General features: G+C 41.9%; 2 protein-coding genes across 2 annotated transcripts; both read right to left on the bottom strand.

Annotated features, from left to right (window-relative positions):
- Positions 1 to 20,696: 20,696 nt before the first annotated feature.
- On the bottom strand, positions 20,697 to 21,770 carry LOC143964104 (olfactory receptor 5B21-like). The gene has a single exon (XM_077473808.1). The coding sequence runs from the start codon at positions 21,754 to 21,756 to the stop codon at positions 20,803 to 20,805; it is 954 nt and encodes a 317-aa protein (XP_077329934.1). The 5' UTR covers positions 21,757 to 21,770; the 3' UTR covers positions 20,697 to 20,802.
- Positions 21,771 to 49,956: 28,186 nt separating this feature from the next.
- Positions 49,957 to 63,674, bottom strand: LOC143964102 (olfactory receptor 5AR1-like). The gene is made up of 2 exons (XM_077473807.1): positions 63,648 to 63,674; positions 49,957 to 51,279 (listed from the first exon to the last, which is right to left on the bottom strand). Exon 2 carries the CDS (start codon positions 51,261 to 51,263, stop codon positions 50,307 to 50,309), a length of 957 nt encoding a protein of 318 aa, XP_077329933.1. The 5' UTR covers positions 51,264 to 51,279; positions 63,648 to 63,674; the 3' UTR covers positions 49,957 to 50,306.
- Positions 63,675 to 72,089: the final 8,415 nt, after the last annotated feature.

Below are 72,089 nucleotides of genomic sequence, written 5' to 3'. Positions count from 1 at the left end.
CATATATCAATGGATAGGTTATGGGCAGGTGTGCCTGGAGGAAGCCCATCACTCCCTAAAGGCACAGGGACATATGTGATGCCCAGCACAATGACAATGAAGGCATCCAGTGCATCCCTGCACCCAATTCGACCAACTTTACAAAAATGGCAACCACTCTAATCTTTAACTGGCTTTTGCAGCAAACCCTTCTGTTTTCAACTGTTAGCCCTTGTACACACGGTCGGACAATCCGACAACCAAATCCGTCGGATTTTGTCCGACGGATTTTGTCCGAAACTATTGCATACACACGGTCGGACAAAGTTGTTGGAAAATCCGATCGTTCAGAACGTGATGACGTTATTTCATTGCGACGGGACTACGTTCACGCTAGTAGCCAATAGCTTTGGTCTAGGAATTTGATCTGAGCATGCGTGGCACTTTGTCTGATCGGAATTCTCTACAAGGGCTTAGACAGGGCCCAGTTAGTTGTTTTGCAGGCTGGCTGGTAAGTGTGCTGGGAAATATTTTGTTAATTTTCTGTCATAAGTGCCCCTGCCCCTTTGTATGTGCAGCTGTGGGATGGGGAATCCCCTGCCCGCAACTCCTTGGTCAGCACTAACATGTGACTTCTGGATTTGGCCGAACATGGGTTTGGGCAGAACCCAGAGTCTAACTCAAGCTCATCCCCACTCCCTCGGTTCTCAACTAGCTATCCAAAGATACATGCTTACAGCAGTAGATGCTTTCATTCAACTCCTGGTGGAAGTGTAAATAGAATAGAAAGTTAATGTGATTTAAGAAAATTATGAGAAATGTACAAACTGCTCTACGGCTAGCAGGAAGAAAATACCAAGAAAAAAATATATAGTAGTAGTAGTTATAGTAGTAATAGTAGTTATAGATCAAGATAAAAAGTTTAGCAAATGAAGACACTTACATGTTGGAAGTTTTATAAAGTGCAATGGGGCTGGCTTCTGAGAGCAATGTAGCTTCAAAGGTGGCCGGTCTCTGAACGATGAGCAGTATTTAATATCCAGTGCCACCAAGGATTCTGATAAAATTAGCAATTTAAAGGAGGACAATTAAATTAAGTTGAAAAAAAAAAGAAAGATAACCCATAATACAATACCATGACCCACATTTTTTTTTTAAATGGACTCATTAGCAGATAAAACAAACTAGTATTTGTTGTATGTTTGCTAGGTGGGATCTCAAGGTGCTTCCACACCACTTTGTCTTAAGCCAGCCATACATAGATCAAAATTCGACTGGTTCAGCGGGGATCGGCTGAATTTTGATACATGCATAGGCAGGCTTGTTGTACACAAGTTGATCTACCAATTCAGTTTTTTTCCGGAATTATCTATAGCCGGGAACACTGGTCATTGTATTTGGGTGGTGGAGAGGTCTCCCCACTGAGAAAGTACAATACCACAGCGGGAGAGCTTCCCATATGCACCTCCAATGTGTGGATCAGATCATTTTTTCTGTTCAGCCCTTTGGTAGAAAAAAAAAAAAAAAAAGATCAATGTATGTATGTGTCTTGGAAGTAAAAAACTAAACATGTGAAAAACTAAACATGTTTCAAAGTAGCATAAGCTCCACACTCCTTGGGTGATTGGAAGAATTTAATTGGATACTTCTTTAGGGCCATTGGGGTTTATGGGGCAAAAATCCTCTCCCCGTATGATGCAAGACAGGGGGCTTATGACCATACAAGTACATTTCGATATTTGCATATTAAAGTGACCTTGAATTTGGGATAACTGACCATCAATTGAAATTGTATCTATTATAATATTTTTTTATATACCTATTATAAATGTTGTCTTTTTGCACAGCAGAGCTGAGTTACAGGACAAAGTGAAGACATCTCCAGAAGAGTGAAGCTACCTCATGGTCCAATCGGTTTGCGGCTGACACCAACACATTTAGGACATATTCACTGTACCTACAGGTAAAGCCTTCGGAAAGTAAAAAAAATCTGTTTACCACCACTTTAACCACTTCCCACCCACCATATAGCAATATGATGTTGGGAAACTGTGGTTCTGTTATCCTGACCGGACATCATATGACGTTATTTGGATAACAAGCCTCCAATCTGGGTAAAGAGAGCCTCTGATGGATCAGCTGTGTCCAATCACAGCTGATCACGGTGTAAACAGGAAAAGCCGTTTATTGGCTTTTCCTCACTCACATCTGATTGATTATCAGCGCAGCCCCCCCCCCCCCCCCCAGGATGCCGGCCCAGGACCACCAGGGATGCCACCAGGACCACCAGGGATGGCCACAACTGATGGACACCAGGGATGCCAATGTGATGCCAATCAATGCCCATCAGCAATGCCTGCCAGTGCCTCCATAGCAGTGATGCCCATCAGTGCCACTTATCAATGCCCATCCATGCCCATCAGTGCCACATATCAGTGTCCATCAGTGCCACCTATCAGTGCCCATCAGTTCCACCTATCAGTGCCCATAAGTGCCACCTATCAGTGCCCATCAGTTCCACCCATAAGTACCCATCAGTGCAGCCTTTCAGTGCCCACGAGTTCCACAGTGCCACCTATGAATGCACATTTGTGCCGTCTATGAGTGTCCATCAGTGCTGCATATCAGTGCCCATCATTATTGCCCATTAGTGCCACCTATGAGTGCCCATCTGTGCTGCCTATGAGTGCCCATCAGTGCTGCATATCAGTGCCCATCAGTGCTGCCTATCAGTGCCCATCTGTGTTGCATATCAGCGCCCATCTATGAGACTCGCCTGATCACAGTTTGGAGTAAGGGGTTGATCCCGACCCCTTACCACATGATCAGCTGCCAGACAATTAAAACAGAGCCGGTAATCAGCTATTTTTTCTCCTCGCACTGACAGCATGAGGGAATCAGTCCCAATCAAGAAGAGCAGCCGCCAGCTCATCTGTGCCACCTGCCAGTGCCACTTGACAGTGCCAACTAGCAGTGCCCACAGTGCCACACATCATTGCCCACAGTGCCACCTATCAGTGTCACCAATCAGTGCCTCATCAACAGTGCTGCCCATCAGTGTCACCTACCAGTGGTACCTATCAGTAACACCTCTCAGTGCCACCCATCAGGACCCATCAATGCCATCTTATCAGTGACATTGAAAATAAATAATAAAAAAAAAAAAAAATTTAAAGCTTGCTTTTTCGTTTTTTTTAAATTCAGGAAAGTGTCCCCTTTCCCAAAAAGTTGCGTTTAAAACACCGCTGCGCAAATACTGTGTGACATAAAATATTGCAACAATCACCATTTTATTCTCTAGAGTCTCTGCTAAAAAAAAAAAAAAAAAAAAAAAAATATATATATATATATATATATATATATATATATATATAATGTTTGGGGGGTTCCTAGTAATTTTCTAGCAAAAAATATGGATTTTAACTTGTAAACACCAAATGTCAAAAATAGACGTAGTCATGAAAGGGTTAAATAATAAATATCATAAATTATTTTGAACTTTAGCACTTTAGCTGCATATCATTACTATTATCATGACCAGCGAAAAAAACAAATTCTCCTACTCCAGACATTGGTGGTGAATATCGTATACAGTGTATATCATTTGTTACTGTAAAAGGGTCTGATGTATGAATGGCTATACATAGGATGAAACAGTTAATCGGGGATCAGACGGCTATCAAAACTGGGTGTTTGTTCAGCAATAAAACAATACCGACACCATAAAATGTTCTTTCCCAGTCTTACCTGTACGTCATATAATGTGTAACAGCTCTAAGTCACATACTGTACATTCATCTCTGTAAGGAAGGATTATCTTTATATAAATCTCAGTTCCCCTGAGTGCAATTCTCCAGAAAACGCTAATTAAAAATTATAATACAAGTAACAATAACACTTTTATTTAAAGAAATGCATTTTTGATGAAAAATACATACATTAAAGCAAACCTTTAAGGATCCTGGCATAATATTATTTCTTTATTTATCTACCTATTTTATTTATTTACTTATTTTTTTCAATGTATTTGTTTTTTTTTTTTATTGATGTACTGGAAGACAGCCAAACGCAGCTCTACCAAACAACATAGTCAGGTTGGTGACCTGACCTTTCTCTACTGCAATTTGGCAATACAATTTGGTCACCTCCATGCTCCGAGTCCTGTGATTAGACCGGAAAGTAGCAACAGACTGAATAGCGTATCCTGACAAAGGACATTTGGAAACGTGATTGGTGAATGGCTTTGCCCCTCCACTTCCCCTCCCTCTTCACTAGTTGCATTTAAAATGTGTTTTAAAGTGCATGCATGGCCAATTATTTTTTTTGGAAGGGTCTAAACCCCAGATACATATTCAACATGTCATACCATCGGGGAGGCACGTGATTGACCTCAAATTTATTCTGCAGCAGGACAACGACCCCCAAACATACAGCCAACGTCATTAACAACTATCTTCAGTGTAAAGAAAAACAAGGAGTCCTGGATGTGATGGTTTGGTCCCCACAGAGCCCTGATTTCAACACCATGAAGTCTGTCTGGGATGACATAAAGAGACAGAAGGATTTATGGCGGCCAACATCCACAGAAGATAAAAAATGGGGGTAAGTGCAGCGCAATCTATGACAATATAGCTAAAATCAATAATAAAAGTCCAAAGCACATCCAGAATAAATAGTTGTCAGGTGTCCCCAGGACAAAAAGAATTGATGTGTTGGTATAACGGTCATGAATAACTTCCCCAAAATGAACAGAAATGCACTTACCAGATTCTGTGGACCTCTGCAAAGCAAGAGGTCAAACTCACATGTGTCCATGCAGGGATGGTGGTAACAAAAAAAACCTTGGTGTTTTGTGGGCACTTGATCTGCGATCGTGCTGCCGCTTATTAATTTTACACCATTTGCGCTTATGGGTGCTTGTTTTTTCATTTTGATTAGAGACTTTAATGTCTTTATTAATAAACAAATGGAGTACACTAAGCCCTTGTACACACGGTCGGAGATTCCGACAACCCAATCCATCGGATTTTGTCTGACGGATTTTGTCCGAAACTGTTGTATACACACGGTCGGACAAAGTTGTTGGAAAATCCGACGTGATGACGTTATTTTGTTACGATGGGACTACGTTCAGGCTAGTAACCAATAGCTTTGATGTAGGAATTTGATATGAGCATGCGTGGCACTCTGTCCGATCAGAATTCTCTACACATGATCGGACAAGGTCCGATTGGAGCATTTTGTCGGAAAATTTTACCAACAAGTTGGAAAACTTGGTCCGTCGGATACTCTGACGGAAACAGTCCGATGGAGACCAAACACAGTCGGAATATCCGACAAAACGGTCGGATCGGACACATTCCCTCGGAATCTCCGATCGTGTGTACAAGGGCTTAGATTGTGTCATTTTTCATATACACTTTGGAACGGTCCTTATTCTTCTGAAATCCACCTTCGCTGACCTGGACGCTCACATCTCGGATATCCCCTTGCTGGACAGCTGTTTCACCAGGTTTATTTGAAGAGTCCAGAGACGACATCAGAAATTACCACCATCCCTGCGGGGACACATGTGAGTTTGATCTCTTGCTTTGCAGAGGTCCACAGAATCTGGTAAGCGCATTTCTGTTCATTTTGGGGAAGTTAACCTCCCTGGTGGTACGATTATTTCAGATTTTAGGTGCTGAAAGCGGTACAATTATTTTGCATGAAAATTTGGCGTTTTATATTGTAGTTCTGTAATTCTTAGCAATAACTCACTTAAATCTGGCCAAACTAGAGTCTAGCAGACATCCCGGGTATGATAAAATTTGAAAAATGAAATCATTAATTATAATATTATAAATAACTATAAATAATTATACCAAATAATAATATAATAATAATAATAAAAATTATTAAATAATGTAATCAAATCAAAAACACTGAAATTTGCTCAGTTGCAGAATTGTCACTGTCATTACTTTTCAGTATTTGATGACGGATCTCCCCACAAATCGCTATCCCTCAATTCTGCGAGTGATTCCAATTTATTATCGCTGTTTTCTAGCTGATCTAAAACCATTTTTGATGTAAAGGGACAGTTTTGGTTGCTATGGACAATCTCCAGTTTCCAGGCATAAAGAACAGTTTTTATAATATAAAACTGCATGCAGGACACTGGGCAGACCACTAGGGACAAAGGGGATGTTCAATAATTACATACAGCAATGTAATCTGTAAGATTACATTATACTGTATGTATACTGTGTGTTTCACTTTTTGAATTTCGCAACGCTCGCAGGGAATGGAGATCGGCCCTGTGATAGATCGAGCGGAGCACAGCTCGTTCGTACAGCAGGGAGGACATCGCTGGATCCAGGGGAGAAGGTAAATAAAGTCTCCCTGCATTCAGCGAGTCTGGTTTGGGGTTACCGCTTTTGGTATAAAATCTCCACCCCTAGCCAAACTCGTGAATACCGCCAGGGGGGGTTAATCATGACTGTTATACCATTGGAGTCAACACATCAATTCTTTTTGTCCTGAGGACACCTGACAACTATTTATTCTGGATGTGCTTTGGACTTTTATTATTGATTTTAGCTATATTGTTATATATTGCACTGCACTTACCCCCATTTTTTATCATACCATTTAGGCATATGTGATTACCTAAAGTGTTCAGCTTGCATTTCTTTGATGCTTGTTATTTGTTTGTGCTGATTGTTCCCAATTTTACATTCACAGAAGACCTGTGCTTAATTCTCCGAGATGTTTGGAACAACCTACCTGCCGAGTTTCTTCAAAAACTGTGTGCAAGTCTACCTAGAAGAATTGATGCCGGTTTGAAAGCAAAGGGTTATCACATCAAATATTGGTAGTATTTGTATTTCTCTTCTCTCTGTTTACTTTCCATTTGGTCAGTTGATAAAAATAAACTATTAACACTTCTATTTCTGAAACCCTTCTTCATTTACAATATTTTTTCACACCTGCCTTATATATATATTACTGTGCACAGTATCTCACAAAAGTGAGTACGCCCCTCACATTTTTGTAAATATTTTATTCTATATTTTCATGTGACAACACTGAAGAAATGACACTTGTCTACAATGTAAAGTAGTGAGTGTACAGCTTGTATAACGGTGTAAATTTGCTGCCCCCTCAAAATAACTCAACACACAGCCATTAATGCCTAAACCGCTGGCAACAAAAGTGAGTACACCCCTAAGTGAAAATGTCCAAATTGGCCCAAAGTGTCAATATTTTGTGTGGCCACCATTATTTGCCAGCACTCCTCTGGAGTTCACCAGAGCTTCACAGGTTGCCACTGGAGTCCTCTTCCACTCCTCCATGATGATATCACAGAGCTGGTGGATGTTAGAGACCTTGCACTCCTCCACTTTTCATTTGAAGATGCCCCACAGATGCTAAATAGGGTTTAGGTCTGGAGACATGCTTGGCCAGTCCATCACCTTTACCCTCAACTTCTTTAGCTTCTTGGAGGTGTGTTTGGGTCGTTATCTGGTTGGAATACTTCCTTGCAGCCAAGGGGAATCAGAGGGCCCTGCTCATTAAAGCTTACAATCTAAAAAGGAAGGGTCAACTATAGTTATAAGGTGTTTGTTCATTGTGACTGGGTCAGCTTTAACTTTAATATTGTATTTTTATTTGTTTTACTTTACCCTTTTCATTCATGTTACTGTAATCTCGCAATGTCCCATATGATTACAGCCAGCATTCTATGTATTTGTAAATCGCTCCTCTACTACTTAAGAGAAGTAATCTACACTGATACATAAACCGGCATTTAGAGGGGGACTGTTTACTCTGAGAACGGGGGCGATCTTATCAGCAGTTATTTTCCAGTGCTTAATAAGCAGACACTTTTATCCGTAGTTCATCGCATTTATATTGTTTCTTTTCTTTACACCCTGATGAAGGGGGCATATTTTGCCCCCCCCCCCCCCAAATGCCCTTGCTCTCTTGTACAGTTTTCCGTTTGGTCTTACATTGGAATAAATGTGTATCAGGACTATTAACTCATGGTGGCACTTTCATTTTAAATGTATTTATTTGCATTAAAAAACAAAAAAATTCTGGAATCCTTTGGTGTTTAGAAGCCCAGAATCAATACACACTGTTAATACAACACTATTGGATATCAATACCAATAAGATAAGCTTAGGTTTTCAGCTCTACGTATCCATTCCTCTGAGCAATAAAAACTTGAAAGGGTTTCTAACCTATTTGTAAGCCATTCAAAGCTAAAAAAAAAAAGAAAAGATTCTTGTGATGGACTCCAGATACCCTGTTGGGTATTTCCACTAAGAAGCTGCTTCCCAAGTCCTGGAACAGGAGACCAATGAATCTGGCTATAGAAATCCCCAAGAACCTTGACAACACCAGTCTTGGAGTACACCAGAAATAGAACTGTTTTATTTTGAAATCTCACACAAATATAAACATCGGGATGACATTCCCCCCTCTTGATCATATTACCCCAACAATACAACTGTAAACAGAAACATAATTAACTAGTCATTTAAACCAGCCTAGGTGTCTAGAATTTCCGGCCCCTACCAGAGTGAATATAAAGGAGACAACATTACAAGTATAAATACAGCTCACAAGGTTTGCTAGCAGACACACAATAGCTGAGTTAATTAACAATGGGCGAAAAACCCTTAGAAATCACACTAGACCTATTTACAATAAACACATTACAGACAGATGGCTGGAGTTGATGACATCGGCATCTGCTATGAGTCCCAACAGTGTAAAGCAGTCACTATTTCTAATATGGTATATAGGCCATATACAGGGTTCCCAGAGTCTGTATGTCTTGGGGAGACATGGACTTGAATCCAAAGTAACATTACTCCAAGTGTCCCCAGGCATACAGCTCACAAAGAGTAGTGTTCCCTCAAAATCCGGGGCCCATAATCAGTAGCAAGAGGCTAACAATCAGTCCCGTCCAAAAGCCTCTGTCCCGGGTGAGTCTCTCACAAATCTTGAACTATAAATATTCATGTAAATTAAATTACGTGTGGAAAAAAAGAGGGGAAACGGGATTGGGACTTTGAATGAAGCACATAGGTATAAAGAATTCAGTTTATTATATAAATGAACGTGCAGACGCATAATCATGAGTAAGTGTATATCCAAACAATTATAACTAGAAAAGCTACAATTTCTGGGGAAATTGTGTGAAGTGTTCTTGCCTCCACCTACTGGAGTGGGCGGAGTAACTGGGTGGAGTGGCTTGAGTAACTGTTGTGTGGTTGGAGTGGCTGGAGTAACTGTGAAAAGTATTAAAAAGCTTAATATTTTACAAAGTATAAATAGTAGTAAAAAAGTTGAAGTCCCATCATTAGCTGAAAGAGTTGAACATTGGGGTGGTCATAATGTTTTGTCTGATCATGGGGTGGACATAATGTTTTGGCTGATCATGGGGTGGCCATAATGTTTTGTCTGATCATGGGGTGGACATAATGTTTTGGCTGATCATGGGGTGGTCATAATGTTTTGGCTGATCACGGGGGGGTCATAAGGTTTTGGCTGATCATGGGGGGGTCTGTCAGAAACCATGAATCAGACCGAGACAGAAGTACAATTAAATCACACTTGTTTTATTAAATAAAAATAAAAAGGTAAATAGAAAAAGCGTATTCAAAGCATAGCCAGAGTCCAGTAACCGGATAGAGTAGTCAGCCAGGCCAGAGTTCAATAACCAGATTGGGTAGTCAGCCAGGCCAGAAGTCAGGGATCCAAGTAGAGCAACAGCAAGCAGGAAAAGGAGCCAGAAGGGATGTCAGCAAGCCAGTCTTTAAACGGAACCGCAGGAGATGGTTTCTTGTGAGGTGGCCAAGGCGAAGGCAGAGGTGAAGTGAGCTGGACAGCTTTAAGTAGGCAGGTCAGACGAGCATAATCAGGAACAGCTGGTAACTGTGGAGAGAGATGAGAGCTGGCAATTAGCCGACAGCTGAGCACCCGGCCCAGAGAAGGAAGGGCTAAGCCAGCCCTGACAGGGTCATAATGTTTTGGCTGATCATGGGGGGGTCATAATGTTTTGGCTGATCATGGGGTTTCAGCTTTTGTCACCTCCCACTCTAGTTTTGAACATTTTGCCATTCATTCCTATGGGACAAATTTTGCAGCAAAAAATTATGATATTTCGTGAACCATTTGGCTAAATGTTCCACAAAGTTATAGAGCACCAATCAGGAACAATCCGCACGTTTTGGTATATTGCTGTCTATGTAGTGTAAAAGCTGTGGGAGGAGTTATGGTGGTAAATTTGGCTATAATAATAATAATATATATGTGAGATAACAGTAAGTGGTCTTGCTATGCGTGGGGGTCCCCCTAAAATCCATCCCTCACACCCCAGATGATGTCCCATAGGATGAAACGCATCGGGAAGACTCTACCACTGCCTATTTTATCTGACATGTTTTCTATTGACTACTGAAATGTGAGTTTACTATTTCATTTTTATTAAATTTTTTTTAAAATGTTATTACGCTATCCTGGCTTTATCCTTCCATTGCATGTTTGGGTTGATGTCAGAGCTATCTCTTCAAATGCTGTTACTATATATATTCTAATATTGGAGAAAGAGTCATCTTTTGGGATCCATACAACTGGAGAACGCTGAACCAGTGCCCCGGAATTTGGAATCTTAACCACTTAAGGACCAGGCCTCTTTTTCAGACTTGGTGTTTACATGTTTAAAACTGTTTTTTTTTGCTAGAAAATTACTTAGAACCCCCAAACATTTTATATTGTTTTTTTTCTAACACCCTAGAGAATAAAATGGCGGTCATTGAAATACTTTTTTTCACACCGTATTTGCGCAGCGTTCTTACAAGCGCACTTTTTTGGGAAAAAATTCACTTTTTTGAATAAAAAAATAAGACAACAGTAAAATTAGCCCAGTTTTTTTTTATACTGTGAAAGATAATGGTACGCCAAGTAAATTGATACCCAACATGTCACGCTTCAAAATTGCACCCGCTCGTGGAATGGCGTCAAACTTTTAGCCTTTCTTTTTTTATTTTATTTTTTTAATAGATTTTTTTTATTTTTACACAGTTTTTAAAAAAAAATAAATGGATCACTTTTATTCCTATTACAAGGAATGTAAATATCCCTTGTAATAGAAAAAAGCATGACAGGTCCTCTTAAAGCGGTAGTAAGGTCTTTTTTAGAAGTTTAACCTACAGGTAAGCCTATAATAAGGATTACCTGTAGGTAAAAAAAATCTCCTAAACCGGTATGATTTAGGAGATATTCCCCTCGCAATGTGCCACTGACTGCGTGACGATATCGCGGCTCTGGCCACTCACAGCGCCGGAGCCGCGATACCCGGAAGACATGCCAAGGGAACATGTAAGTACCCTCAGTGTGGTCCGGGCGGGATGTTGGGGGCTCATTCTAAGGTAAGTATTTCATAATGAGCTAGTATGCGGTGCATACTAGCTCATTATGACTTTTCCCTTGCAGGTCAGGGAAAAAAAACGTCAGCGGATTTACTCCCGCTTTAATCCTCTTGGGCATGGAGTTCACCAGAGCTTCACAGGTTACCACTGGAGTCCTCTTCCACTACTCCATGCCAACATCACGGAGGTGATGGATGTTAGAGAACTTGCGCTCCTCCACCTTTCTTTTGAGGATGCCCCACAGATGCTCAATAGGGTTTAGCTCTGGAGATATGCTTGGTCAGTCCATCACCTTTACACTCAGCTTCTTTAGAAAGGCAGTGGTCGTCTTGGAGGTGTGTTTGTGGTCATTATCATGTTGGAATACTGCCCTGCGGCTCAGTCTCCAAAGGGATTGGATCATGCTCTGCTTTAGTATGTCACAGTACATGTTGGCATTCATGGTTCCCTCAATGAACTGTAGCTCCCCAGTGCCGGCAGCACTCATGCAGCCCCAGACCAAGACACTCCCACCACCATGCTTGACTGTAGGCAAGACACACTTTTCTTTGTATTTCTCACCTGGTTGCTGCCACACACGCTTGATACCATCTGAACCAAATAAGTTTATCTTGGTCTTGTCAGACCACAGGACATGGTTCCAGTAATCCAGCTGATGCCTTTAACCTCTGCAGCAATGCTGGAAGCACTCATACATCTATTTCCAAAGACAACCTCTGGATATGACGCTGAGCATGTGCACCCAACTTATTTGGTCGACCATTGAGAGGCCTGCTCTGAGTGGAACCTGTCCTGTTAAACCGCTGTAAGGTCTTGGCCACCGTGCTGCAGTTTCAGGGTCTTGGCAATCTTCTCATAGCCTAGGCCATCCTTTTGTAGAACAACTATTCTTTTTTTCAGACCGTCAAAGAGTTATTTTCCATGAGATGCCATGTTGAACTTCCAGTTACCAGTATGAGAGAGTGAGAGCGATAACACCAAATTTAACACCCCTGCTCCCCATTCGCACCTAAGACCTTGTAACAGTAACGAGTCACATGACACCTGGGGAGGGGAAAAAGGCTAATTGGGCCCAATTTGGACATTTTCACTTAGGGATGTACTCACTTTTGTTGCCAGTGGTTTAGACATTAGTGGCTGTGTGTTGAGTTATTTTGAGGGTACATGAAATTGACACTGTTATACAAGCTGTACACTCACTACTTTACATTTTAGCAAATATTCCTTCAGTGTTGTCACGTGAAAAGATAAAATAAAATATTTACAAAAATGTAGGGGGTGTACTCACTTTTGTCAGATACTGTATGTCAAAAAAAGAGGGGAAAGAGGATTGGGGCATTGAATGAAGCACATAGGTATAAAGAATTCAGTTTATTTTATAAATTAACATACAAACGCATAATCATGAGTAAGTGTATATCCAATACAATTATAATAACTGGTACAATTTATCAAAATGTCTATCTATACATACAATGTAGACGGGTTGAAACATGATTATAAATGATTAATATCAAAAATTATACCTACTTACAGATATCAGTTGAATCATATGGATACGGCATATAATAGCTCTATGTATTTCATGGATTGATCCACTCTTCAGGAGCATGTGCATGAGTTCAATAAAATATAATAGAAGGAGTTGCTGTATGGTCTGAGCCCAACCCAAGGAAAAAAGAAATACCAGAAATATGAACATAAATAATGATTAGGTATAGTCCATATCCTAAAACAATAGTGCAAAAATTGAAGTCCCAGAAAGGGTATGGTGAAAGAAGGAATCCAAATAAGATGTATCCACAAAATTCACCGCTATGTGAATCCCGCCACCATAAGAAGCGCAGGCTTACCAGATGTAAATGACCCGGTTAGACGTATATCTAAGGGGTCAAAAATCAATTAACCACTTAGGGACCGCCGTATTGCCATTATACGTCATCAGAATGGCACAGGCAGGCACAATCATGTAGGTGTACGTGCCTGCCTTCCAGCGGGTGGGGGGTCCGATCGGACCCCCTCCCGCTGGATACGGCGGTCCCTTTCGGTGCCGGAGCGATCCGCGATGAGGGGATGGCCGTTGGTTTCTGGCCATCCCCTCTCGATCGCTCCTGGCCAGTGACGAACTTCCTCCCCTGTGAAAATGTAAATACAGGAGGAGGAAGTGATGTCACACTCCTCGTGGCGGTCTTTTTGAACCGGACAGCGAGGAGTGAAGACATTCAAGTAAGTGCACCAACAGTCCACTGACACATAGGTACACATAGGCACACATTTCACCCCAGTCACCCCCCGATCACCCCCCCCGATCGGCCCCCCGCCCCCCCCCAGTCACAGTGTCACTAATGCAGTGTTCATTTATTTATTGATCACTACATTTAGTGTCAGTTGTGACTGTAAAAAGTGTCAGGGCAGCTAGTGTTAGGCCCCTTTAGGTCCAGGGTAGCCCCCTACCCCCCCTAATAAAGGTTTAACCCCTTGATTGCCCTCCCAGTTAACCCTTTCACCCCCTTTTACCAGTGTCACTAAGCGATCGTTTTCTGATCGCTGCAATAGTGTCACTGGTCCCGCTAGGAAGCTAGTTTTTTTTTAGATTCAACGCCAGGTTTTTATAGCGTTAGGTACCCCGATATATAACCTAATAAAGGTTTTAACCCTTTGATTGCCCCTAGAGTTAACCAGCGATCGCTGCATAAGTGTCACTGGTGACGCTGGTTAGCCAGTTAGTTATTTAGTTATTTAGGTTCCCTGTCAGGTTTTTATAAAGCTTCAGGTACCCCCATATAAATACCCAATAAAGGTTTTAACCCCTGATTGCCCTTAGTTAACCCTTTCACCAGTGATCACCGTATAAGTGTTACAGGTGACGCTGGTTAGGTAGTTCGCTTTTTATAGCATCAGGGCACCTGCCATTTATTACCTAATAAAGGTTTAACCCCCTGATCACTGGCGGGTGATATAAATTTGGTTTTAGGGTCAGAAAGGGTCTGCGTCGCCCCAGGCAGTGCTAGGTTAGTGCCAGTACCGCTAACACCCACGCGCAAAGCATACACCTCCCTTAGTGGTATAGTATCCGAACAGATCAATATCTGATCTGATCAGATCTATACTAGCGTGCCCAGCAATTTAGGGTTCTAAAAAAACGCATTGTTAGCAGGATCAATCCAGATACCTGCTAGCACCTGCGTTTTGCCCCTTTGCCCAGCCCAGCCCAGCCCAGCCCAGCCCACTCAAGTGCAGTATCGATCGATCACTGTCACTTACAAAACACAACACACATAACTGCAGCGTTCGCAGAGTCAGGCCTGATCCCTGCGATCGCTAACAGTTTTTTTGTAGCGTTTTATACAGTCGCTGACAGGCTAGGTGCTTTTTTACCTGTGAGTCTCACTACTGTACCCCTAAATTTAGAGCCCAAAATGGCAAAGCGAAGGTACACTAGTGAAGAGGCCTACACGTTTCTGAGCATGACAGATAGTGAAGAGGACGACACTGATCTGTCAGATTCAGGCTCAGAATACGAACCTGTAGAGGACAGCGCCTCCATGTCAGATAGCTCTGACGACGAAGAAGAGGTCCCTGCTAACGTCAGGCGTACCCGACCCCGTTTTTTTGATGTTGTTGAGGTGCAGGAACCGCAAGTCCCTCGTATGGAGTATAGAACCAGTACTAGCGCCGCTCATCCTTTTGGTGAACTGGCAAGCACCAGCGGCCTAGTACACCCTGGACGTACGTCCAGCACTGCAGTATCACGTGGTGACGTGGCGAGTCCCATAAGTGCAGTTCAAGCTGGCGAGGTGGCAAGCACAAGTAGTGTCCCGCTGCCACCAAGAAGACGAAGACAGGCCCGTCGTTCCCATAGTGCCCTTCCTGCAGAATTCGCCAATCCTGATTGGGTGCCCACCACTTCTGCAGCACCAGTACTTCCCCCATTCACTGCCCAACCCGGTATTCAGGTGGATACAGATGATTTTATGCCACTCGATTTTTATTCTCTGTATTTCACGGAAGATCTCTATAGATCAGCATCATCTATAGGTCAACACATCGCCGCTAATCCCCAGTTGCCGTCTCTTGCCAGAGATTGGAAACCAGTTACGGTTTCCGAATTTAAGACATTTCTGGGCCTTTCCCTCAACATGGGCACACATAAATTCATGCGGATGCGGGCTTATTGGTCCACGCATCCGGCTGACCACATGCCCGTGTTCTCTAACTCCATGTCCAGGAAACGATACGAGCAGATCTTGCGGTTCTTGCACTTCAGTGACAATGAACTTTGTCGTCCACGTGGAGACCCTGAATACGATCGGCTCTACAAAATTCGGCCCCTCATAAACCACTTCAACCAACGTTTTGCAGATTTGTTTACTCCCCAAAAAGTTGTCTGCGTTGATGAGTCCCTGGTTAAGTTTACTGGTCGCTTGTCATTCAAACAGTACATTCCCAACAAGCGTACCAGATAAGGGGTCAAGCTCTATAAGTGCTGTGACAGGGCCACAGGCTATGCATGGAGCTTTATGGTTTAGAAGGGTAAAGATAGTTACGTAGAGCCGGAGAACTGCCCTGATTACATAGGAAGCGCTGGCAAGATAGTGTGGAAATTGGTGTCACCCTTATTCGGAAAGGGGTACCACTTGTACGTGGACAACTATTACACCAGCGTGCCACTGTTTAGTCATTTATTTGATCATCAGATTGGAGCATGTGGCACCGTGCGACCTAATCGCCGGGGCTTTCCCCAGCGGCTTGTAGATTCCCGTCTTAGGCTGGGGGAGAGAGCCTGCTATCGGTGTAATAATTTGCTCGCTATGAAGTGGAGGGATAATAAGAATGTTTTCGTTCTTACCTCCCTTCATGCAGACACGACGGTCCAAATTTCTACGGCGACTGGTATTGTGGAGAAACCCCTTTGTGTCCATGAATATAACAAAAATATGGGAGGGGTGGACCTCAATGACCAGATGTTGGCGCCGTATCTAGCTTCCCGTAAGGCCAGACGCTGGTACAAAAAAGTGTCTGCTTACTTATTTCAATTGGCTTTGCTGAATGCTTTTGTGCTATACAAAACTTCAGGCGGGACATTGACCTTTCTTTTCTTCCAAAGAGAGGTTGTCACAGAGCTTCTGTATCCAGAGGGTTCTGCACCTCACCATTCCCAACCAAATGCAGTAAGCCGGCTGCATGAGAGGCATTATTCTTATGTCCTCCCGAGTACCCTTACCCAACGAACCCCCCAAAAAAGATGTCGTGTCTGTAGCAATCGCGGATTTAGGCGTGACACCCGTTCTTATTGTCCACGCTGTCCTGGCAATCCTGGTCTTTGTCAGGGTGAGTGTTTTGAACGCTACCACACACTAGTGAAGTATTAGCGTAGGGTACAGCATTTCACAGGCTAGGCACACTAACACAGAGTCTCCCAAGATGCCATCGCATTTTGAGAGACCCGAACCGTTACAGTTTACAGTTCAAAAAAAAGTGTATAAAAAAAAAAAAGTAAAATAAAAAAAACAAAAAAAATATAAAATATAAAAACCAAAAATAGTTGTCGTTTTATTGTTCTCTCTCTCTCTCTCTCTAATTTTTTATACTTTACTGTTTACTGTGTTATTGTTAACCATTTTTCATGTTTTCAGGTACGCCATTCAGCTGCAGCGCGGATTTATTTATCTTGACAGCAACAGCGTTTGCTCCCACGATACATAAAGCTGCGACTCCAGTGCTGTAGGAGGTGATTTCACCACCACAGTTAAAAAAGAGCATATATGCCGAAGCATGGGGGCATAAGGGGTGGAGGAGCGATTTTGCTCCTAATGCCGCGTACATACGGTCAAAATTCCGACGGAGGGCTTGCCCGTGGAAAAGTTTGAACGTATGTACGTGGCATAACTTTTTTGCGGGAGGATGCCCCCATGCTTCGGCATATATATATTTTAGGCACAGGTTGTGTTAAAAAATGTTTTATTTTTTACAGTTTTTTTTGGCAATTGCTTTGCAGGTATGGTATGGTAAGGTTTTACTGTTATACTGGGATGTTACTTTGTTTTAACGTTAACCATAATTTGCTTAGCAGGTACGCCATTCAGCTGCAGCGCGGATTTATTTATCTTGACAGCAACAGCGTTTGCTCCCACGATACATAAAGCCATGACTCCAGTGCTGTAGGCGGTGATTTCACCACCACAGTTAAAAAAGAGCATATATGCCGAAGCATGGGGGCATAAGGGGTGGAGGAGCGATTTTGCTCCTAATGCCGCGTACATACAGTCAAAATTCCGACGGAGGGCTTGCCCGTGGAAAAGTTTGAACGTATGTACGCGGCATAACTTTTTTTCGGGAGGATGCCCCCATGCTTCGGCATATATATATTTTAGGCACAGGTTGTGTTAAAAAATGTTTTATTTTTTACAGTTTTTTTTTGGCATTTGCTTTGCAGGTATGGTATGGTAAGGTTTTCCTGTGATGTTACTTTGTTTTAACGTTAACCATAATTTGCTTAGCAGGTACGCCATTCAGCTGCAGCGCGGATTTATTTATCTTGACAGCAACAGCGTTTGCTCCCACGATACATAAAGCCGCGACTCCAACGCTGTAGGAGGTGATTTCACCACCACAGTTAAAAAAGAGCATATATGCCGAAGCATGGGGGCATAAGGGGTGGAGGAGCGATTTTGCTCCTAATGCCGCGTACATACGGTCAAAATTCCGACGGAGGGCTTGCCCATGGAAAAGTTTGAACGTATGTACGCGGCATAACTTTTTTTCGGGAGGATGCCCCCATGCTTCGGCATATATAAATGGTGCATGTATGTCCATCATTAGAAGTGGGTGGATGAAGGGAGGTATCTAATGGTGGGCATACCCACCGATCAATCTCTTTTTTTTCGTTCAGACAACATGACTCTCAGTAAATAGCTTGGGGTGTCTACTTTCCAAAATGGGGTCATTTTGGGGGGTTTTGTGCTATTTCAGCTTTTTATGGCCTTCGAAACTGTGATAGGTAGTGAGGGGTGAAATCAAAAATTTGCACCCTTAGAAATCTTGAAGGTGGTGATTGGTTTTCGGGGTGCCGTACGCGACTAGACTCCCAAAAAGTCCCACACATGTGGTATCCCCATACTCGGGAGAAGTAGCTGAATATATTTTTGGGTGCAATTCCACATATAACCATGGCATGTGTGAGCAATATATCATTTAGTGACAACTTTTTGTAAAAAAAAATTATTTTTTATTTTTTGTCATTATTCAATCCCTTGGGACAAAAAAAAAAAATATTCAATAGTCTCAAGATGGCCCTCGGCAAATAGCTTGGGGTGTCTACTTTCCAAAATGGGGTCATTTGGGGGGGTTTTGTGCCATCTTGGCATTTTATGGCCGTCAAAACTGTGATAGGTAGTGATAGGTAGTGAGGAGTAAAATAAAAAAATTATGCCCTTAGAAATCCTGAAGGCGGTGCTTGGATTTCGGGGTCCCGTACGCGGCTAGGCTCCAAAAAAGTCCCACATATGTGGTATCCCTGTACTCAGGAGAAGCAGCAGAATGTATTTTGGGGTGTCATTTCACATATGCCCATAGCATGTGTGAGCAATATATCATTTAGTGACAACTTTGTGCAACAAAAAAAAAAAGTTTGTAATATTCCCGCAACTTGTGGCAAAATATAAAATATTCCATGGACTCAACATGCCTCTCAGTAAATAGCTTGGGGTGTCTACTTTCCAAAATGGGGTCATTTTGGGGGGTTTTGTGCTATTTTGGCTTTTTATGGCCTTCGAAACTGTGATAGGTAGTGAGGGGTGAAATCAAAAATTTGCACCCTTAGAAATCCTGAAGGTGGTGATTGGTTTCGGGGTGCCGTGCGTGACTAGACTCCCAAAAAGTCCCACACATGTGGTATCCCCGTACTCGGGAGAAGTAGCAGAATATATTTTGGGGTTCAATTCCACATATAACTATGGCATGTGTGAGCAATATATCATTTAGTGACAACTTTTTGTAAATTTTTTTTTTTTTTTGTCATTATTCAATCCCTTAGGACAAAAAAAATAAATATTCAATGGGCTCAACATACCCATCAGCAGTTTCCTTGGGGTGTCTACTTTCCAAAATGGGGTTATTTGGGGGGGTTTGTACTGCCCTGCCATTTTAGCACCTCAAGAAATGAGATAGGCAGTCATAAATTAAAAGCTGTGTAAATTCCAGAAAATGTACTCTAGTTTGTAGACGCTATAACTTTTGCGCAAACCAAAAAATATACGCTTATTGACATTTTTTTTACTAAAGACATGTGGCTGAATAAATTTTGCCCTCAATGTATGACTAAAATTTAGTTTATTCGATTTTTCTTATAACAAAAAGAAGAAAATATCATTTTTTTTCAAAATTTTCACTCTTTTTCCATTTATATCGCAAAAAATAAAAATCGCAGAGGCAATCAAATACCATCAAAAGAAAGCTCTATTTGTGAGAAGAAAAGGACGCAAATTTCATTTGGGTGCAATATTGCATGACTGCGCAATTACCAGTTAAAACAGCGCAGTGCAAAATTGTAAAAAGACCTCTGGTCCTTAAGGTATTTATTGGTCCGAGGCTGAAGTGGTTAAATATGAGATCTGGGGTAAAAAAGTCCTCAGATCTTATATTTGGGCTAAAATGCAACAAAAAAAAAGAAGAAAAAAAAAAAAAAAAGAAAGAAAAAATTACATTTAAAAAAAATATACCTTTAAGACGTCGCTTCCGCCCTCCTATGGTATAGAGACGAGTGGGGGCCATCTTAGCCTCACTTGTCTCTATACCCAGCTAGTAAGAGGACCCGATCGCCTCCGCCACTACCGACGGCTCCGGTAAGCAGCGGAAGGTGCGGGAGGGCGGTGGGAGGGGGGGTGGCACCTCTCCCGCCACCGATAGCGGTGATCTCGCGGCGAATCCGCTGCAGAGACCACCATTATCGTACAGCCGACCGCCGACCTGAAGAGATGGATATCTCGGTTGTGGCAGCAGCTGCTGTCGTTACCGAGATATCCCTCTTCAAAAATAGGATGTACATCGGCGTGCGGCGGTCGGCAAGTGATGGAAAATAATGGTGGCCACACAAAATATTGACACTTTGGGCCCAATTTGGAGATTTTCACTTAGGGGTGTACTCACTTTTGTTGCCAGAGGTTTAGACAATAATGGCTGTGTGTTGAGTTATTTTGAGGGGACAGCAAATTTCCACCATTATACAAGCTGTACACTCACTACTTTACATTGTAGCAAAGTGTCATTTCTTCAGTGTTGTCACATGAAAAGATAGAATAAAATATTTACAAAAATGTGAGGTGTATAGATAGGGATGGAGGCAATTGACCTTACTAGGTAACTGCCTCATATAAAGTCCCAACTGTTCTCCTCTTTCTTATTGAATTATATGTGAAATATGCTGTATTGCTTGCACGATGGCCCGTTTTACCTCTTGGTTCCTTAGGCTGTAGATAAGAGGGTTCAACATTGGGGTCATTACTGTATAAAAGACAGATGCAATTTTGTCTTGTTTGTCCAGGGCACTGGAAGGTGAGTGCAAATAAGTCAAGAAAACTGAAACATAGAAGATGCTGGCACACACAAGGTGGGAAGAACAAGTGCTGAAAGCTTTCTGTCGTCCTTCAGAAGATTTTATACGTAATATTGTGGTAAAGATGAGACTGTATGAGACCAGTATTGCTGACAGCGAATAAAGACCACAAGAACCAACAAAGAGAATAGTTAACACGTTGCAAAGAAATGTTTTGGAACAAGACAACCGGAGTATAGGAAGAACATCACAGTAGAAATGGTCTATAATATTTGAGCCACAGAACTGAAGACTGAACAAGCAACTAGTGTGCACAGCTGACTGGAGGAAGCCCATGAAGAATGAAAGACTGGCAAGAGAAAAACATTTGCCTTTGGTCATGATGGAAACATAGTGAAGAGGGTGGCAGATAGCAGTGTAGCGGTCATACGACATACTGGAGAGTAGGAAAACCTCAGTTCCTGCTAGGCCAGCAAAAAACAAAAATTGTAAGGCACAACCATTAAATGATATGGTCTTCCTGATGGATGGAAGGTCAGACAACATTTTAGGAGTGATAGCTGTAGAGTATAAGAGGTCAACCGCTGAGAGGCAACTCAAGAAGTAATACATTGGAGTGTGGAGGTTGGAGGCAACAAGGACAAGAATAATTAAGCCAATGTTTCCGAGTATGGTCACAATGTATACCATCAAGAAAAAAAATAAGAGGAACGGGATTAGTTGGTCATTATCGGTCAGTCCTGAAAACACAAACACTGTCACCTGTGTGTTGTTTCCCATGCCCACTAAGTTCTTCATACACAGAGATGAACCTAAATTACAAATTTGAATATTTGAAAGGAACTTAAGTTGAAGAAATAGATAAGCTTTCATAGCTAACCTCCTTCAGAATAAACACATCATCTAGCTTCATTACCTGCTAAGTAAGCAACCACAAACAAGCATGCAGCAAGTGAAGTAAAAATAAAATACAACTCTCTGGCCAGCATGCTTGTTTCAACACAGGAATTATTAAAAGCACTGGAGCCTCAGGATAGCCAGTGAAACTACATTTCTCAATTTCACTTATAGCACTGCTTAGGTAAAATGTACTAAAGGAGTGGAACTTTTTTGCATAATAAATTGCGAACATTCATTTCAATTATCCTGTCAGGTGCAGATAAAACAGGTAATAGGAATCTGCTTTTTACGTGATTGGATAATTGAAGTGAATATTCAAATTCTCAACTCCTTTAGTGAATCAAGGTACTAACATGATTGAAAAATAAATTGTGCTTCCCATTTGTACATTGGGGCCTGTTTCCTAAGTATGTTGGCTAATAGTTAATAGTATTGTAATGCCACCCTCAATGCCAATCATGTGTTAACAGCTTAAATTTTTTTTTGCAACTGGGACAATAAACCACTTTCCAATCATCTCATTTGCAACACTCGAAATTTGATAATGTTCAAAAATCAGTTAAATCTCTATAAAGATGTAAATGCCCATACAGCCCTAGACTTATTACAACAAACTGTGGGGGGTCATTTACTTAAGTCAAGAAGTACTGGGCGCTATTACATGTAATAACTATTCACCCCCCTAGAGAATACTTTGTAGAGCCACCTTTTGCAGCTATCACAGCTCCAAGTCGCTCTATGAGCTTGCCACATCTTACCACTGGGATTTTTGCCTATTTCTCCTTGCAAAACTGCTCCAGCTCCTTCAAGTTGGATGGTTTGCTCTTGTGAACAACAATCTTTAAGTTTGACCGCAGATTTTCTATTGGATTGAGGTCTGGGCTTTGACTAGGCCATTCCAACACATTTACATGTTTCCCCTTAAACCACCCAAGTGTTACTTTAGCAGTATGTTTGGGGTCATTGTCCTGCTGGAAGGTGAACCTCCATCCTAGCCTCAAATCACACACAGAGTGGTACAGGATTTGCTCAAGAATATCCCTGTATTTAGCACCATCCATCTTTCCCTCAACTCTGACCAGTTTCCCAGTCCTGGCTGCTGAAAAACATCCCCCACAGCATGATGCTGCCACCACAATGGTGTTCTTTGGGTGATGTGATGTGTTGGGTTTGCGCCAGACAAACAGCGTTTTCTTTGATGGCCAAATAGTAAAATTTTAGTCTTATCAGACCAGAGCACCTTCCTCTTTACATTTTGGGAATCTCTCACATGCTTTTTCGCAAACTCAAAACGTGCCATTTTGTTTTTTGCTGAAAGTAATGGTTTTCTTCTGGCCACTCTGCCATAAAGCCCAACTCTATGGAGCGTACGGCTTATTGTCGTCCTATGTATAGATACTCCAGTCTCTGCTGTGGAACTCTGCAGCTCCTCCAGGGTTACGTTAGGTCTCTGTGCTGCCTCTCTGATTAATGCCCTCCTTGCCCAGTCTGTGAGTTTTGGTGTGTGGCCGTCGCTTGGCAAGGTTTGCTGTTGTGCCATGTTCTTTCCATTTGATTATGATAGATTTGAATGTGCTCCTAGGGATCATCAAAGATTTGGATATTTTTTTATAACTTAACCCTGACTTGTTAGTGCATCCATTGATGTATATTGCAATTATTATTCCTAGTTTTGTTTTTCTTTTGCTAATGAATGCAGTTATGAATGAGTATTACAGATGGGGTTGCCACCTCATCCCTTTATCCCAAACTCATATTAATTACACAGGTTCTGTGGCTGATTAAGATAGTAATTAAACTCACTTGGTGCCTTATCTGCATTTAATTAGCCTCAGAACCTGTGTAATTCAAAGTTGTTCAGGTTTAAAGGGATGAGGCGGCAACCCTAATTACAAATGAATGTTGGAAATTCTGTAAAGTTACATGTATTGCACATTTACACTTACATATCTGTTGTGTATTATTTTTTTAATGTTTTTTTTTATTTAGGTGACTATAAAGCAGTAAGTATTATGTTCATTCTTGAATCATACTACACTATCATGGAGGCCTCAGCGTACTTAGCACAATGGCTTGGTGGTTTGCACGGATGTCTCCTAAGCACTCAAGTTATGAGTTCAAATCCCAGCCAACCTACCACCCACCAACTGTATTTATTTTTCCAGTGCACAAACAAATTAAAATAAACAAACAAAAAAATGTAAACTGCCCATTAACTAGTGTGTAATGTTTGGAATTCCACAACATAATAATATTGAATACTTACATACCATTGTATGCATTTGAAGAGTTAAAATAATAGAATCAACCAAACTAAAGTGCATTGGCAAATTGATCTTGGCCTATTTTCAGAATATGCTGCTGTGGCTAATTCACATTCACCTTTTTTCAGCAATGCAATCTTTTAGTATCCCTCTGAAGAATTTGAACCCATGAGTCCTTCAAGGCCTGAGTTTTTCAAGGTAGAAGTGCTGACCACTAGCCTATTGGGCTGAGCACAACCATTCATAGAAAATACATTTACTAGTGTTTGATGTTTTTATTCTATACAATAATGTTTAGCAAATGAGCCATTCATATTAGGGAAACAACCATGCTCACGCTGATGTGGCATTGGTTATTATGATTTTTTTTTATAATGGCATGGGGGTCCCCCCAGTTCATACCAGGCCCTTTAGCTCTGGTATGGATTTTAAGGGGCACTCAATGCCAAAATTAATAAAAAAATTGGCGTAGGGTCCCCCCCCCCCCCGATGCATACCAGGGCCTTTGGGTCTGGCATAGATTTTAAGGGGAACCCCATGGCAAAATGACATTTAAAATTGTTGTGGGGTCCCCTCAAAACCTCCAAAATCCATACCAGACCCTTATCCGAGCATGCAGCCTGGAGGTGTGAGGGCCCTCCCAACCTGAACCATATCAGGCCCCATGCACTCAACATGGAGAGGGTGCTTTGGGTACCCCCAAAGCACCTTGTCCCCATGTTGATGGGGACAAAGGCCTCTTCCCAACAACCCTGGCCCATGGTTGTCAGGGTCTGTTGGTGGGGGGGCTTATCCGAATCTGGAAGCCCCTATATCCTGTCCCCCCATGTGAATGAGGATGGGGTACATTGTACCCCAAATCATTCCCCTTAAAAATTGTAAATAAACAACAAATTAAAACCCCCCATTTTCCTCAAAATGCACTTTTCGTAACTAATTTCCATAAATCAACCAAAAATACCATCAATGTGAATCCATCATCAATCCCAACAGCCACTGGACACCAAAAATGAGATTCCAAAACATAAGCTCCACCCCCCAGCAATGGCTACCCACCAACCATCTCCATCTGTCATTTTTGAAATAGGTAAGGGGTGGGGCAAACTGGTTATGTCACCAAGGGGCTCTGCCCCCTGTGACAACACCAACCAGTGCATGCCTTTCCAGGTCTGTCAATGCAATGGCTGTCAGGATTGACAATGGATCTACATGGGATAAAGAGATATTTGCTAGTTTAAAGTAAATAAAGGACTTAAACTGTGTGTTTTATGTTCTTTGTATGTAGCCAATTTTTTGGGCCACAATGTACCCTATAATCATTCATGTTGGGGGGTGTGATCTAGGGGCCCCGTTGTTAAAGGAGGCTTCCAGATGTTGGTAAACCTCACAGCCGAAAACCCCCACAGCCATCGTTCATGGTTCTGGGGAAGTGGCCATTGTCCCCATCAAGATGGGGACAAGGTGCCTTGGGGGTGGGTAGGGGTGCAGAGCCTCACCCACACCACAAAGCACCCCCACATGCTGAGGACACGTGACCTGATCTGGCTCAGAAGTGGGGGGCACTCAGTTGGCCCCCTCCTTTCCAGCTGAGCTCTGAGATAAGGATTGGTATTGATTTTTTATGGGGCCCCCATGCCGTTTCTATATGCTACATTTGTGTCTGGGGTTCCCCTTAAAACCCATACAAACCCCAAAGGGCCTGGTATGCATTGGGGAGGTGGGGAGACAGAGTCACGTGGTCTGCTTGTTTTATGGTTATATTACCAGAAATGGCTTGCAGCCAGGGAAAACTATTCAAATGTAATTGGTGTTTAAATATGTCATCATTGCTGTAGCAGGTTTGAGACATGGGATACAATGCAACACATTACAGGCAGACTAAGGGGACCCCCCCCCCCCAGACACTCTTTTGAATCCAACATTTTGCTTTTCTGTTTTCACTTTAACCACTACAATACAGGGCACTTTCGCCCCCTTCCTTCCCAGCCCAATTTTCAGCTTTCATCGCTCTAGCGCTTTCAGTGACAATTGTGCGGTCATGCTACACTGTACCCAAATTACATTTTTATCATTTTGTTCGCACAAATAGAGATATATTTTGGTGGTATTTATTCACGACTCCGTTTTTTATTTTTTGCGATATAAGCGCAAAAAAGCGGAAATTTGGAAAAAAAACTATATTTTCTTTTTTCTATTTTAAAAGAAATCCAATAAAATCAAATTTTGTCATAGATTTAAGCCAAAATGTATTCTGCTACATGTTTTTGGTAAAAAAAATTCCGTTAAGTGTATAATAATTGGTTTGTGTGATCACGGACATATGTACGCAAATGATCATGTACATATGTGTGCAGGTGATCACATACATATGTGTGCACATAATCATTGGGACAAGTGATTTTAGTGGGACATATGTGGGGGACATGTTTTTATTATTAGGGACATGTGTTTTTATTTTTTGGGGACATGTATGTTTTGGGGACATGTGTGTTATGGGGACATATGTGGGGACTGTGTTTACACTGTGTGGTGTGTTGTGTGTTTACACTAGACTGAAGATCAGTGAGTAAAAAGCTGTAAAAAACAGCTCATACTCACTGATCATCAGCCGGCTGCAGCAATCTGCTCTCCTCTCCTCAGCGATGACTTCTGTGTGAGGAGAGGAGGAGCCGATTGCCTAGCAACCGGCTGTTTGTTTACATCACATGACGGCCGAGATTGGACACGGCCGTCATGTGATCAGGAGGGCCAATCACAGAGCTCTCCTGCCGATCTGAGATGCGCCGTGTCCCGGTGACACGGGCGCATCGGGATCGTGCCGCTGCGCGGGCACGCGCGCGCGCGATCCCGCTCCTCCTGATGGACGTTCCTGAATGTCCTATCAGGAGTAGACGGCTCCCACCCAGCCGTATATGTGCATTGGCCGGGTGGGAAGTGGTTAAACATCCTTCTTCCCTTGGCACTGGCCCTTTAAGGAGTTTACCATTCTGAGAGGTGGGGTGAGGCTGCTGTGGCTATTACATGCAAATATGCATCCACTCTGTTCCGAGGCCCAGCTACCGGGAGGCCGGAAATTTGTATCCACTCTGCGTCAACTGTTTACTATCACTGCTTAGACCATATATACATAGTAGATAGTGTATTTACAGGAACATGTACAAATACAGGAGGTCTAATGTGCAGAGAAAGAGGCAGTGAGGTGTGTGCATGTCCAGAAAGTGAATGTGAGCAAAGGAAGACTACACACAACAGTCCCTCCCCACAATAAACTAAGCTAACTAGCACATCCCCCAACCTAGATAACAAGACACTGCCCACACACATATTACCTTGTATATCAGGCATTAACCTTTCCTCTTTCACGTTGATGCATTTCCGGGTCAAAAACCAGCCCGTGTAAATAAAATATGCTCACTCGTGAACAAAAATTTGCGGACACGAATTAGCATTCCCACGACACTTTTTTTGTTGGGGGGGTCTTTGGGTTTTATTTGTTTCTTAGGGAGAATTAACATTTATTTGACAGATTTCCTGGTTTACCTAGTCCACGAAAGATTTACTAAAGATTTGAAGGGGTATGAATAGTTTGCACTTAGAAAATATGTATTTTGAGTCTGCAAAAGTCAAACAAAGCAAAAAAGAATCTACTTTTTATTTCAACATTAGCAAAAAAATAAAACATTTGTAACATTAATATACCTCGGGCAAAGATAAAGAAATAAAAGGCATTGAAATGATGCTCCAGCATTTGACAACATAGTTAGAAGGCCCCTGCTCAAAAGAGCGTACAATCTACAAGGGTAGGACACTAAAAATTAGACACATTAAAAAATCGCATTAGAAAAGAAGGGATACAAATCAAGCTAATAACCATGACAAACCTTTTTAAGGATCAGAACTCCTCACCCCAAACCCCTAAATAGTTAAAGTGCAGAATTAAAAGAAAAAACATACAATTATTACAAACTCAAAAAAGGCAACACACAAAATCAACACACACTTATGTTTGGAATTAGCATGAAGCATTATTTTCATCTAAACCATTACATAAACTAGATTAACATTTATGCCCCATACACACGGTCAGAAACTCCGACGGAAAAAGTCAGATTGGATTATGTTGTCAGAAAATCCAATCGTGTGTGGGCTCTATCTGACTTTTTCTGTCAGAAAAAGTCTGATTGGACTTTTTACGATCGTGTGTAGAGAATTCCGACGCTCAAAGTGTCGCGCATGCTCAGAAAAAAATTGTAGATGAAAGCTATTGGCTACTGGCCTCTACGCAGTCCCATCGTACATTTATATTGTGCGACTGTGTGTATGCAAGACAAGTTTTGGCCAAAATCTGTCAGAAAAAATCTGATGGATTTTATTGTCGGAATGTCTGACCGTGTGTATGGGGCATATCTAACATATGAGAATTAGAAGTAACTAGGTTGGAGGAGTATTTATACTAGGATTGAGGGGGGAGGGTGAACCAGAATTAAATTGGGCAGACAGGTCAGTTAAGGGTTAGACATTAATGGAGGTTGGAATGGGAATAGATGGGGGGGGGGAGGGTTATGGCAGGTGACAAGAAAGTTCCCATGTTGCAAACAACCATTGGAAATTATAGTGCCATTTGTACTATTAAAAAGGATATGCAAAACACCAGGGCAAAATGTAATAATGCATTAAAGTGTTTGTTCACATATGCCAGAAGTCTGCTAAGCAAAATAGGTGAGTTGGAAGCTCTGGTGCACGAGGAGAGCTATGATGTAATCGGTATTGCTGAAACTTGGCTTCATTCCTCACATGACTGGGCTATATATATTCCTGACTATGAACACTTTCGGAGAGACAGGGTAAACAGGAAAGGTGGCGGGGTCTATCTCTATGTGAGAAATGATCTCAAAGCGAGTGTAAAAGAGGACCTGGTGGATGGAGAGTGTGATGAGTCTGAAGCACTATGGGTGGAACTGCAGATAGATGTGCGTAGTTCAAAGTTAAACATTGGAGTTTGTTATAGACCACCCATTGTTAATGAGGAGGTAGAGACTCTTTACACAGATGGAAAGGGCTGCAAAGGCTGGAATGGTGATAATAATGGGGGATTTTAACAACCCGGAAATTGACTGGAGTCGTGGCACTGCTGGATCAGTTAAAGGGCAAACATTTATAAACCTATTACAGGACAATTTTATGGTCCAGTTTATTGAGGCCCAAACTAGGAATGATGCTCTGTTGGACCTTGTAATCTCAAACCATGCAGCGCTTATTACTAATGTTCATATAAAGGAACACCTGGGCAGCAGTGACCATAACATGATTTCATTTGATGTTAGCTGTAAGCAAAAAACACATACGGGAAAGATAAAAACACTTAACTTTAATGCCGCGTACACACGCTCGGAATTTCTGACAACAAATATTCGATGTGAGCTTGTTGTCAGAAATTCCGACCTCGTGTAGGCTCCATCGAACATTTGCTGTTGGAATTTCCAACCACAGATGTTTGAGAGCTGCATCTCAAATTTTCTGACAACAAAATCTGTTGTCGTAAATTGTACACAAATTCCAATGCACAAAAGTCCACGCATGCTCGGAATCGAGCAGAAGAGCCACACTGGCTATTGAACTTAATTTTTCTCGGCTTGTCGTACGTGTTGTATGTCACCTCGTTCTTGACATTTGGAATTTTGGACAACATTTATGTGACCGTGTGTATGCAAGACAAGTTTGAGCCAACGATCGTCAGAAAAAAAAATCCACGGTTTGGTTGTAAGAAATTCTGATCGTCTGTACGCGGCATAAGAGAGCAACTTTTCCAAGGATAAGGGCTGCTCTCCAAGACTTAGACTGGGAGGAAAAAATAGGTTAAATAGGTTAAAAATAAAAAAATGTGGCTCACGACCAAAGTTAAAAAAAGCTATAAACAATAAGAAAAGAGCTTTTAAAAAAAATAAAAAGGAAGGAAGACTATTGTTGTTTAAATGTTACAAAGAATATAACAGAATATGTAAAAAGGAAATCAAGGACACAAAAAATTCAAAACGAACGACAGATTGCAAAAGATAGGACAAACCCCAACAAATTCTTCAAATATATTAATAGTAAAAAGGTCAGGTCTAAGCATGTAGGTCGTTTACAAAATAATCTAGACTGGGTGCTGGGGACAAAGAAAAGGCAAATTTATTAAACATGTGCATAATGGGGATGGTAGTGACACAGCCCCAAATGATCCACATGGCTCAAAAGTGAAATGATCTATAAATATTTAGACAGACTAAAGGTCAATAAAGCACTTGGACCAGATGGCATCCACCCACGGATCCTAAAAGAATTGAGCTCTGTAATTTCAAAGGCCATTGTTTCTTATTTTTAGGGACTCATTAATGACGGGAATGATACCATGGGATTGCCGTAGGGCCAATGTTGTTCCCATATTTAAAAAGGGAACAAAGTCTTTACCAAGTAACTATAGACCTGTTAGTTTAACTTCTAAAGCTGGGAAGATACTGAAGAGTTTAATAAAAGAGCACATAGACAAGAACTTTCTGGAAAAAAATATTTTAAGCAACAGACAGCATGGGTTCACGAAAGACAGAAGTCCAACAAATCTGATTTCTTTTTATGAAGAGGTAAGAAAAACCTTGGACAGAGGGGTGACGGTGGACATGGTATACTTGGATTTTGCAAAAGCGTTTGACACAGTTCCCCACACGTGACTAATGTGTAGGTTAAAGTCTACAGGCTTGGAAATATTGGTTTGTAAATGGATAGAGTGGCATGGGAAAAAAAAAGGCATGGGAGTTAAAAGGATAGTAGTTTGCATGTCAGAGCATGTTCAGTTGTGCTGGCACCTAGTTGTACCGAGACGGGGAATTTATCTCTTCTCAGACTTTTAAAGAGTTTTCAGTGTATATATCACTTTTTCATACAGTTTAAACAATATACCACATTTCAATACCATTTAGACGATCATATCATGCTCCAAACATTATTTCCATGTGCAATACTCCAGGTTCTAGCAGAGTAAGGGTTTGGGTGCTATCTGTTTTCTGGGAGCTATAGTAAATTCGATTGTGGGAGTATTTTTTCATCAGCGCTATAGCAAATTCAGCTTTAGCACTAATTAGTGCGATCATTAAAATTTGAGTGATAATTAGCTGGCAGCGCTATAGTACATGACCCCTATTGATTTACAAATGTCTATTAAAATGGTAAAAAGTTCCATATCAAAAATTGTGGTCAGGCCAATTCTGTAATTATAAGCCCTTGTACACACGGTCGGACATTCTGACGAAAAATGTCCGATCGGACCGTGTTGTTGGATAATCCGACTGTGTCCATCGGAATATCCAATGGACAAAGTTTTAGAGCTGGGCTATAAAACTTTCTGACAACATGATCCAATCGGACTTTGTCTGATTGTGTGTAGAGAATTCCGATCGGACAAAGTGCCACGCATGCTCAGATCAAATTCCTAGACCAAAGCTATTGGCTACTAGCCTGAACGTAGTCCCGTCGTAACGAAATAACCTCATCACGTTACGTATGATCGGATTTTCTGACAACTTTGTCCGACCATGTGTATGCAACAGACAAAATCCGTCGGAATGTCCGACCGTGTGTACAAGGGCTTATACAAAATAAGTTCTCACTAAAATTATGTAGTGCTTTACCTTAAGAAAAATGTTCGAAAATGTAGCAGATGATGTATTTGATGGGCATTGTCTTTATTTTGTTTCAAAACTGAACAATTAACAAACAATGGCTGGTTATCATTTAATAAATAATTTCCTCACCTCAACGGCATTCGCTTCGGTTTGATGTATGGGATTTGTTCAAAGGGAATCCGGAACCTTTATTTTATAATGTATCACTTAAGCTTGGGAACAATTTTCATCCCCCCCAGATCATTAATTATCTTCATTAAGAAACAAGGTAATTACGAACCAGTTTCTTATGGATTAATTTAATGAAGCAATAAGGAATACAACATTACTCTTGACATTTCCATTCTGCTAGTTTGTGATCATGCCTCCATGTTCTTGATATTAGCTTTTCCAACTTCAATGTATTCAAAGATTTTATTCATGTTCCCCCTTTCAGCACATACACACTTCTTTATGATTTATCCCTTTAATCTCTTGCGGACTGTGCTATAGAACCCTGCCTCGTCACGCGCATTGGGGGTGCTTTGTGATTGCTGTATCCAGCAGTGGCACTTTACCATGTGATCAGCTGTGTCCAATCACAGCTGATCAAAGTGTTAACAGGATTTGATGGCATTTCTTTCCTCATTCCTTTCCTCACACTGACAGCATGTGAGGAGAAGCGAGCCTGTAAGCAGCATTCCACACAGGGGACATCTACACTGATAATGATCATCAGTGCCCTGGTTATCAGTGCAGCCCCATCAGTGCTCATCAGTGACCATCAGTTCTGTCATTTAGTGCCCATCGATGATAGGGGCGCTAGAGAAAATATAAATATCAAAAGAATGTGACAATTTGACAATCAAAAGATACCCACCATATTACAAATATGCAATAAACAAAAAAATTACAACCAAAATATAGTGAAATACAATAGTAAATAAAGTCCCAGTTGGGTGATGACACCAAAAGGAAAAAAAGAACTTAAATAAATATAACTCCAAAGTCTAAAACAGTGACTTTTTCAGTGAAAAATTCCTTCTGAATCCATAAATCAAAAAAACTGCTGGAATCTTCTATAACGTAATGAAACGTCCCTTCACCAAAAACGTATGGACATAGAAACAACACCCCACTTGTGAAGATAAAAATGTCTTCTTACCAGATGCTGTTGACTACTTTAATTAAAAAGATAGTCAAAAAGGCTTATGCAGGTTGATTCCCTGCTCACATGGAATAAGGTGGACCTCTTATGGACAGAAGCTTCTCCTCATAGACTCAGATAGGTCATAAAAAAAGCCAAACAAAAATCCATAGCGTAACACCGTTTAATAAAAATAAATTAAAAAACATAAGGCCAAATGTTTGCTTACATATGTCGGTGCCCAACCTGGCACTGGGGCTGCTTGCTTAAAACAAACGTTTCGTAATGGATACGTAGTTCCTCGTGGTGTAGGCGTGCGTTCCACCAAAGGGCAGCCGATAACCAAGGACGACCGGAACTAAACGTAAACGAACGTGACTGGATACCGCCTCGACGTACGTTTCGTTTGACACGTTTGACGCTTCCTGATGACGTGTCAAACGAAACGTACGTCGAGGCGGTATCCAGTCACGTTCGTTTACGTTTAGTTCTGGTCGTCCTTGGTTATCGGCTGCCCTTTGGTGGAACGCACGCCTACACCACGAGGAACTACGTATCCATTACGAAACGTTTGTTTTAAGCAAGCAGCCCCAGTGCCAGGTCGGGCACCGACATATGTAAGCAGCCATTTGGCCTTATGTTTTTTAATTTATTTTTATTAAACGGTGTTACGCTATGGATTTTTGTTTGGCTTTTTTTATGACCTATCTGAGTCTATGAGGAGAAGCTTCTGTCCATACGAGGTCCACCTTATTCCATGTGAGCAGGGAATCAACCTGCATAAGCCTTTTTGACTATCTTTTTAATTAAAGTAGTCAACAGCATCTGGTAAGAAGACATTTTTATCTTCACAAGTGGGGTGTTGTTTCTATGTCCATAAGTTTTTGGTGAAGGGATGTTTCATTACGTTATAGAAGATTCCAGCAGTTTTTTTGATTTATGGATTCAGAAGGAATTTTTCACTGAAAAAGTCACTGTTTTGGACTTTGGAGTTATATTTATTTAAGTTCTTTTTTTCCTTTTGGTGTCATCACCCAACTGGGACTTTATTTATTATTGTATTTCACTATATTTTGGTTGTAATTTTTTTGTTTATTGCATATTTGTAATATGGTGGGTATCTTTTGATTGTCAAATTGTCACATTCTTTTGATATTTATATTTTCTCTAGCGCCCCTATCATCAGTATATCTTCAGCATGACAGGTTTTTTCTTGTTCTTTTAGGGAGCAGCTATTAGTTTTATTCAACATATTTGATTCACTGATTATTGGTCAATTTTATATTTTACTATTTTTTTATTTTTTGTGGCGCGGAGTTTATTAGTCGCTGTGTATCAGCTACTTTCTTCACATTTAGTGCCCATCGGTGATGCCTGTTAGTGCCCATCAGTGAACATCAGTACAACTTATCAATACCCATCAGTGCTGCATTTCAGTGCCCATCAGTGCTGCCTATCAGTGCAGCATATCTGTGCCTATCATTGCCCATCATTGCCACCTATAAGTGACAATTGGTGCCACACATCAGTGCCCATCAGTGCTGCATATCAGTGCAGCCTCATCAGTGCCTCCCATCAGTGCAGCCTCATCAGTGTCCATCAGTCCTGCCTATCAGTGCCCATCAGATCAGCCTCATTAATGCCCATTAGTGCAGCCTCATCAATGCCCATCAGTACAGCCTCATCAGTGCCCATCAGTGCACCCTCATTAGTGCCCATCAGTGCCACCTATCAATTCAGCCTCATCAATGCCCATCAGTGCCACCTATCAGTGCCCATCAAATCAGCCTCATCAATGCTCATCATTGCAGCCTCATCATTGGCCATCAGTGCCACCTATCAGTGCCCACCATTTTAGCCTCATAAATTTATGGGTATGAATGTGGCGCTTACCAATCTCTAATCTAACAATACATATAAATATAACTATATAAATGGTCCTCTGAAGGTCCTATGAGAAAAGTAGCTCCACAGCAATAAAAAAGAGTTTGGGGCTTGATATCTCATAGATAATGGAGACAGCAATCAAATAGTAACAGCCTCCACTAATCAATGAACAATACTCTTCTTCCCCTTCAATCACACAGTTGCGAGGAAGCAAGGAAAAAACAACAATACAAACTCTTACAGACCTCAAACTCACTAAATAGCTAAATTGACTCAATAGTGCTCAATAAAAAATAAACCTCAATAATCAATAGAACCTCAGTGATCAGTATAAATAGACTCTCATAATAAAGGAGGTGTTCTCATAAAAATATATTAATATTATAATATAATATAAATATATTAAGGTATATTTAGATGTATTGTTAGATTAGAGATTGGTAGGCGCCACATTCATCCCCATAAATAGTAGCTTGTTGTTTTGGTGTGGGAACACCCTGATGTTGGCAGCTGTCTGTTGATTTTTATCTCCTATTGGTTTGCACATTGATCTCCTCTTCCTATCAGCGCTCATCAGTGCAGTCTCATCAGTGCCAATCAGTGCAGTGTCACAAGTGCCCATCAGTGCCACCTATCAGTGCCCATCAGTGCAGCCTCATCAGTACACAATAGTGAAGGAGAAAAATTACTTATTTAGAAAATGTTATAACAGAAACTAAGAAAAAAAAAAAAAACAAGCGGTTATTAAATACCACCAAAAGAAAGCTCTATCTGTTAAAAAAAATACTAAAAATGTTGTTTTGGTATAGTGCTGTATGACCGAGCAATTGTCATTCAAAATACGACAGTGTTGAAAGATAAAAATTGGCGTGGGCAGAAAGGAGTGAAAAGTGCCGGTAGACAAGTGGTTAAAAAAGTACAGAAAAATACAGATTGATTAGGGATGAGAAGATCTGCCCAGTTTTGATTTGTGGGGAATCGGTTGAACCTTGCTGGAAATTTGCAAACCTACCCTTGGCAGCAAACTCTAAGGCCGCGTACACACGCGGGGACTGTTCGCCCAACTTTGTCCGCTGAACAGTGTTTCAGCGGACAGTCCGCTCGTGTGTGGGCTTTCAGCGGACAGTTTCAGCGAACAGTCCGCTGAACAAGGTTTTTCGGAAATTCCGAAAAACTGTCCGCTGAAACCTTGTTTCAGTGAACAGTTCCCTCGTGTGTAGGCTTGTTCGACAAACTAAGTTCCGCGCATGCTCAGAAAGGATTTACACGCCGAAAGTTATAATGCAGTGTATAGGACGTCGTATTTTTCGTCCCATCGTACGTGCCGTTCACGTCATCGCGCACGGTTTCAGCAAACTGTTCGTACGTCGTGTGTGGCCATGTCCGTCCATGCTAATTTTGAGCGGACTGTTTGCCGAAACTGTTTGACGGACAAAGTTGGGCGAACAGTCCCCGCGTGTGTACGCGGCCTAAGGTTTACCTCATTTACTAAGCTCTGGAGCAACTGCACTTTGCAAAGTGCAGAGTGTATTTGCTTTTAGTAAACCAACCCATAAGTTTTGGTAATTTTAAAGGCTAATAGGCAAGCTATTGTTAAAAACAGGGCATGGAATTCCCATACCCAAGATGGCGGCGGCAGCACCTGAGCGACAAATCGGCTTCGGTGCCGACATGGCGGGCACGCTGGACGGGTAAGTGTCAATATTTTAAAAGTCAGCATCTGCAGTATTTGTAGCTGCTGACTTAAAAAAACAAAAAAAAAAAACGCGGAACTCCCGCTTTAAATCTACTAGATGCTTCAACATCATTGGTGTGCAGTCCAGTCCTTTTTTAGCTTGACTACAGAACAGTATGATTTTCAAGGACAGCATTAGCGGCACTACATTCTGGCATCACATATTTTGAATGCATAATTGATTTTTTACCATTTACATTTAACTTAGATTTAATACAGCAGCTGCAATCCAATCTGATTATTTCAATATGAAGAAAGGGCTATTTTAGATACTGCATTTATTGGGGTATAACACACACAGGTGTATAACATGCACCTTCAATTTAAGAGGGAAGTTTCTCCCATCAATACAGCTGCCTGATTAATGCCCATCTGCAGCCTCACCATCTCTCATCAATGCAGGAAATCAACGAGCCATCATCTCCTGTTTACTCTGCTCTCAGTGGGCAGTCACATACACAGTCCCACCTCCGCCATCTGCATTGGCCCAGCTCATGTGATAGACAGAACACTGGTCCAATGCAGAGGTGGGACTGTGTGTGTGATGTGAGAGCCGAGTAAACAGGAGATGACGGTTTGGTGAATTCCGGCAGCGCTCATCCCCCTCCGAGGTACACTATCGGCGTATAACAGGCACACGTGATTTGCCCCCTATTTTCAGGGGGAAAAGTGCGTGTTATACGCAGATAAATACGGTTTGGGCCCTGAATTCGGATTTTATTTTATCAAGCAGTATGCATTGAATTGAAAGGTGAAAGTAGCAGTTATAGGAAAGTTTACTGTCAAAAAAAAATGAAGCTAAATCCCTGAATCCCTGAATGTTGTAAAAATTGACCAATACCACAACAGCTTAGTAGTAGACTTTGTAAAACGTCCTTTTTTTCAGTAACGCACTGCTTTGTTTTACATGTTTAATAAAATGTCAAAACAGAGACCACAAAAACATTTCAAAGCCACAACCCCACATTCCCTGAACCCCCTCCCATCCCTGTATCCTCAATTATTCTCAAATCATTTAAAATATAAACTTCCATTGTGTGTTTGCTGAAATTGGCCAGTTTCAGGACAGTACATGAACAATTGAATAGGCAGCATATAAAAAAAGACAAGCCATGTTTATTTTTTAAATAGAAATGAGAGTGTATTACCTGAAAGACAATAGCCATAAATATTGTACAGTGGCTGGATACCAGTGTATTGTAAAGTAGTGATAGTGTAATGGATACCAACTGTCTTCTGAAGCTGCAACAAAAAGCTACACTATAGTCATCACCAAGCCCACTATGTCAAAGTCTTTGTGTCTCAACCCTTCTTAAATAATCTAGTGGACATTTGTGGCCTTAGTGGGACCCTTCAGGTTTTTTTTTAGCGTGGGGTTCCCCTTAACCACTTAAGGACCGCTGCATGGCAATGTACGTCGGCACAATGGCACCGACAGGCACAAGCATGTACATGTACGTGCTTGCCTTCCAGCGGGTGGGGGGTCCGATCGGACCCCCTCCCGCTGGCTGCGGCGGTCTGTTTCGCTTCGGGAGCGATCCAGGAAGAGGGGATGGCTGTTGGTTTCTGGCCATCCCTTCTCGATCGCTCCTGGCAAATGAGAAGCTTCCCCTGCCTGTGTATTGTAAACACAGGCAGGGAGGAAGTGATGTCACTGCCCTCGTGGCGGTCTTTTTGACCGGACGGCGAGGAGAGAAGACATCCAAGTAAGTGCACCAACAGTCCACTGACACATAGGTACACATAGGCACACTTTTCACCCCAGTCACCCCCCGATCACCCCCCTGATCACCCCCCACCCCCCCCCCCAGTCACAGTGTCATTGATTGCAGTGATCATTTATTTACTGATCACTGCATTTAGTGTCAGTTGTGACTGTAAAAAGTGTCAGGGCAGTTAGTGTTAGGCCCCTTTAGGTCCAGGGTAGCCCCCTACCCCCCTAATAAAGGTTTAACCCCTTGATTGCCCCCCCAGTTAACCCTTTCACCCCCTTTTACCAGTGTCACTAAGCAATCGTTTTTCTGATCGCTGCATTAGTGTCACTGGTGCCGCTAGGAAGCTAGTTATTTTTTTAGTTTCACTGCCAGGTTTTTATAGCATTAGGTACCCCCATATATAACCTAATAAAGGTTTTAACCCCTTGATTGCCCCTAGAGTTAACCCTTTCACCAGCGATCACTGTATAAGTGTCACTGGTGACGCTGGTTAGCCAGTTAGTTATTATGTTATTTAGGTTCCCCGTCAGGTTTTTATATAGCGTCAGGTACCCCCATATAATACCTAATAAAGGTTTTAACCCCCTGATTGCCCCTAGTTAACCCTTTCACCAGTGATCACTGTATAAGTGTTACGGGTGACGCTGGTTAGGTAGTTCGCTTTTTATAGCATCAGGGCACCTGCCATTTATTACCCAATAAAAGTTTAACTCCCTGATCACCCGGCGGGTGATATCAATTAGGTTTTAGGGTCAGATAGGGTCTGCGTCGCCCCAGGCAGTGCTAGGTTAGTGCCAGTACCGCTAATACCCACGCGCAAAGCATATACCTCCCTTAGTGATATAGAATCTGAACAGATCAATATCTGTTCTGATCAGATCGATACTAGCGTCCCCAGCAGTTTAGGGTTCCAAAAAAACGCATTGTTAGCGGGATCAATCCAGATACCTGCTAGCACCTGCGTTTTGCCCCTCCACCCAGCCCAGCCCACCCAAGTGCAGTATCGATCGATCACTGTCACTTGAAAAAAAACACAACACACATAACTGTAGCGTTTGCAGAGTCAGGCTTGATCCCTGCGATCGCTAACAGTTTTTTTTGGTAGCGTTTTATACAGTCGCTGACAGCCTAGGTGCTCTTTTACCTGTGAGTCTCACTAGTGTACCCCTAAATTTATAGCCCAAAATGGCAAAGCGAAGGTACACTAGTGAAGAGGCCTACACGTTTTTGAGCATGACAGATAGTGAAGAGGAAGACACTGATCTTTCAGATTCAGGCTCAGAATACGAACCTGTAGAGGACAGCGGCTCCATGACAGATAGCTCTGACGATGAAGATGAGGTCCCTGCTAACATCAGGTGTACCAGACCCCGATCTTCTGATGTTGTTGAGGTGCAAGAATCGCAGGTCCCTCGTATGGAGCAGAGAGCCAGTACTAGTGCCGCTCATCCTTTTGGTGAACTGGCAAGCACCAGCGGCCTAGTACACCCTGGACGTACCTTCAGCATTGCAGTATCACGTGGTGACGTGGCAAGTCCCATAAGTGCAGTTCAAGCTGGCGAGGTAGTGTCCCGCTGCCACCAAGAAGAAGACAAAGGCAGGCCCGTCGTTCCCATAGTGCCCTTCCTGCAGAATTCGCCAATCCTGATTGGGTGCCCGCCACTTCTGCAGCACCAGTACTTCCCCATTTACTGCCCAACCCGGTATTCAGGTGGATACAGCTGATTTTACGCCACTTGATTTTTAATCAAATCAACAGATCGCCACTAATCCCCAGTTGCCTTCCCTTGCCAGAGATTGGAAACCAGTTACGGTTTCCTAATTTAAGACCTTTCTGGGCCTTTCCCTCAACATGGGCACACATAAATTCATGATGTTGCGGGCATATTGGTCCACGCATCCGACTGACCACATGCTCGTGTTCTCTAACTCCATGTCCAGGAAACGATACGAGCAGATCTTGTGGTTCATGCACTTCAATGACAATGAACTTTGTCGTCCTCGTGGAGACCTTGAATACGATCGGCTCTACAAAATTCGGCCCCTCATAAACCACTTCAACCAACGTTTTGCAGACTTGTTTACTCCCCATCAAGTTGTCTGCGTTGATGAGTCCCTGATTAAGTTTTATGGTCGCTTGTCATTCAAACAATGCATTCCCAACAAGCGTACCAGATACTTGGTCAAGCTCTATAAGTTCTGTGACAGGGCCACAGGCTATACATGGAGCTTTATGGTTTATGAGGGTAAAGATAGTCATGTAGAGCCGGAGAACTATCCTGACTACATAGGAAGCGCTGGCAAGATAGTGTGGAACTTGGTGTCACCCTTGTTCGGAAAGGGGTACCACTTGTACGTGGACAATTATTACACGAGCGTGCCACTGTTTAGTCATTTGTTTGATCATCAGATTGGAGCATGTGGCACCGTGTGACCGAATCGCCGGGGCTTTCCCCAGCGGCTTGTAGATTCCCATCTTAGGCTGGGGGAGAGAGCCTGCTTGCAGTGTAATAATTTGCTCACTGTGAAGTGGAGGGATAATAAGAATGTTTTCGTTCTTACCTCCCTTCATGCAGACACGACGGTCCAAATTCATACGGCGACTGGTATTGTGGAGAAACCCTTCTGTGTCCACGAATATAACAAAAATATGGGAGGGGTGGACCTCAATGACCAGTTGTTGGCGCCGTATCTAGTTGCCCGTAAGGCCAGACGCTGGTACAAAAAAGTGTCTGTTTACTTATTTCAATTGGCTTTGCTGAATGCTTATGTGCTATACAAAGCTTCAGGCGGGACTTTAACCTTTCTTTTTTTCCAGAGAGAGGTTGTCTCAGACCTTCTGTATCCAGATGGTTCTGCACCTCACCATTCCCAATCAAATGCAGTAAGCCGGCTGCATGAGAGGCATTATCCTTATGCCCTCCCGAGTACCCCTACCCAACGAGCCCCCCAAAGAAGATGTCGTGTCTGTACCAAGCGTGGATATAGGCGTGACACCCATTGTTATTGTCCATGCTGTCCTGGCAATCCTGGTCTTTGCCTTGGTGAATGTTTCGAATGCTACCATTCACTAGTGAAGTATTAGCGTAGGGTGCAGCATTTCACAGGCTAGGCACACTAACACAGGGTCTCCCAAGATGCCATTGCATTTTGAGAGACCTGAACCGTTACAGTTTACAGTTCAAAAAAAAAATGTAAGAAAAAAAATAAAGTAAAAAAAAATAAAAAAATAATATAAAATATAAAAACCAAAAATAGTTGTCGTTTTATTGTTCTCTCTCTCTCTTCTCTCTAATTTTTTTATACTTTACTGTTTACTGTGTTTTATTGTTAACCATTTTTTTTGTTTTCAGGTACGCCATTCAGCTGCAGCATGGATTTATTTATCTTGACAGCAATAGCGTTTGCTCCCACCATACATAAAGCCGTGACTCCAACGCTGTAGGAGGTGATTTTGCTCCTAATGCCGCGTACATACGGTCGAAATTCCGACAGAGGGCTTGCCCGTGGAAAAGTTTGACCGTGTGTACGCGGCATAACTTTTTTGCGGGAGGATGCCCCCATGCTTCGGCATATATAAATGGTGCATGTATGCCCATCATTAGAAGTGGGTGGATGAAGGGAGGTATTCTAATGGTGGGCATACCCACCGATCAATCTCTTTTTTTTTCGTTCAGCCAACATGACTCTCAGCAAATAGCTTGGGGTGTCTACTTTCCAAAATGGGGTCATTTGGGGGGGGGGAGGGTTTGTGCTATTTTGGCATTTTTTGGCCTTCGAAACTGTAATAGGTATTGAGGAGTGAAATCAAAAATTTGCGCCCTTAGAAATCCAGAAGGTGGCGATTGGTTTTCGGGGGCCCCGTACGCAGCTAGGCTCCCAAAAAGTCCCACACATGTGGTATCCCTGTACTCAGGAGAAGCAGCAAAATGTATTTTGGGGTGCAATTCCACATATAACCATGGCATGTGTGAGCAATATATAATTTAGTGACAACTTTTTGTAAAAAAAAAATATTTTTATTTTTTGTCATTATTCAATCCCTTGGGACAAAAAAAAAATATTCAATGGTCTCAACATGCCCCTCAGCAAATAGCTTGGGGTGTCTACTTTCCAAAATGGGTTCATTTGGTGCGGTTTTGTGCCATCTTGGCATTTTATGGAATTCAAAACTGTGATAGGTAGTGATAGGTAGTGAGGAGTAAAATAAAAAATGAATGCCCTTAGAAATCCTGAAGGCGGTGCTTGGATTTCGGGGTCCTGTACGCGGCTAAGCTCCCAAAAAGTCCCACACATGTGGTATGCCCGTACTCAGGAGAAGCAGCAGAATGTATTTTGGGGTGTAATTTCACATATGCCCATAGCATGTGTGAGCAATATATCATTTAGTGACAACTTTGAGCAAAAAAAATAAAGTTTGTAATATTCCCGCAACTTGTGGCAAAATATAAAATATTCCATGGACTCAACATGCCTCTCAGTAAATAGCTTGGGGGGTCTACTTTCCAAAATGGGGTCATTTGGGGGGGGGGGGGGTTGTGCTATTTTGTCATTTTATGGCCTTCGAAACTGTGAAATCAAAAATTTTCACCCTTATGCCGCGTACACACGACCGGACTTTTCAACATCAAAGGTCCGACGGAACAATTCCGGCAGACCATTCGATCATGTGTGGGCTGCAGCGGATTTTTGATTTGCAAAAAGCCGACAGACTTTAGAAATGGAACATGTTTCAAATTTTTCCACCGGAACTCCGCCGGACCCAGTTCCTACCGAGAAATCCGCTCGTGTGTTACTAGTCCGATGGACAAAAACCGACGCGAGGGCAGCTATTGGCTACTGGCTATGAACTTCCTTATTCTAGTCCGGTCGTACGTCATCACGTTCGAATCCGTCGGACTTTGGTGTGATTGTGTGTGGCCAAGTCCGTTCATTCGGAAAGTCCGTCAGAACTCTGTCAGAACTCCGTCAGAACTCCGCCGAAAGTCTGTCGGACCTAGTCCCTCGAAAAGTCCGGTCGTGTGTACGCGGCATTAGAAATCCTGAAGGCGGTGCTTGGTTTTCGGGGCCCCGTACGCAGCTAGGCTCCCAAAAAGTCCCACACTTGTGGTATCCCTGTACTCAGGAGAAGCAGCAAAATGTAATTTGGGGTGCAATTTTACATATAACCATGGCATGTGTGAGCAATATATAATTTAGGTTTTTTTTTTGTCATTATTCAATCCCTTGGGACAAAAAAAAAATATTCAATGGGCTCAACATACCCCTCAGCAATTTCCTTGGGGTGTCTACTTTCCAAAATGGGGTCATTTGGGGGGGGGGGGGTTGTACAGCCCAGCCATTTTAGCACCTCAAGAAATGAGATAGGCAGTCATAAATTAAAAGCTGTGTAAATTCCAGAAAATGTACTCTAGTTTGTAGACGCTATAACTTTTGCGTAAACCAATAAATATACGCTTATTGACATTTTTTTTACTAAAGACATGTGGCTGAATACATTTTGCCCTAAATGTATGACTAAAATTGAGTTTATTCGATTTTTCTTATAACAAAAAGTAGAAAATATATTTTTTTCTCCAAATTTTTGGTCTTTTTCCATTTATATCGCAAAAAATAAAAATCGCAGAGGCAATCAAATACCATCAAAAGAAAGCTCTATTTGTGGGAAGAAAAGGACGCAAATTTAATTTGGGTACAACATTGCATGATCGTAATTACCAGTTAAAGCAGTGCAGTGCAAAATTGCAAAAAGACCTCTGGTCCTTAGGCTGACAATTGGTCCGGGGCTGAAGTAGTTAATATCCATACCAGACTTGAAGGGCCTGGTATGCTCTTGAAGGGGAACCCATGCCATTTTTTTTTTTTTTTATTGAAGTCGCCTGGCCTGGGGGCGACTTAAAGTCGTGTTGTAAGTCACCCCAAGTCGCGCTTTGATTCACACTCAAGTCATGTCCAAGTTGCCTCCCAAAGTCACGCTGGAAGTCGTGTTGCCCCTGTGTGAATGGACTGTTAATGATACAAGTTCAATAGACACAGATTGTTATTGTCAGAGTCACGTCGAATCTCCTATTCTGTATCGAACTGTGTCACAACGAAAATGAAAATAAAGCATTTACTTATGTCAGATCTTTCGTTTTTCGGACTTTTGTTATCGTTTGTCAAAACGATAACAAAAATACCTGAAATTCGGACGTAAATGCATTCGGACGAAAACGAATGCACATGTCTAGTAATTGGTGAGCATAATTGAGGTACTGACTTACTCCTTTGCTTTCATCTTCTCTTCCTATTCCTTCAGCACCCTTACCTCCATCATCTCCTCTGCCTCAATCTCCTCATTCTCATCCTTCACTACCTCTACCGTCTTCACTATTTTCTCTACTACCATTATACCTCTACCAACAAGACCAATCCTGATCTCCATCTTCATGTGGAACATTTTTTTGTCTTCTTCACTTCCTTACTCTTTATCTTGCTTTCATGCTCATGTGAGAGGCAGTCTGGAGAATCACATCCACTATCATAGACTGGAAATTGTGTTCCATGTATGACGGGTTGCAGAGGAATCTGACCATTTGTAGTCTGTTGTATCTGATGAGTTGTTGGGTAGGGGTGAGCTTCAGGTTGGGTTGAGCACAAGTTCAAGGTGAAACCAACTCAAAGTTCAGGAAAAGAGAAAACTAATGAAGCTGTTCACCACCACAGCAAGCAATTGGCAACACGCTTTCTGGCCTCTAAACCTAAGTAAGGTGGCTTAGAATGGCCAAAACTAAGGCCAGTATCCTCACTATATAAGACAGTGTTCTAAGACTCTCAGAAAGCATTTGTCAGTTTGTGTTGGAGCAGTTGTTGTAAAGCGACTGCCCCTGTCAGGGAAGAGATGTCTGGTGTGCAGATACGCACATTTGCATGGTATTTCTCGCAGAATGGTTAGCAGGCATGCACATGCACGCAATAATTCACGAATGCGTAATGCGAAATCTTCAGCTGTTCCCTTCATTCCATGTGTCCTGCGTGTATCCTGTATGATTCCTTTGTTGCTGACTGGGCTTGCTCTTGACCTGATCTTGGATTCCGCTTCTGACTTGTTGTTAATTCCTGTCCTGGCTCCGTTCTTGACTTGATTTAGTACCTTGATGCCTGCCTGTTGATGACCCTGGTTATTCCTTTGACCACGCTTTTGTCTCTGATCCTGGTTTCCTGTCCTGCTCAAGTGCCTGTTTGGTTGTCTACTATACCAGCACTGTGCACTGCTGAGTGTTCCCGTATCAAGCCTGCTGAGAGCCCTGACAAGCTGCACATTCTGAACTAACAAAATAAGCGGAGTGCCTCTTTAACCTGGGCTAAACTTCTGAACACTACTATGGTTCCTGATCCATTGGTTTGCCAATCTCCTTGGGACTGCATCTCCTGCTACAAGTTCTTCCATCAACATCGGCATGCAATCGTGTTTCTCCTGACTCTCAGTACCCTCTGTTCCACCTTCAGTGGGGCCCGGGCTTGGGTTGGAGATACAAGAGAGCATGACCTCCTATGAGGTACATGACAGCCCCTCCTTATTTGTAAGGATGGCAGGATATTTTATTATGTATTTATTTACTGTGTGCAAGTGCATGCTATTTTCTATTTGCTATGTTCCATCATAAAATACTTGATTGTTTTCAATCAAGGGTGTCACAATTAGCGCCTACTTTTTTCCATGCCCTCTAATCACTATGGTACCATGGAAATCTTTAATTGGTGCCCACAGGAAAATTTCCTTATCATGGAGGAGAAGCTTGAAGTTTTTTCTTCCTAAAGTCTAAAAGTTTTCAGTCAATTCTCCCAGCACAGGAAAAAATGTGTTAGTGTGAAGGAAATAAACCAAACTACTACTGGAAGCAACACTATAGAATCACCTTAAGAGGTTTACTGTATCTATATGTAGCACTAACCCCTGAAGGAGCTGCTGGTTATTTTTGGGCTTACCGTTACCTTCCGCTTCTTCTTATGGCACATCTAGGGGATGTCCTGTGGTAGGTGACCCAGTAACTTAAGACTGACAATAGATCCAGTTGAATGGATTTTTATTTCCAAACATGAACCATTGAACAGTCTTTTAACTTGGGATCAGAGGGTTGGAAAGGAAAGTTCAGGTACTCTCAATGTCAAAGTCTATAAATGTTAAGGAACTTGCTTACTTTGACTGCATCCAGAGAATAGCCATTTGCAGCTGGATGAGCACTCAGGTTGGACAGTCCCTCTCTCACAAGGCCTAGCAGCCAACAAGGTGCTTACTCAAGAACAAAGTCTTCTATCACCAACGTTGTTGCAGAACACATAGGAAACGAAGCTGTAGAACACTTGTAGGATACCTGGATCTTTCAACCAGCTTGGTGATATCCACAAGTCCGGATTCTCTCATTACTTCAGCCCTTCCAGGCTCTTGTTAAGAAAACCAACCTCACTCGTGGTAATCTTCTAAAGAGTCCTCCCCTGGAATGCTCGAAGTACACTGGGTCTCTCCCGGACCGGAGACAGCACCCATCCACCTCAGAATCCTTCCTTAGTTCCTCGGTCTTTGAGGCATTAAAGTCGGGTGGATCCGCACCCCAGGCCATAGCCTTCCTGGGGGCTGGTCAGGAGGACCAGGACCATAGACTCAGCACAGCATACTGGACCGAAACCCAGAACCACGTGATGCCGTGTCTTAAATACCCTCTCTCAGAGGGCACAGCGGGAGGGCCACTCCCACTCTCCCACTGACCTGACTCAGAGAGGGAATAAGTGCCTAACCAGACCATAGTTCCATGCCTGCCACCAGAGACAGCGCCCCCTGTGGCCAGGCTTAACATCTCACCTTCCAGTCAGACTAACACAGAAGCCAAATTTAGTCAAATAGGCCCAAACCAAGCTATGGTTTGGGTAAAGCTATAATTTTGAAAATATAGCGCGTGCTCTTCAGGAGCCCGCCGCTACATATATTGCGCAGTATACCTGTAAAATGTATAGTACTACGTTCAAATTGCACTTCTTTTAACTGTTTTATTATAAAAGTCGGATTTTAACAGTGGAACATATTTCAGTACAATTTTTGTCACCTTTAAAATCCTATAACTAGAAGAAACTGTGTTTGTATCTGTTGACCCCAGGGATGTTGGTACCTACGCACACAATCCTGGCATCAGATATATAAATAGGATTTGTCCCTCATTTATTGGTGCATACTGTATGAAGTCAACTTTCTTGTGTTAAATGTATGCTAAAATTAACCTACCACTCCCAGACACACACTTGTTAGACTACAGTCCACCGTTCTACAGATAACTTTATACTAAGCACTAGTGATGAACCAAACCTGCCTGGGTTCGGCAAACATTACTAAAGTTCAGGTGTGGAATCCAAACATGATTGTGAAGGTTCTTGCCATTTTCTGAGCTAATAGGCAAAATCATTTTCCAACAAATGGCATGTGGGGGATATGTGGGGGATATGTGGGGGATATGTGGGGGATATGTGGGGGATATGTGGGGGATATGTGGGGGATATGTGGGGGATATGTGGGGGATATGTGGGGGATATGTGGGGGATATGTGGGGGATATGTGGGGGATATGTGGGGGATATGTGGGGGATATGTGGGGGATATGTGGGGGATATGTGGGGGATATGTGGGGGATATGTGGGGGATATGTGGGGGATATGTACTAAAGCAAAAAAAAAAAAAATCAAATATTCCATTTGGTGGGGAGCAACATATACAAACCTATTACAGCAACAGTATAGCACTAAAAGGAACACACGGATACCACTCCAGAGTAAAATGTAAATTGTAATTAAAAAAAACACAAACACAATGTAGTCTTTTTTTTTGGGGGGGGGGGGGGGCATTGGAGAAATGGACCTCCATGAACAGGGCATTGTGCTAAAATTGTTGGTAAATAAGAGACATAGAACCTTCGCTAAGTGGAAGAGTGGGTTTGATAATAAAATTGGCAGTGCCTTCACCCAGGACAGGGACTTTGTGAATAGTGGGGGGGGGGGATTTCTTTCTGGGAAATGAATCAGTAATCTAAACAAAGAAGAACTGTAACCAGAATATAACAATAACCATACATAGTACATAGATGCACACCAGTACAGAAATATTACACGCTTTATTTGAGAAGAGATTAACAGTACATGCATCTGATATACAAACAGTGTGTAAATTCAGGCAGCTGCAGATTACTGGTGACCTGTGCACTGTACTATCAAGGACTCCTCAAACTGGTCGTGGTTAAAAAAAAAAAGTAATCTTAAGTGTCACTAAACCCACATCATAAAAAAACTATGAATAAATGGTGTTCTACATGCTGTTCATACTCACTTTGTTTTCTGTATTCTGCAAAAAACTTGGTTGATCCTGCTGCCCTCTCCCCCTTCTGTTCATGTCCTCAAGTAATTTAGGGATTGTGCAGCAGTTGGCAGCTCTGCGCATGCTCAGATTTCAGTGGGTTTATATGCTGAGAATTTTCCTTCTATCACATATGAGCAGCATGTGACTATAGAGACACACATGTGGGTGTATAAACAGTGGTAAATGACAGTCACTAATCAGCTAAACACAATGGGGGCAGGATATTACATTTTGATTGATGGAGGCTTCACCTCCCACTTCTTCTAAGATACAGGCTGGAGGGGAGTGACACAATGTGTGACTGGCAGAAATCTGTCCACAACATGTTATTTCCACAAAACAATAAAGTTTTAATTTAAAATATAGTTACATAGTTACATAGTTAGTAAGGTTGAATAAAGACACCAGTCTATCCAGTTCAATCTGAGTGAGTGTCTACAATTGTCCCTATCCCTGTACACACAGGGATATATATAAATATATATATATATATATAAATATATATATATATATATATATATATATATAAATATATATAAAACAATTTACAGTTTATTGATATTACTTTTGCATTTTTACTCTGTATCCCAAAGGTTGTTTTTTATTTTGAACATGTGACCAGCAGTAGAGGACTAGACGCTCCTCCTGCTTATGTTTCCTTGCAAACAGGTTAGGAGAGAGCTAGGTCATATGATAACTGGATATCCATTAGGAAAAATGTATTTAGATTTTTTTATTTTTATTATTATTAAAATAATTACAGTGCCATCATCCACATAGAGAAATAGAAAGGGCAGCGTAAATGAGTGTGTGTTTAGTTTCACTTTAATCCCAAACATTTAGGTTTTTTTTTTCAATAAGGCCTGGTTCTCACCTTTGCATTTTTTATGCCCTGTACACGGAAATTCAGACAGAAAAGGTCTGATCGGATTATATTGTCGGAAAATCCGATCGTGTGTCGGACTTTTTTCCGTCGGAAATTCAGACGAAAAAAATTTCAGAGCAACATATAAAATTTTCCGACAAAAAAATTTGATCAGACTTTTTCCAATAGTTTGTAGAGAATTCCGACGGACAAAGTGCCACGCATGCTCAGATCAAATTACGAGACCAAAGCTATTGGCTACTAGCCTCTACATAGTCCCGTCATATGCAACGAATGTCACCACGTTCCGAACGATCGGATTTTCTGACAACTTTGTCTGACCGTGTGTATGCAACACCAGTTTCAGAAAAAATCCATCGGAAAAAATCTGATGAATTTTGTGGTCGGAATGTCCGACCATGTGTACAAGGCATAAGTGTGTTCAGTTTTTTAAAAACACACTACAGTCCATTTAACATGGTTTCTTATGAGTCACATTCACATCTGTGCATTTTTTAGATAGGGCCAGGGACCTTTTTTTCAGTTTTTTTGGTGCCATAGACTTCAGTGGATCAAAAACACGTATCGAAAAATGCAACTGGAATATGCAAACTGCAACCTGCATAGGTGTGAACCAGGCCTAAAAGACAATAAACATAATCTGTAAGCGATATACAAGCAGTATCAGCACTTAACATAACAGTGGAAACAAGTCCAGGTCAGGCAATAATGATAACAAGTCCAAGAGAGACACAACACTGGATTGATAAACAGTAGGGAATGTGGGACGACTAGGACACACGGGCTCCGGCAGCTCCTCATTAAGATTTCCATTTCAGGTTTTTTTTAAATAAGTGTGAAATATTGTTCATTGCTTGCATGGTGGCCTTTTTCACCTCTTGGTTCCTCAGACTGTAGATAAGAGGATTCAACATCGGGGTCACTACTGCATAGAAAACAGAGGCCACCTTGTCTCTCTTCTGTAGGGCACTGGAAGGTGAGCGCAAATAAGTAAAAAGAACCGCGACATAGAAGACACTGGCACACATGAGATGAGAGGAGCAAGTGTTGAATGCTTTCTGTCGTCCTTCAGAAGACTTTATACGCAATATAGTGGAGAAAATGAGAGCATACGAGACCAGGATTGCAGACAATGAACAAAGGCTGTAAGAACCAATTAAGCTCATGGTTAAAATGTTGCAGTGAAGTGTTTTGGAGCAGGACAGCTGCAGTATTGGAGGGATGTCACAGTAGAAATGGTCTATAACATTGGGTCCACAGTACCGGAGACTAAACAAACAGCTGGTCTGCGCAATGGACTGAAAAAAGCCAAAGTAAAATGACAGACTCACTAGAGTCACACATTTTTTCTTGGTCATGATGGAAACATAGTGTAGAGGGTGACAGATAGCAGCGTAACGGTCGTACGACATACTAGAGAGCAGGAGAACCTCAGTTCCTGCCATGGCAGCAAAGATTAACAGCTGGATGGCACATTCATGAAATGATATGGTCTTCTTCAGAGATGTGAGATCAGACAACATTTTAGGAATGACAGATGTGGAGTAGCAAAGGTCGACCGCTGAGAGGTAACTCAAGAAGTAATACATTGGAGTCTTGAGATTGGAGGCAACATTGACAATAGTGATCAAGCCAATATTTCCAAATACGGTCACCAGGTAGACCATCGAGAAAAAGAGAAAGAGGAGCGGAATTAGGTTATCATTATTAGTTAATCCAGAGAACACAAACACTGTCACTTGAGTGTTGTTTTCCATAAATGTCGAGTTCTTCCTGTATAAATAAGAAATCACATTTTAGTGAGCGAGCATATAATTGTGTATTAATGCAATTAATGTGAAGTACAATGTAAATCTATGGACAATGTTAATCACTAGTATTGTATGCCATCTAGTGACCAAAACTGGAAATGGACTTTAGCTATTTTCCTTTTCTATGGTGTTGGAAAGATAACAGGAAGTGACTGTGTTTACTTTGGTCATCTGACCTCATTTACCCAGGAGTCTATGTGACCTACCTATGAACACTCTGATATGCAGTGCATGCTGGGTAGGGTATAAAAAGTACTGCAGAGGCCATATTTGGTCTCTTGAAACCACATTGCCTGCCCGTGCGGAACTGTGTGTAAGGTTCTCGGATGCATCGGTAGATAGTCACCGCGGAGTGCAAACCGGACTGTTTCCTGGGTGACTTGACGGAGCCAAGAGCTGGTGATCAGACCAACGGGGATCGGAGACGCTTGTTGGAGCAGGGGAGAGCCGGATCCAGTCGGTGGAGTGACACGGAGCATCTGGCCTAGTCAGCGGAAGCAAGCTGCAGTTGTCGGACTCAAGCCATCACTCAGAACTCTGATCCGATTGGTGAGCGGGTGGCGGCCCACTGTTTAATCTATTACACATACTTAGACTTACTAATAGGCCTCGCTGGGACCTGTTCTTCCAAGGAAGCGTAACTTAGCAACTGACACTTAATAGGTTCGAGGCCTGTTTCACTTTAGTACCTAAGTGTGATTACAAGTTTCTGGAGTTATACCTGGAGTGTTCTAAGTTAACTTTCTCTACTTACCCCTTTGGATTACAATTATTTTTGGAACTATTTAAGCAAGCGAAGAAAGAAGATAAAGGAAGAAATAGATTAAGTGAGGCCTCACGTAGACTTTAAATAAGGGGAGCTCCCAGGTTTAGATAGTAACATACTTGCATGTTGTTTATTGTATGTGCCTGTTGACTTATGTTGTGCTGACGTTCTACGTTGGAACGACAATGCAAACTCTGTAACCACCTATTTGCTATACTTTCAGTAAAAGTATTCCTGTTTAAGAGTACAAGTGTGTGGTTTACTGTCTTTCCCCACCAGGTGGAGCCAGAGGATCCTGAGGGATAAACACAGGTACGTTATACTGTTTACACTGTACTGTATTATTATTGCACCACAGCTGTGCCAAGGGGACAGAGTCATACAGAAGGGGGTTTCTCAGTAGAGTGCAGGCCCAATTCAAATCAGCAGCCCCTTCGGGGGTCAGTGCTTCATTAGATATAGATATTTTAAAGAAAACAGATGGTGACAGAAATACAAAGGCTGTCACTCTTGACCTCTATTTGAAAATACTTGTTGTCTGACTGAATCTGGCTTTATTGCCTTTCGAATTTCCTGACCCACAAGAAGCATGCAGCAACAGAATTGCAGTAACCACATTCACTGTAGTTGTTCCAGGTCAGTGACTAGAAGGTATTGAAGTGTTGGGTTTAATGTGTGATGTATCATTAGACCTTGGTGAGGAGATTTTTCTGTATCATCTTGACTTGCGGAGGATTTCCTTAATTGGTTGATCCCTTTTAGATGTATTTTGATTGTTTAGGTGGTTGAGGAGAAGCATGTGAAAAAGGTCTAAAGCTTTCAGTCCTTACACAATTTATTGGTAAACATGTACACAAAACATTTAAAGTATCTCCTCAATCATTGGGGCTAAAAAAAAAAAAAAAAAAAAAAACTTGAATGTGATGTTTGGTGTGTGATGAGTTGTAGAATGGAGATTGGATACCCAAAGGTGAGGCACAGTTTTAGGCTCACGCTTTATTCTTGAGTTCTTCTTCATCCTAAGGCAGCAGACCTCCATTCCATTCCTCGTTAAGCACCAAAGAAACTTTTAATCTCTTCAACCATGAAGAAGAGGAGAACCTCAAAATGCATATGTTGTATTTGTATACATTTACCACAAACTTACCAAGAACACCTAATTTAACGATTTTTATTGAATACATAGCAATAATTTTTCAGATATTACATTGGGTTAGATTTGATGCATGGCAAATAAAGATATCAGCCTTGAATCTTGATTTGCACATGGTTAAAGTGGACCAATTAACCACTTGCTGCCTGCCTATCTGTAAATGTACATCATTACTTTGACATGAAATACAGGAGTCATGGCAGCAGCTAGCATCTGAATTTACAGCAAGCGGCCGGCTTTCATATAAAAGTGATCTCAGCAAGTGCTCATGCGTGAGAGTTCTGAGATGGCCGCCTAAGCTCCACACCACGCTAGACCAGCGGCACCCACAGCACCTTCCAGCCCTACCCAGGACCACACTCAGTAAGGGATTTGTTCCCCCAGACCACCAGGGAACACCCCTGAATGTAAAACCCGGCCCTCAGATGAGACCTGGGGCTGAATTTTGAAGCCTCCACCCGGGTTGGGTGTACCAAGATGGCCACTGCAGCCACACAGCCTCATGCTCAAAACACGGAAGGAGCACTGGAACAAAGGCAAGTGTTAGCCCCTGCCACCTGAAACTACACCCCAGTGACTCATGGATACAGCCAGCATGCTATGACACCCTCTCCTGCTTCCACAATTATAAATCTATTTAATTGGATGTAGTCATGCTTCAAGAAACAAATTTTCCATCTCGGTACAGTCCCAAATTCCTACAATCCCACTTCCCTAATCTTTAGCTAGCTAATGCAGAAAATAAAACTAAGGGGGTAGCCATCATATTTTCAAAATCATGCAAATTTAATTGGCTCTCAGACACTAGAGAACCCCGGAGGACAGATTCATCTTATTTAAGGGAACGATCAAGAGTCACCTATACTCCCTGATCTCATACTACACTCCCAACAAATGACATGTGGCATTCTTTAGACATCTTTTTGACACTTTCACCCACATCCTGGAGTGCATAGTCATTCTTGGAGGGGACTCCAAAGTAGCCTTTGATCAAGGGTTAGATAAATCTAAACCACTTGGAATCCAACTGACCCGCCCGACCAAAGTAAGCCACAAAAAAGCCAAGTTAATACATACCCAGGGTTTGGCAGATGTCTGGAGAGAGCTGAATCCATCTACGTGAGACTTGCCACACTACCCCAATCTACATAACTCATACGCTAGGATCGATCATCTTCTGGTCCCTACTCACTTTATCCCACTTATCATAAAATCCCATATTAGAGACACAGTCTTGTCTGACCACTCGATAGTGATAATGTCAATTCGCTTACAAACCCCAAAATCTGGTCAAAGGAACTGGAGACTGAATGAGTCCATCCTCTCTGACACAGTTAGAGTTACCACGATAGATAAATTATTGCAAGAATACTTTCACTTTAACATAAATGGCGGAACCTCTGCGGAGAACTTGTGGGCAGCCCACAAGACCTTCATTGGAGGGGAAATCATTCGGCTGGCCACTCAAATTACACATGAAAGTACGGCTGACATTAAGAAATTAGAAAAAGCTTACGCAACATTATGGGCCAAACACAATAAGGACCCGTCTGTCACAACAACGGCCCGAATCGATAAAGCCAGGCTGAAACTCAACTTAGCACTCACCATAAAAGCAGAAAAACAAATTTGCTGGAACAAAAATAGATTTTATACCCAGAAGGACAAGCTGGGTTCCATTCTGGTAGCCAAATTTTCACCCCGAATACAGTCTTATGTAATGCCAAAGATAAAAATCCCAGGACATGGCACTAGAGCTAACCCCTCGGAAATTTTAGAAGCATTCCATGATTTCTAAGCCAATCTGTATAGTATCCACACCTCAAATAACAACAACTCTATTAATGGGTTCATGGATGGTCTTCCCTCCCTATCCCTGGAACACAAAGACATTCTTGAAGCATCCTTCACTGAGTGGGAGGTGTTGGGAGTTATCAAGGACCTTAAGAGGGGTTCAGTCCTTGGACCAGACGGTCTTTCGAATCCCAAATACAAAATCGTTGCCCTTGGTACAAAACCTTGGTTCCTTATTTAACAAAATTCCTTAATGCCAAGACTCGGGTTGACCTAATGGACACACAACTCAATACAGCATATATTGCGGTAATACCCAAACCAGACAAAAATCCAGAAGAAGTTGGTAACTATCGTCCAATATCCCTTTAAAAATGGTGACCAAAATTCTAGCCAACCGCTTAGCCTCCTTTATTAATACTTACATCCATAAAGATCAAGTGGGTATCATCCCAGGCAGACAGGGCCCTAATAAGATTAGGACAATTGATATAATTTCCATACTCCCGCCCAGACTAATTGGGAAGGGGAACCTAAACAATCAGGCATGCTTCTTTCTTTAGACCTACACAAGGCCTTTGACTCGGCTTCCTGACCCTACGTCTTTACTCTCCTAGAACGTTGGGGCTTTGGCAGACTGTTGATTAATTAATTAATATTGATTTTAACTTGTAAGCAACAAAAAAAGGCCCGGTCTTAAATATCCAAAATTCTTCCTCTTTTCTTAACCACTTCCCGACTGACTCACGTACATATACTGTGGCAGGTTGGCAGCCCTGCACGAACCGCCATATAGGTACGTTGGCTTCATTAAGAGCCTTGGCAGGCTTGCGTGCCCGCATGCACGTCAGGGGACCCGATGCGCGTGGCCGGAAGTTGCTATGCCCGTCAGCCACCCGCGATCGCAGGCACAAAAGCCAGAACTGGGGAGGAGAGACAGATCGTCTGGGGAGGAGAGACAGAGACTAATTCCTAGTAATTAGGAACAACGATCGGTCTACTCCTCTAGTCAGTCCCATCCCCCCACAGTTAGAAGCACATACAAGGGAACACATTTAACCCCTTGATCGCCCTCTAGTGTCCGATCTGTCCGCCTCAATGTGGCAGTCCCGATAAAAATCGCAGATCACAGCCATTACTAGTAAAAAAAAATTAAAAAAATAAAAGTGCCATAAATCTATCCCCTAGTTTGTAGACGCTATAACTTTTGTGCAAACTAATCTATATACGCTTATTGCTATTTTCTTTAACAAAAATACATATTGGCCAAAACGGATGAAGAAATGTCTTTAAAAAAAAAAAAAAATATATATATATATATATATATATATATATATATATATATATATTTATTATAGCAAAAAGTAAAAAATATTGTTTTTTGCCTGTTTTTTTCAAAATTGTCAGCCTTTTTTGTTTATAGGGCAAAAAATAAAAACCACAGAGGTGATCAAATACCACCAAAAGAAAGCTCTATTTGTGGGGAAAAAAAGGACGTAAATTTTGTTTGGGTATAACGTTAGACAGCGGCGCAATTATCAATTATCAAGCGACGCAGTGCCGTATTGCAAAAAATGACCTGGTCATTAAGGGGGCAAAGTGGTTAATTTAACATTTTTGATAAATTGTAAAAAAAAAAACATTCAGTGCTTTATTGGTTCTGCCAGATATTAGCTGGAGATATATTAGCACTTTAGTTTCACTTGATAGAAGTAACAAATGATCTCATTTGTTTGGCTGGTCTGCATTAACAATTTATTTTTGTACTTACATTTTATCTCGGTGACTTGGGTCATGCCAGGATGAGGCTCAACGGAATCACCCTGGTCATTCTTTAAGGCTCCATACACCCCAATGCGTTTTTTCATGCTTTTTGCAGAAATGCAGGACATTTTTTTTTTTTTAACATGGGTTCCTATGGAACATGTTCATATCAAATTCATTTTTGTGCCTCTGCCTTTTTGGAAAGGGTCAGGGACTTTTCTAAACGCAAAACGGTGCTCTTTTTTGTGTTTTTTGGTTCAATAGACTTCAATGGAGAAGTGTAGTGTGTTTTTACCACATTTTTACCGTGATTTGCGTTTTTAAATCTGCCCAACAACAAATTTTCACACAAAAAAATCCCATAAAAACGCAAATCGCAGTAAAATTGCTGTAAAACGTGGTAAAAAAGCACGGCCGAAACGCTCAAAAGCGACATACATAGATCTGAATTGAGCCCTATATCTGGCATAATATGGAGTGTTTTTTGGGATACTGGGCCATGTATTTTATAAGGTTATTCATATTTATTTGTGGATTCTCAATTTATATGTTTATATTTAGTATTTACGTATATGTGTTAATGTTAAGTGTTGTCTATACATATTCTTTAAAACGTATCTATACTCAAAACTACTTTTTGGTTTGAATAGTTTAGGGAGAGATTAGAACCCCTGTCAGGTTTTAGTGCTCATGCACACGGACGTTTTAAAAAACTGGCTGCAAAGCTAGCTCCGACGCCTGGAAAAATCGTCGTTAAAAACTTGATTTTTACAGCGTTTTGCATTGGCGTTTTTGCGCGTTTTTGCGCGTTTTTAGCGTTAGCGTTAAGTAGCTGTTTTTAAGAAACACATCTCTTGGCTATAGGACTCAGAAAACAAAGAAAATATGTTGCGCGTTTGTGCGCGTTTTTGCGCATTTTCCCGCGATTCGCGTTTTTACAGCTCTAGCTCCACGCCACGGAACGCACTGGTCCTGGGTTTTTTTTACAGCTTAAAAACGCCTATGCCATTTGCAGCTCAAAAACGCCTAGGTGGGCATGAAGCCATAGACTAACATGGACAGGCCTTTTTAAGCTGCAAAAAAAGCTCAAAAAAGCGGCTGTAAAAACGTCCGTGTGCATGAGGCCTTACTGTCGTCTGGGCTTTGTTCATAGCTCTGCCTATTGCATTAGGGTCTGTACCACAAAGCGCAAACACGCATGCCTTTCTCTGCAGCCTCAGCTGCACTGGACAGTGAATGAATGGGAAGTGCTCTGTGCTGAGCGGCTTCCTGTTCATTCAAAAACTGAAGGATAGGAGACACTATTTACTGTACTTCAGTTATGAATAAACAGTGAGTGAGCGTGTTCACTGTGTTCATTTAGAAAAGGAAGGCTCTGGTAAATGACATATTTACTAGCCCCTTCCCCCTCACTCCATCCTGAAACATCCCCTGCATGGTGGGAGAGGACAGCAGGGAAGCCAGCAGCACTCCGGGGTGGGGGGGGGGGCAACACGGGGAAAGACTGGGAAGTAGAGGGAGTTGGCACCACACATAGTGATTAGGGTGTGCACACCTGGCACATCTAGGGTTGCCACCTGTCCGCGATTCACCCAGACGGTCTGGATTTCAAATCATGTGTCCAGGTTTCAGACTGCCTGGAACCCGGACACAAAATTCATAATAAACTGTGGCTCCCCAAGGGCCCCATCCCGATACATGGACAGGAGAGGAGAAAGGGCTTGATCTGCTCCTCCTCCTCCAACCTCTACCCCTTTGTCTGCCCACCCATGCTCCAATCACCGGTGTTCTGTGCCTCAGCAAAGGGATGTGTGGGCTGGAAATTTGAAGCTCAAGAAGCGGCAGATACATCATGGATGAAAGTTGTCGATACCTGAGCCGCCATCCTTGGGTGACTAAACTCACCGTCCAATGTCTGTGACTGAAATCTCCCTCACTTCTCTCCGAGCGAGTGAGTATGCTAAGGTAAGAGAGACTTAGATGTAAGGGGTGCCCTGTAGACTCTGATGTAAGGCTTGATTCACACCTATGCATTTTTACTGCTTTTTGCATTTTTCAGATTTGAACTACAGTCCATTTAACATGGTTTCCTATGGAACACGTTCTGTAGTGCAAATCTGCAAAATGCATTAAAAAGGCCATAGGTGTGAATCAAGCCTAGGGGGGGCTTTGGGAATCCTAATTTAAGGGGAAATGCTGGGAACTCTGATGTAAGTGGGAGGTTTGGTGAGCAGAAACCACCTTCCATCAGAGTTCTCCTTCACATAAGATTCCACAGCATTCCCCCTTAAAAAAAATGTTTTGCCGTGCGCCACTAAAGTGTTTGGGACTGGCATGAAAAAACCCTAGGCACACCCCCTGCACATGCCTATGGTTTCCTTTACAGAGATTTCTTCCAAACCTAGGGGTTGATTTACTGAAACCAGACATGTGCGATTAGTTTCGTATGAATCGAAAATTCGTTTGAATTTTCGTAAATTCGTACATTCAGGAGGTTCCGAAATACGCATTTCTATGCTTCTGAATTTTGCACGAACTATGAAATTTCATTGACGAATTTCGGATCCAAATTCCGTTACAACGGAAACATGACTGGTGTTTTGTTGACCAATCAGAGGTTTTCTTCTGCTGCTGAGTGAGGGTTGGGAAAATTACCTTTTTTAATATGGGAGTGGAAGACTGGTACTGGTAGTCGATGGGAGATTCAGAATCGGACAAAATAAGAATGTTCGTTAATTACTTACGATACGATTATTCATTATGATGAAGTTAGCACAGCACAGGGATCATAATGAACATTCGTAATTGTTACCAAAAGTTAACGAACCTAACGAATATTTGTATTTTTCGTACAAATCCAAATTGGATTTCGGACACGAATTACAAAATACAAATTAATTCTAATACTAAACGGAACAAGACTAAACAACGGCACACATGTCTAAAACTGGAGAGTGCAAAATCTGGTGCATCTCTGCATAGAAATCAATGAGCTTCAGGGTTTTTTTTTCTTTTTTGTCAAAGTTTGATTGGACAAGCTGAAGTTAGTTGACTGATTACTGTGCACAGCTGCACCAGATTGTTCACCCTTCAGTTTTAGTAAATTAACCCCCTAACGTTCTGGTGGCAACAGGAAATGAGGGAAAATCTGCAGCATGGATGCAGATAAAAATAAAAAGGTAATAAAGGTCCTAGCCTTGCCTTACCTAACAAATAAAAAAAAGGAAAAGGGAAGGAATTTCTTGATAAGAGCTTCTGAAAACTTGACAGGAGTTGCAAGCCGTCCCCACTTCCCTTCAAGTTTTAGCTATAGATACATTTTAAAGGGTTCGTTTACCTTTAAAAACATCATATGCACTGAAGCGTCCCCAATATAATACATAACAGTGCTCAGATTTTCCTTGTTAAAAGATTTTATTGCATGTACAAATGACATACATATTAGATACAATAATGATTATACAATCAAGGTAATGAAGTTTACACAGATCCAAAAGTATTATTATCATTATCGGAATTAATTTAAAGACATAAATGGTAAATTATTAATAAATCCTTAACTAATAAACAATAATATCATTAATAATTTGTAAATCAAGGACCTTGCAAAATTAGATGCAATCCTCGGAACTATAATAAGATAAAAACAACTTGTATGCTTTTTTTATAATGATATGTGAGTATGAGTATAGTAAAAGAAAAGAAGATGAGAGAGAAATGAAAAGATATATAGAGAAAAAAGGAAAGGAAGAAAAAGAGAGGAAGGGAAGAAATCCGTGGAAATGGGTAGAGAGCCGCCGCTATTTCTGAAATGAATGTATTCAGGATGATATCTTCTCAACCAACTACCATGGCAAAAGCACTTTCAAGTCAAATGATGGAGATAAAAAGTTATCTATCCATGGCTGCCATATTTTTTCAAATTTAGGAATTGTGTTCGACTCAAGAGCTATCCTTTTAGCTCAGATTTTCATTCTTTTAGAAGTAATACTGCTTTGTAATATTCCAGACAGCCTGCAATGTATAGGACATTTTTTGTAAAGGGGATACAGAATATACACCATACATTCCCTTTAATAAACTGTTTGACGATAACACTGCAGCTGAAGATCTGGAGCACATGGACATGGACATGGATCTGATGGACATTGTCCTGACCTACAAATGTTGTTCATTAAGGCTGGGTTCACACCATTGTGAATTGGATGCTGATACCCCACATCCAATTCACAATAGCAGGAGATTTTGACCAGCTTTCAATGGAGCCGGTTCACATATCTCCTCTGCGGTTCCAGTGCGAATTTGCACAGGAGCCCTGTGCGTCTTTTGGCCCATTTCAGGTATGCATTGATACCCGTTTACTATATTTGAGATTTAATATCTCTCAGATATGATTTGGGTTAAATGAGAGTTCTTTGACCATGAGTGAAAGCTTTAACACAATAACAAAAATGTATTGCTATATACTGTAGTAAAGAGGCCTAGACTAATGTAGCACTGACCCCCGAAGGAGCGGCTGATTTAATTGGGCTTACCATTACCTTCTTGACCTCATGTGTGTGTCTAGGGGTTTCCTGAGGTAGATGGCCCAAGAACTGCAAAGACTGACACCAGATCCGCTTGAGGGATTTTTATTTGCAAAGAAGAAGTAGACAAAACACAGTCTCTCAAAGAGGGTTAGAGGGTTTAGGTAGAAAGTCCAGGTACTCTTGGAACTTAGTCAAATAGAAAAGTTTCTCACGTTAGAAAATCTAGAGAATAGCCATTCACAACTGGATCCTCACTCTTATTGGATAGTCCTTCTCTCACTAGGCCTAGCAGACGATAGAGTGCTCAAACAAAGAAAAGTCTCTGCCACAGACTTGTTGTAAGCCCTTGTACACACGGTCGGACATTCTGCCAACCAAATCCGTTGGATTTTGTCCGACGGATTGTGTCCGAAACTGTTGTATACACACGGTCGGACCAAGTTGTCGGAAAATCCGATCGTTCAGAACGTGATGACGTTATTTCGTTACGACGGGACTATGTTCACGCTAGTAGCCAATAGCTTTGGTGTAGGAATTTGATCTGAGCATGCGTGGCACTTTGTCCGATCGGAATTCTCTACACATGATCGGAGTATGTCCGATCGGACCAGTTTGTCGGAAAATATTTCCAACAAGTTGGAAAATTGGGTCCGACGGATATTCCGACGGAAACAGTCCGATGCATACCACACACAGTCGGATTATCTGACAAAACGGTCACATTCCGTCGGAGTCTCCGACCGTGTGTACAAGGGCTAACACTGGTGAATAAAGTCTCTGCCCCAGACTTGTTGTAGAACACTTGTTGTAACTGAAGGATGTAGACAACCTAGAGAGCCCTCATACGGTACCAGGATCTTGGAGCCGGTCCAGCGATACCATATGAGTATAGATTCACTTAGAGTCCTTCAATTGAGCCCCCAGGCTCTTTCTGAGAAGCCAGCCTTCCGCATGGCCTTCTCCCGAAGAGTCCTCCCCTGGTTGCTCTTTCAGTTGCTGGGCCTCTCCACAACTGAGACGGCTCCGGAACCATCCCTGAATCCTACTTCCAGCTACTTTGCCTCGGCCTAGCCAGCTCCGAGACTCGGAATTGGATGGATCCGCACCTCCGGCCATGAGAGCCCTGGGGGCTGGTCAGGAAGCACTGGACAAAACAGACAGAAAGCACTTCTGGACCAGAACCCCCAAAAGCACGTGACGTCAGCACCTTAAGTACCCTCTCCCAGAATGCACAGCAAGAGGACACTCCCACTGGGCTGTTTCCGAGAAAGAATTGGCACTCAATGCACCTAACTGGACTGAGTTCTCGCACCTGACAGAGATGACAGCGCCACCTATGGTCAAGCAGAACACAATGCAATCCAGCTAGACTGGTACTAAGATCAAAATTTGGTGTAAATGAACCCAAAACCAAACTGCGGTTCCAGGAATAATAAATGACAAAAACACATATCGCGTGCTCTTCAGGAGTCGGCGCTTCACTAATAAACACAATCTATCTATTTGTACAGGGAAAGAGTAAAAATCATGGGTTACATGAAGGAATACAGGAATACATTGTATATTCCTTATAACTTTAATCTACAAACAGTAGGACATAAAAGACATAAGACAAACATATTTAGTTACAAGTAAAAGGTAGACATCTCCCATAGTTACCATTTCCACCAAGGTTCCATTCTGATGGACGCTTTACCATAGAATGTGTGCGTCCCTCTCCTAGTCTGTGTATATCATTACAGGCTGATGCCTCATTGGTTGGCATGGAGTGGCTCTGAATGGTGGGCTCCCTAATCCTGGGTAAGGATTGGCTACATCTCCAATCCATATACTTTGCATAAATCAGCCCCCTTTAATGCAAATCCTTGTCACCATTCTGAGCGGGAGATTAACGTGACCTTTTTCAGGGAAGTTAAGTATTGATGATGGACTGGCCACCCTCCATTGCATATCTAAACATGGGATCCTTTGAAGTGAATATGTGTAGAACAAGGAGGTTTAGGTCCCATTGTTTAGATGCACGAGCTTAGGCATCAACACGTCTGTCTAACAGAGACTTCTGGGATGCTATGTTACACCCCCTACATAGATACAAAGCTAATTGAAATAGATTCATAATTACAATATTTTACAGCTATTAATGGAGATTTCACATAAACTCATAAAGCAACAAAATTCAGCCAAAAATGCAGGCTGAAATCATACCTGAAATGGTGAACGGGGACGCACCGAACCCCTGCATGGAGCTGCATGTGGTGATGGTGTGAACCCAGTCTAACTGAACAATAAAAAAGCAATGTGTAACCATTTTCTATGTCACTTACCTCTCCTGAATTCACGCCTGTCTGACGTTATGGATCAGTACATGGCAATCTTAAGCCTTTTTATAATATATTGCTTAAGCTTGGGAGCAATTCTCATCCATCCCAGAGCATATCATTAATTATTTTTAGCAACAAACAAAGCAATTTAATGCAGTAATAAGGAATATGTCCTTAGAGTTTTATATGTTTCATGTGTTAACCCCTCAACTGTGAGTACCATAAGAAATTACTAAGAAGGGCCCAATCGTATTTAAGAGGTCCATTATGGTGCATTAATGTATGCTATGGCAATCTGTGTTGAGTTAAAGCAGTAGGCTGACGTGTCATATTATGTGGGTTTGTTGCACGTTGACCATCACACCAGGAAGCGGAGGCATATAGTAGTTTCCTCATTGTTCACTAGTTTTATGTGTTTTTTTTTGGATTTATTGGCCTTAGTGGTCCTAGAATGACAGTTTCAAAGCCTCAATTTATTTTTAAAATATTTTTCCTTTTATATGTTTTCATATTTGTTTTACATTTTGTTCTGCATTTTTCATACTGATGTATGGTTGGGCTGCACACTGCATGAGCCAGACACGTCTACAATTCCCGTGCTTTGCCAGCATAATCCTTCTCCTCCTAGACACTCAGTAGCCTACTGTATGTGTATATATATATATATATATATATATATATATATATATATACAGTATTTCACAAAAGTGAGTACATCACTCACATTTTTGTAAATATTTTATTATATTTTTTCATGTGACAACACTGAAGAAATTGCACTTTGCTACAATGTAAAGTAGTGAGTGTACAGCTTGTATAACAGTGTAACGTTGCTCTCCCCTCAAAATAACTCAATACACAGCCATTAATGTCTAAACCACTGGCACACACCTAAGTGAAAATGTCCAAATTGGGCCCAAAGTGTCAATATTTTGTGGGGCCACCATTATTTTCCAGCTCTGCCTTAACCCTCTTGGGCATGGATTTCACCAGAGCTTCACAGGTGGATGTTAGAGAATTTGCACTCCTCCACCTTCCGTTTGAGGATGCCCCACAGATGCTCAATAGGGTTTAGGTCTGGAGACATGCTTGGCCAGTCCATCACCTTTACCCTCAGCTTCTTTAGCAAGGCAGTGGCCGTCTTGGAGGTGTGTTTGGGGTCGTTATCATGTTGGAATACTGCCCTGCAGCCCAGTCTCCGAAGGGAGGGGATCATGCTCTGCTTCAGTATGTCACAGTACATGTTGGCATTCATGGTTCCCTCAATGAACTGTAGCTCCCCAGTGCCGGCAGCACTTATGCATTCCCAGACCAAGACATTCCCACCACCATGCTTGACTGTAGATACACTTTTCTTTGCACTCCTCACCTGGTTGCCGCCACATACGCTTGACACCATCTGAACCAAATAAGTTTATCTTGGTCTCTTTAGACCACAGGACATGGTTCCAGTAATCCATGTCCTTAGTCTGCTTGTCTTCAGCAAATTGTTCACAGGCTTTCTTGTACATCATCTTTAGAAGAGACTTCTGTCTGGGATGACAGCCATGCAGACCAATTTGATGCAGTGTGCAGTGTATGGTTTGAGCACAGACAGGCTGACCCCCCACCCCTTCAACCTCTGCAGCAATGCTGGCAGCACTCATACATCTATTTCCCCAAAGACAACCTCTGGATATGATGCTGAGCATGTGCACTCAACTTCTTTGGTCGACCATGGCGAGGCCTGTTCTGAGGGGAACCTGTCCTGTTAAACCGCTGTATGGTCTTGGTCACTGTGCTGCAGCTCAGTTTCAGGGTCTTGGCAATCTTCTTATAGCCTAGGCCATTTTTATGTAGAGCAACAATTCTTTTTTTTTCAGATCCTCAGAGTTAGCTAGCGTTTCCTGCTCCCCATATTGCTTTTCTTTAAATTTTTTATCACGAGATTCTATGCATATTTGTGCTTTTTTATGTAAATTTTTTTTACGAATATACCTTCAGTGGTCGAACTTCACTATGCGAAGCGCTTTGTTTATGCTTTCCCTTTTATGGTGAGCCTTTTTGGAGCTAATCTGGATCAAGCTCTGTGGGGACTTGTGGAGGTCCGTTGAAGTTTGTGGAGGTCTACACCTTGGAAAGCTGACCGAGAAATTGGAGATCAAGGAGTGTGACAGCCAATCCGGAGGAGACTTACCATCTGCAGTGAATTTGCCTCTGTGGGTCTTCTGAGCCCTTCTGAGCCTTCATGACACATTGCTATACGGTATTTGTGTACATCCTCTCTGGTAAGTGTACCTACCTCTTTCAGCGAATATCCTGTTGATGATCGCAAGTTTCATGTGGTCTGAGTCAACGGAATATTTGAACCTTCAGTTTGCAAAATTGTTATCAGTGGACACTTTACAGTTACTAGTTTAGAGACTATTTAGTCACTATTTTTATTTTTTTCACTTCAGCATACCTGAGCATTTATTTTGAGCTTGGGGTTTAATATTCACTTTGCATGTTATCACTTAACAGAATTTTTTATTATTAACCCCATTTGGGATAAGAGACACTTATCTTAGTAATTTCATACACATTTATATCCTTGTATAGGTTTATCTAGCGCTGCACTTTTTGTTATATTATAATAATATTATATATATTATCATCTTTATGTAGAGCAACAATTCTTTTTTTTTTTTTTCTGATCCTCAGAGAGTTCTTTGCCATGCGGTGCCATGTTGAATTTCCAGTGACCAGTATGAGAGAGTGAGAGCGATAACACCAAATTTAACACACATGCTCCCCATTCACACCTGAGACCTTGTAACACTAATGAGTCACATGACACCAGGGAGGGAAAATGTCTAATTTTCACTTAGGGGTGTACTCACTTTTGTTGCCAGTGGTTTAGACATTAATGGCTGTGTATTGAGTTATTTTTAGGGGAAAGCAAATTTACACTGTTATACAAGCTGTACACTCATTACTTTACATTGTAGCAAAGTGTCATTTCTTCAGCGTTGTTACATGAAAATATATAATAAAATATTTACAAAAATGTGAGGGGTGTACTCACTTTTGTGAGATATGTATGTGTGTGTATATATATAAATAAATATATATATATATATATATATATATATATATATATATATATATATAATATTTATTTCATTATAGTCAGGGCACTGGTGATGTATAACCATAGGCAACCTACACTTTTACAGGAGGGAAGACAGATAGCGATAAATCTATATATGTTTGTCTCTAAAATATGAGAGCATTAAGATAATATAGAAGTAAGAACTAGTTATCAGAGGTCTCTGTATATGCTATATTAAATATGTGATGATCAAAAGAATCTGTAAAGTCCTTTAAATGAATGGTTTTATTTGAGGTCATTCAATAAACTCAGTTTTTATTACAAAATGGACATTGAGTTATTTCTAGTTGAAGTTGGCACCTAAAAAGTCCTCTATGAATTTTATGATAGCTTCCTCCAGTTCATATGGCCTTTCTAATGTCATATGCCTAGTCTCAATATTTTGGTGCCATTGAATCTTACAGTACATTAAAACCATTAGAAATGATGGCAGACAATTAATAAGGTATAAACGTCCTTTCTTTACCTCACAGTAGAACAGCTTTCGCCATTATCTCCTTTGAAGAATAATAAAAACGTATTCTATAACCAGCTGAAAAGAGAGGGTCATCATTGTCCAAACTTTCTAAACAAAGGTCCAGTTTATTGTCCTTCAGACTTTAAAGGGGTTGAACTATGGACAGCAGGAGTGGAATTTTTGCTGCCATCAGCAGGAGTAAACATCACCACATTTGGTATTTAAGGGAGGAATAGTGCCCCATCGTTGGCATCACTGGAAAGAATGGTGGCCTATTGTTGATGTCAGCAGGAGAACAATGCCCCATTTATGGTGTCTTTGGAAGGAATAGTGGTGTCAGTAGGAGAAATGATGCACCACTGCTAATATCAGTTGGTAGAATAGTGTCTCATATCAGTGGGAGGAAGGGCCAGATAAAGGAAAGCCAATGGCCACAGTTTGGAGACCACTGTTCTAGACTTTTCATCTTAGAAATAACCTATACCAGGGTATTGGGTCATCCAATCAACTCTATATTAGAGAAGATACAGAATCTCACCAGGATTGGGGTTGAAAACAGATGGATCACAGAAGAAATTGCCTCATTCCAATCCAATCCTCTCCATCATATTCTTTAGAGTGAGTAACATTTGCTCTGAGATTAAGAAACCATAATAAGTTCACATCACATTGTCAGAACCTGAAAGACCTTCTCGTTAGAGCAGATCTGATGGACAAGTACTAGAAAAGACAGCTAACATATTTGCAGCTCTGTGATCTATGGTTCAATATTCATCCAACTCTACCTTGGTACCAGGGAACACTGTGGGATGGATTTACTAAAGGCGAATACACTGTGTCCAGAAACAAAAAATACTTTCAGAAGGACTTGGTACCCCAAAATAAGACTATACATGTATAGTATAAAAAGAAAATTTAGAGGGGGGCGTGGCCAACCAGCGGAGCGGATGGACGCTTAGGAGAGAGTCTCCACAGTATTCTGGGCAAACTAGGCGAATTATAGCGGTGGCAGCCCTCGTTTCAAGCTGAAAACCATCACAGCACCTGCGGGCAACATCCCTGATGCCTTCTAGAAAAAGAAAAGGGCTTACAAGACCGGGCAAAATGCTGGATTTCTTTGCCCAGCAGCGCCAGCACCCTGCCCAAGATGGCGGCTGCGCACGAGGCTCACAGTCTCAACGGGAGAGGATGGATCGGAGAACGGACTATAGCAACCTACCAGCAGCGGTACCACTCTCACATTCGGTACCGACCTCTGCCTCTACCAGCCCGGCGAAAAGCAGACAAAAAATGGAGGAGCGAATAGCCGATACGGAGGAGGTGAGTGCTTTTAATTCCTCCATGGATGACACCAGAGAGTTGCAGGACTCTATCACTGACTTCCCCACACTGAACCAGCCAGTAATGGATACCACATTAAAGGACATGTTAGTGTCTCTGCGATCAACCCTGCATGCAGACATAATGTCTATTACCCAGCAATTTAAAACAGAAGTAACTGCGGTATGTAATAGAGTATTCCATGTTGAAATGAAAATGGGGGACTTTGCACACACATTTAATGAGTTGGTAGATGCTCACAATGACAGGGAAGAGGACCTGGCGGCCATTAAGGCAAAATTAGCGGACCTTGAGGACCGCTCCAGACGCAACAACGTCAAGATTCATGGGATACCAGAGACGATTAAGCCGCAGGAGCTGCGAGAATACTTTATTAACCTACTGAGGGCAGCACTTCCAGATTTACCTATGGAGGAGTTAGTGGTGGACCGTTTTCCATAGATTACCTAGACCCAAGAGCGTCCCGGCGCATCTGCCCAGGGACACTATAGTCAGGGTACATTTCTACCATGTAAAAGAGAGGTTTGTGAGAGCAACAAGGAGAAGGGAGGAACTACCTATTGAACTCAGAGACTTGTCCTTTTTTGCCGACCTCTCAGCCTACACCATGCAACAACGCAGGCAACTGGTTACAATAACTAAACCTCTGAACAATCACCGAATCACCTATAGATGGCTGTACCCAGCTAAGTTGCTAATCACATATGAAGGAAATTCGCACGTAGTGGCTAAAGTTGCAGAGGGTATCCGTCTCCTAGAAGAGTGGCAACTCCTGATACCACCAGGCCCGGACCCAGACAGGACGGGATCGCCCCTTTCCACACGCACAAGCTCGGATGCTGAGACAGGCTGAAACAACTTTGCAAAGATCGTACTAAATTCGCCTACATGCCCAGAACAAAGGCCTACAGGTTTTTTACTTTTTTGTTGTGGTTGTTTCATTTACATTTAATTTTTTCTTACTACTTTTTGGATCTACTAAAAACCCGCTTCTACCCCCCCAGGAGTAAGCGGGATTTTACCAGCATAGATTCCTTAGCGAATCATTACGTTTTTATTCTTCTTGTTGTTATTGCTCTACTTCGTATCTATTCTATTATTGGACCCCTCTGCGGTCCTTTCCTTTATATCCTACTGAGGGTACAGATTCAGACTTTTCCGGTAGTCGCAAACAGCCCATTCGTTAACAGTAGTACCATTGGAGTCCCATTGGCTCCTCTCTTCAACGGATCGAATTACCAGAATCGTCAAGCTTTAACCTACGAGTACTAGGCAACACAATATGGCTTTTACAATCTCGTCACTCAATGTCAAGGGTCTTAACAGTCCCTGTAAATGCCAAATGGCATGGAAAGAATCCACATTACATTGTGATATTATTTGCTTTCAAGAGACCCACTTCAAAGCGGGGAATCACCCGTCATTCGCTAATCGTAAGTTTCCACATGTGTTCATGGCCAATGGTCCTAAGAAGAAAGCAGGAGTTGTCGTTGCAGTTAAGAACACTATCCCCTTTCGACTGCTAGACTCTCACTTGGATCACTCAGGAAGGTTCATCATTCTTATCTGTGTGATTGCCCAGACGAAATACACTTTGGTAAATGTATACCTTCCAAACTCCAACCAACATAGTTTCTTACAAAAAAATTGGAAAAAAGTGTCTACCATGAAACAGAGTCATGTATTAATTTGTGGGGACTTCAACGCTATTATGAATAATGACCTAGATGTTTCCAACCCGCAGCGACGAAAGTACAACAGGTCCACTCTGACAAAAAAAATTTCTACTGCTGATCTCTTTGATGCTTGGAGATGCCAGCATGCATCTGAAAGGGATTTTACCTTTTTCTCGAATGTGCATCATTCCTATTCACGTATTGACATGTTCTTTGTAGACAAATTTCTGTTACAAAAAATTGTCAAATCCGAGATTTATGTCATAACTTGGTCGGACCATGCGCCTATTTCAGTGAGGGTGGGGGATCAAGGTGCCGCAACGAGAGCAAACAGGTGGCGAAACGATGTCTCCGTCATTTCCCAGCCTGACAATACAAAATATTTGAAGACAGCTATGTCAGAATTTTTCGATATTAATGCTCCGCCGGTGTCTGATCCCTTCACCCTCTGGAATACGCACAAGGTGTATATGAGGGGCTTATTAATACAATTAAGTGCTAAGGTTAAGAGGCAATGGATGGAACGGCTTAATGGTCTATTAGAGACGATAAGGCATTTGGAATCTACTAATAAACAGAACTCCACACAAGAATTGTGAGCCATGCTGGTCTCCCAGCAGGAGAACCGCCTTCTTTTCCTTAAAGCTCATAGTTACAGATACAGCAACAAGGCGGGGAAACTGCTGGCGGGCCAGCTTCGGGAAAGGGTCGCACAACAAAAGATCGGTTGCATGGTTAACCCCCATCACTAAGCAAAAAGTATATAACCCTAAAGAAATTGTGGACGCTTTCAGCGACTATTATGAGACCCTATATAATTTGAAAGATGACCCAAATACATTCCAACCATCCGAACAATCAATTTCTGATTTTTTTAACTCACTTAATCTACCTAAAATTTCACACTGTGAATTGGAGGCTTTAAACTCACCTTGTACGATCCCTGAAATCCAAAAAATTATTAAAAGTATGCCCCTTAATAAAGCGCCGGGCCCTGATGGCTATTCGTCAGAATACTTTCAATTGTTCCAAACTGAGCTATCACCGTATATGAAATGGATCTTTGATGCCGCGATGTCTAGTGCCTCCTTTCCGAGTGAGATGCTTACTGCATCTATCATTACTTTACCAAAAGCGGGTAAGGATCCCACACTACCACAGAGTTACAGAGCGATATCATTATTGAATGTCGATGTTAAAGTGTATGCAAAATTGATTGCTAGTAGGCTGGCAGGCCTGCTACGGGGAATTATCGACCACGACCAAGTGGGCTTTGTACTGGGCCGACAGGCCAATGACGCAACTAGGAGACTGATAAACATTATTTACTCTGCTGAAAAGTCGGGAAGGCCTTCTCTGCTTCTCTCTTTGGACGCAGAGAAGGCTTTCGACAGAATTCACTGGGGGTATCTGACTAAGGTTCTACAAAAGTTTGGGTTGACGGGACAAATACAACAAGCAATACTAGCTCTTTATTCCGCACCGTCGGCATATGTGTATGCTGTAGATATGTTCTCCAAAAAGTTCAGAATAACTAACGGCACCAGACAAGGTTGCCCGTTATCTCCCATTATTTTTGCGATGGTAATGGAACCCTTCGCAGAAACCATCAGACAACAGCTAGATGTGCAAGGCATCCCATCCCAGCAGAAGCAGCACAAGATTTCGCTCTTTGCGGACGATGTCATCTTGACACTCTCCGACCCCTATAAATCCATTACTGCAGCGCATGAAAGTATTATAAAAATTGGGAATGCATCCTATTATAAAATTAATGAAAACAAATCATGCATATTAGGCATAGGTATAGCCGGACATCTTAGAGCAAAAATTCAAAA

This window comes from Lithobates pipiens, unplaced genomic scaffold (assembly GCF_037356315.1).
Source record: "Lithobates pipiens isolate NorthernLeopardFrog02 unplaced genomic scaffold, aLitPip1_a1.2 Scaffold_8, whole genome shotgun sequence".
NCBI classification, from domain to species: Eukaryota; Metazoa; Chordata; class Amphibia; order Anura; family Ranidae; genus Lithobates; species Lithobates pipiens.
The sequence above is the reverse complement of the archived record's forward strand: the minus strand, read 5'-3'. Positions and strand labels throughout refer to the sequence as shown.

Coding starts and splice junctions, on each gene's coding strand:
- LOC143964104 (XM_077473808.1), bottom strand. CDS start 21,756: ATGAAGAACTTAGTGGGCATGGGAAACAACACACAGGTGACAGTGTTT.
- LOC143964102 (XM_077473807.1), bottom strand. CDS start 51,263: ATGGAAAACAACACTCAAGTGACAGTGTTTGTGTTCTCTGGATTAACT.